At 39.4% G+C, this 72,089-nt stretch overlaps 2 protein-coding genes across 2 annotated transcripts; one reads left to right on the top strand and one right to left on the bottom strand.

Moving 5' to 3' along the window:
• The first annotated feature begins 31,455 nt into the window (after window positions 1–31,455).
• On the top strand, window positions 31,456–32,861 carry LOC111910960 (uncharacterized). The gene is made up of 3 exons (XM_023906737.3): window positions 31,456–31,847; window positions 32,175–32,369; window positions 32,540–32,861. Exons 1-3 carry the CDS (start codon window positions 31,572–31,574, stop codon window positions 32,696–32,698), a joined length of 630 nt encoding a protein of 209 aa, XP_023762505.1. The 5' UTR covers window positions 31,456–31,571; the 3' UTR covers window positions 32,699–32,861.
• A 1,006-nt stretch (window positions 32,862–33,867) lies between these two features.
• LOC111910959 (transcription factor E2FB) lies at window positions 33,868–42,683 on the bottom strand. Its single transcript, XM_023906736.3, has 14 exons — window positions 42,193–42,683; window positions 39,458–39,623; window positions 39,314–39,373; window positions 38,972–39,057; window positions 38,814–38,902; window positions 38,680–38,731; window positions 37,608–37,660; window positions 37,461–37,511; window positions 36,220–36,268; window positions 35,917–35,982; window positions 35,757–35,833; window positions 34,950–35,127; window positions 34,769–34,835; window positions 33,868–34,249 (listed from the first exon to the last, which is right to left on the bottom strand). The coding sequence occupies exons 1-14, from the start codon at window positions 42,340–42,342 to the stop codon at window positions 34,098–34,100; spliced, it is 1,296 nt and encodes a 431-aa protein (XP_023762504.1). The 5' UTR covers window positions 42,343–42,683; the 3' UTR covers window positions 33,868–34,097.
• Window positions 42,684–72,089: the final 29,406 nt, after the last annotated feature.

Raw genomic sequence — 72,089 nt, forward strand, 5'->3', positions numbered from 1 at the left:
GTCTATAAACATGAATCAAACTGATGTAAATATTTTTACTTAATTAATGTAATGGTTGTGTTTACTTTGATTACTGTAATGCAATGGTTGTGATAATATACATGATGTCATCCACCCCCGAACGTTTCCGCCATTCCGGTTTGGGGGTGTGACACCATTGAAATGGATTTGAAATGAAATTGAAATAGCAAGGTTAAAACCAATATTGGTTAAACTGAGTTTTGAAGAAAAGTGTTAAGTTAAAGCAAGTTGTCAAAAGATTTTTAGCGAGAATATGGCTTACATTGTTAGCAAATGTCTACTAAGTTGAATGAAGTGCTTATAAAATATTTTATCGATGATAAATAAAACCGATGAAGTGAAATAACTTTTCAATGGAAGATTAAGAAGCAAGGAATAAGTATGTTAGTGTAGCTAATCGTACCTAAACACTAAGGCGAGTATAACGCGAGTACCGGTGTCTTTTTCCCCAAGATAAAGGACAATAAGAATTGTTTGAAAAACGTTTTATGGTGTCAATGCAGTTTACGACCTTTTATAGAGGTCAAAGGGACATCCTATGTTAAGTTTTAAGCTCAAGGTGGAAACAACCTAGCGCTAAATCCTAGCGTAGTAAAAAGGTCTAACGTATGGGTTAAACCTCCGTGTCTCATCGTGAGTCGAATCCGGAATGCCCGCCAATGGTATCCAACAGATTACTTAGTGGCGACTGATCTACCTCCTTATGCGATGCTCCAATTATCATTCGTGTTGATATCAAAACGCTTTTTTCTAGTTGTAACTCTAGTACGAAGACGATGAAGAGGTATAGAGGAATAATTGGTATAGGTTTCGACTTAAGATTATTACTAGTGTATATCTAGCTATTAACCTTACATCTAAAGTCAATAGCTACCGAGGAATACCCATTCTCAGTACTAATTGCATTGCTCCTAGAGTGGCTAGTGATATAGCCTAAGTGGTTACCATAGCACTTGAAAAGGGATAAGAGTATTTCTAAATAAGACATGGTGGTAAAAGTACACAGTGACAACCGTCACTTTCTGGTCAAGTCAAAGTCAAATAAAGTCAACAAGTCAAACCGGTCAACTCAATTAACCCTTGTATATTAAGGTTTACATTAGGTTTACTATTGTACAACACACTACCTTAATGCAAAGTATCACTTTGAGTCTTCACGTGTTCAGAAAATCAAAACCCTAATCATGTTAAGTGATGGAACTACTCGATAAAACATTAATACATACCCTTCGAGGGCGTATAACGCTCATAAAAAGGCAAAAAGGGGTTTTCAAACCTTGCATTTCGAAGTTAAACACTCGCAAAGGTCACAAACAAAATCTCTCTCAAATCTCTCTCAATATCTCTCCCAAATCTCTCTTAAAATCTCTTTCAACTTTTTATAATCATTCGGGGCATCCCGACCCATAACTTAGTCAAAAACCACTCAAAATGGGAAGATTTCTCGAAAAACAACCATATAGGGCCGAAACCACTATATGAACCGAAGCCTCCCTATAAGAACCGAAACTAGCTATAAGGACTGAACCCTAAGGACCGACCCTGCCAAGACCGAAACCTACTTAAGGAACGAACTCACCCTTCGGTTCGGATCAGACCCTTCGGACCAAAGCTCCATTTGCTCTCGGTTCATTTCGCTATCGGTTCCCTTTGGATGAGTTCGCCTGTAAGCTTCTTGGACCAAACCCACTTTTGGTCCTTAGAAACATGAACCGAACCCTCGCAGGTTCGCTCCTCATTTCCTGGTTTTCGACCATCTTCGAGTTTTGGGCCCGTTTTTCATGATTTTAACGTGGGATTTTCACCCAACTCATATTTTGGCATATAAGGCTATATGTATTCATATTTTAAACACATTTTGGGGGAAATCTTAATCTAAGAATAATATCTATTGTGTAAAATATTGATTTGGATTGTTGACTTTTGCATAAATTAATGACACAATCTACCTCCCATACCACCCTATGACAACCTCCGGTCACTATTCATCCCTACCTAGTCAACTATTTGTCCTCTCACACTCCCCTCCAGCAAGATATCTTGATCAAAGGCTGGAAAACCCTTACCTTTCCTTCCACTTTACTCACTCTCTCACAAAAAAGCAAACACCTCTCTCTCACTTCCTCTCTCTAAAAACATGAGACTCCAATGCTGATATTGAGCTTTTCACTCACTTTGGTAAGTATTTTCATCCTACCTTTGAACATTCTTCACACCTTCACTCAAATTATGGATCTCTCATAACACATATCGCCATATTTGCTCTTATATCTTCAACTCTCCAAGCATTTACCAAGTGTTCTTAACTCGGAAACCTCTTTTCTTCAGCATTCATCTAAGGAAATCACTTAAGGTGAGTTTTTACAAAACTGCTATCTTTTCAAAAACGAATTCGGACCAGTCTGTGAATATGAATATTTTCACACAAGTTAGAGACTTCTAAAAATCATAATAAAAATTATGAATAAAATAAACACATTTTCTAAACTCTCAGAGTTTACAGATTCAGTTTGACTTCGTATGATTTTTCTAAAACAGTGTAGAAAGGTTAAAAACTAGTTAATAGCTTACAACTTTCATAACACTTTTTAACATGTTGAGCAAAGTGTTTATCTTTGATGACTTCATATTTTACATGTGTTTTCTGTTGAGTTACATTTAAATAACAAAAATTACTCACTGAATTGTAAGAGTCCTTTATCATTACAAACATACAAGATGAAACATAAGTAGTATAGTTATGCTTTGCTAAACATACTACTTACACAGAAAAGGTTTTACTCTCAATACAAACGGGTTTTCATTTACCACATGATAAATTATAATAGGTATAGTTTATGGATTTCACATTTCAAACATACTACACAAATGGGGATTTCAATTCCACCATAGAAAAGGTTTTACACACATACTACATGTAAACTCTTTATCATAAATTGTGAGACACGTCTTCATTGTACTCTTAGAGTACGGGTTAAAATTCTTGAAATAGTTATAACCAGAGTCTCTTGTAGGGAGAGCATGATAATTGTGTATATATCTATATTGGGATTGACAATCCACACCCATGCTGCTTACGACAGCCCGATCGGCCGATCGGGGGTGACAAATGTCATTTCAATTCTGACGCCTGAGGAACGTCGCAGCATGCATCTCTGTTATAGAAGATAGCGACTCACATAGGGAGATAATGACACTTATAGTTTACGGGAATTTTTACTTTAAAAAGGGGGTTTTATCTATTTAAAACCGCACACATCGTTACAAGTACGAAACATACATACACTCGGTCTTGGGATTTAAGACTACATAACATTTATTAAGGAAAATAATGGATTTTTCTTGGCTATACATTAAATTTACAAAGGATTTCAAACTCTACATCCAAAAGCTTATGAACCCACCAACTTAATTGTTGAAAATTTTTCGAAATTACTTGTATTCTCGGAAAATCAGTGAAACATGAAATCAATAGCTTTTGAGGATGGGACGTTAAACATTTTGTCATCATAGTGTAGTGGAATTTGAAACATGTAAAATCATACTATGGTGTAAATTTTTCAATTATATTTATTACGGTTGTACTTACTTTGAGCACTATTATACTCGTTGTTGTGATACTATACATGAAGTCCGCCACCCCAGGACGTTTCCGCCATCCTTGGTTTGGGGGTGTGACAGATTGGTATCAGAGCATTGTTTATAGTGAACATAGCATATCAAACCACATAAGATATACAAACTATAAACACAAAGGGACTAAGATTCTCTGATTAAATGTTTTCCATACAATTATACTTTTAAAAATAAAACGTTATTCTTATGAAAAAGTATATGTACATACATGCATACCGGTATAGTGTCACGTCTAAGGAAAACGCAAAGTTAAAAATAGAGGAGTTGTGCACTGTGATTATGCCTTGGGATATGCAATCAAGTCTGGGAGGAATATAGCATGATCAACTATATTCATCCGAGAAGTGACTAGTATATGCCGGGGGATAGTTATAGTGGACAACAAGTCTATCATCCTACCAACTCCCATACAAGAATTGCTCTAAGAATCAAACAAAACATTTAACATACTATAGGAGCATTTTATGCACTAAAACACAATATTTCTAGATTCATTATGTGCCTCTTACACCCCTATTCTTGTACAGACGTCATGGCAGGATTTCATTTACCAGGGGACCCCTATTTTCCAAACCAAGGAAACGGTGGTTGGATGGAAGCAGAACCGGAAGAGGATACCGAGGAAACATTCAAGGAGGAGCCCAAGGAAGACCCTGAAGAGGAAGAAGAAATTGACGAAGAAGAAGAGGAGGAGGCGAAGGAGGAAGTCATTAACCCTCCTTACATCGCCAGGGTGCCTGCAAACCGTTTTGGCTACAACGGGCCTGAGCCCCGTTGGGCAGCAGTGATCGAGAGGTGGAGCCGTCAACAACGACAACAATCACCATTTGGCGATCAACGGGGTTACTATGACCTCAATCATGGGGGAACGGCTGATAGAGCCCTCCCTGTCGTGGTCCAGCAAATTACGAACCTGGGGGACCAGAATAAGGAAATGGCAGATCGAGTTTGGGGTCTCAACGTTGTTGCAGAAGCCACCGATGCACGTACTAGGGACTTGGAAAGAGACTTCTATCCTATGGACCAACTCATCGAGGACCTTACTGCCGCTCAGGGGGAGGTAAGGGAGTACCAGGAAAGGCACGCGGCTCTCGAAGAGAGAGTAATCGCGGACAAACGCCGGATTGCGGAGCTTCATGGAGCCTCGACCTCGTCTCAAGGACCGCAAGGGACCAGCTGATACCAACCGCCTCGAGTAGTGCTTGCACTACTCATATTTTGTTATAAATTAGGTTTATGAGTATGTGTTGGGACTACTCTTTCCTGCAAGTTGGTTTGTCCCTGCGTCTAAATGGCTACACTAGTTGAAGGGTCTATGTGCTGTCGAAAGCTTCCGTTACATTGATATAATGTAGACCTTCTATAAGGTCAAATTTTCCTGAGAACATGTACTAAATTATATCAATGAAAATTGGCATGCATTTTATTTCATTGGGAGTATACCTCCGAATTCATAACATAGCATTACAAACGATTTGCTTGTGATAACTCTGAGATTATTTAATATATACCTCGAGGTTATATGTAATTAAGAGGCGGTCAACTTAGAAACGGTGAGTCCGCCTTGGGTCCTGTTCCTTGTCTGGTTATGGACTTATGGCAGACTCATTAAGTTCGACGGTCTATTAAATTGTAGTTACACACAACTAGTATACATCGAGTGGTCTTATGAGTGGATCAGGCATGAAACAAAGATTACAAGGTTACATTTGAGTCATTACTACTAAATTCATAAGTTTATTTATATAGACTCATATTATGAATTGTTTGCAAACATTGGAAAGTCGCGAAATACTATACTTGAAAACTATTAACCTAGTTCTACGTCACCCGACTTATAACCATTACTAAAAGACTTACATACATTTCGTCTTTAAACTCTATGGCAGAAAGATGCCACCCCGTAGGTCTGCTAGACACGTTGGCAGAACATAAACAAATCCACCACCGCCGCCTCCCCAGTATGATCCTGCTATTTTCTAGGTTGCGGTTACGACCACAGTGGCAACTGCTTTATCCCAAATCAGCACTGACGGTGCCAGGAGGACGGGGAGTGATACTAATAACTCCACTTAAGGAGATAGCCCAGGGCGTTTGAGATAATGTTCATATAAGGACTTCACAAATGGTAAACCCAATCCTTTCAGTGGAAGCGAGGGCGTCATCACTTTGATGCAATGGTTCGAGAAGACCGAATCCGTCTTCGAGATCTGTGCACGTCCCGAAGAAAGCAAAGTCAAATTCGCAGCTTGCACTTTCACCGGCAGGGCCCTTACTTGGTGGAACGGCCTCGTAAAATCACTAACACTCGTCGTGGCTAATTCGATAAGTTGGGAAGACTTGAAAAATATGATGCTAAAGGAGTATTGCCCAAGGGGTGAAGTGCAAAAATTAGAGCAAGAATTGTGGAGTCTCAAAATGACGGGCTCTGACCTTGCAGCTTACATTGCCCGATTCAATGATCTAGCACTCCTTTGTCCAGCGATGGTCACTCCGGAATGTATGAAGGTGGAGTGATACCTCTGGTGATTTTCTCCCCAGATTCAAAATAACGTGTTAGCCTCAAGACCAACTACCTTTGATAGTTCCAAGGAGATTGGACAACAACTCATTGATCATCGAGCCAGCCATAACACTGTGACAACCGCCTCCAATCAAGCAAGAGGAGGGAACAATAAGAGGAAGTTCTGGAACAATAAAAAGAAGCAACTGGCATAGGACCCTGCCAAGAAGAAACAAATTGTTACCATCAATGCTGCCATTACTCCTTCCACTCCGGCACCACTGAGGCAATATGTTGGAACCCTTCCCAAGTGCAACAAGTGAAACTTTCACCACAACGGTCCTTGTCGAGAAATTTACTGCAACACCTGTAACAAAAAGGGGCATACCGCCCATTTCTGCCCAACAAGCCAACCCGGTCACCAACGCCGGAGCAAGACGAGCCTGTTACGGCTGCGAGAAAACCGGGCACTACAAGTGGTACTGCCCAAAATCAAAAAACGCAAACACCGACGGTGTCGGAAGGATATTGGCCTTAGGGCAGGGAGAAGAAAGGGAAGATTCCATGGTGTTTATCGGTACGTTTCTCCTCAATAACTCATATGCATGCATATTATTTGTTAGTGGAGTGGAGAGGAGTTTTTTTTGCCACAAATTCAAAAAAAAATTAAAACAAAATCCCCAATCACTAAAAGATACACACATCGTAGAAATGGCAAATGGAAAAACAAAAAGCACTAACGACATATACTCAAGGTGTACCCTCAATCTAGACAATCACTCATTCAAAATCGATCTATTGGCGGTTTCAATAAAAAGCTTCGACATCATCATCGGAATGGATTGGTTAAGCTCAAATCGTGCTGACATTCTTTGTTATGAAAGGGTCGTTCGCCTTAATCTACCTGGCGGCGAAACTCTCGTTGTCTACAGCAACAAGCCTAGTGCAAACCTACAAAACATCTCTTGCGCCAAAGCCCAAAAGTATCTCCGAAAGGAATATCACGCCTTCTTAGCCCATGTTATGGATAAGAAACAAGAGGTGAAGAACGTCAAGGACATCCCGGAGGTCTGTAATTTCCTTGACGTATTCCCAAAAGACCTTCCCAGAGTTCCACCCGCACGACAAGTTGAATTCCGAATCGACCTAATTCCCGGAGCTACCCCCCGTAGCCAAAGTGCCTTACCGCCTAGCGCTAGCCGAGATGCAAGAACTATCTAGCCAACTAAACGAACCGTTGAGCAAGGGGTTCATCCGACCCAGCTTCTCACCTTAGGGAGCACCAGTTCTATTTGTGAAAAAGAAGGATGGATCGTTCCGCATGTGCATCGACTACCGCGAGCTAAATAAGCTTACCATCAAAAACCGACACCCTCTACCCCAAATTGACAAACTATTTGACCAACTCCAAGGAGCATATTACTTCTCAAAGATCGATCTGAGGTCGGGATACCATCAACTACGGGTCCAGGAGGAGGATGTTCCGAAAACGGCGTTCAGGACTCGGTACGGTCACTAAGAGTTTGTAGTGATGCCCTTCGGGTTAACGAACGCACCCGCAGTGTTCATGGATCTAATGAACCGGGTGTGTCGACCTTACCTAGACAAGTTCTTGATTGTATTCATAGACGACATCTTGGTGTATTCAAGGAGTGAGGAAGAGCATAGCCAACATCTACGACAAGTATTGGTGACACTAAGTCCAGAGAAATTATATGCAAAATTTTCGAAGTGTTTGGATCCGAGAAATGGACTTCCTCGGTCATATGGTTAGCGAGAAAGAGATACACGTGGATCCCTCCAAAATCAAGGCGATCGAGAACTGGTCAGCACCAAGGATGCCTACAGAAATTCGTCAATTCATAGGCCTCGCTGGCTACTACCGGAGGTTCATCCAAAACTTCTCCAAGATTACCAAACAACTTACTACCCTGACCCAAAATGTGACAACTCAAAAAATTTTGCCTTGTAAAGTCCAGCCAGTCAACTCAACTGAGTGGCAGACTCATTTCTGCTATCATTTAGCCTTGTTTAGAGTCCATTTAAAGGTTCAAACCTCAGTACATTCAATCATTGAGTATAGGATTGGGTCGCATACACTTCTAGTACTGAAAACAAGCCTTACACTCCAATATGAGGAGTGTATGACTGTACACTTGAGTGTGTGGCCGCACACCCCTCTCCTGGCAGCACACCCTCAAGTATATAGGTGGGACTTAGCTTTCCTTTACCTCTTTTCACCCTCCCAAGCCAAAAAACTCGACTTCTCTCTCAATTACCATCCGATTTTCATCCTAGATCTTCAAGATTGTAAGTGTTATTCCCTTGATTTGTTGTTAATTCTTTTAACCTAGTAACACCCTCTGATTTCATCCATTGGAAATCATATTTTGGCTAGATCTTCAAATCTCACCAAGAACACCAATAACATACACTTGTTCTTGGTGATTTTGAGCCTTCTTGAGCCTCCATATCATAAGTACTCTTTCCCTATGCCTAGATCTTGTTAAGAACACTAGATTAACACCTTAAAAATGCCTAGAACTCATGAACACAAGGTGTGTGCGGCCGCACACCTTTGTGTGGCCGTACACCCCTCAAAACACCCCTAAAGGGCCTTCAAAATGCATTTCTAACTTCAACACTTGGTGAGGAATTGTCCCACAAGCCTCCCTACCTTTGGAATACACTTTTGTGCACTCATTACCATGAGTGTGCGGCCGCACACTCCTCAAAGTGGTCGTACACTCCCCTTAGATGAATCACATGTGATTCCAACACTTGGTCAAAGTGTTTCCTAGTCCCTTAAGGTGTTTCCTTGCATTTGGTTGCTTCTAAACCCTATATTTATGCCAATATATGCCACCATATGTCATTTAGGAATCGTTGTGTCTCGGGAATTCATTCGTGGAACTTCTCATCCTTACGCACATATTCGTTTGAATCACCCACATAAGGTGAGTTCATACCCCTGTAATCAATCTTTTAAACTGTTTTAAATGCTTTTAAGGGGGGGATACAAGTTGAACACAATGATAATTGTGTAAATATTTGTTATAAACATCTTTCAAAAGATTGCTTATGTCTTTTATAAGTGATCAAAACATTTCAAAAACTCTTTTAAAGTTATGTTACTTTATAGCTTAACAAAACTCCGTTTTAAAGTACAAGCATAACTTAGTATTAAAATGAGTCTTTTCAGCAACATTTCAAGTAAAGACACTAGTAAACTATAAGGGGTATAGTTTAGAGGTTCAGTTCATACTAGATACTAGAGCATACTATAAAGAGAAACAGGGAGGTAGATACAATACATCAGAGAGACATACTATTCACTATACATGATAACAGAAAGAACATACTAAGATACTATAACAGAACGAACATAATAAATGCTATAGCAGGGGAACACTACAGGATCTAACTATACCAATAATCACTAACTCATTGTTCTAAACAAAAGGTGATAGTAAATTGGGTATGCATGATTATATAACTTTAATGTGAATTTACAGGCCTAGCAATCCGTTTGCAGAAGTCGTGTTTGGTCCCCAAAATCTCTTGCAGGGAGAGCACGTAGTATGGGTACTATCCATCACATTATGACCTTAATAAAACAAACATGTTTTAAGGTAATCAGTACGTCAGGATTTCAATTCAAAAGACAACTGTGTACTTACATTTTTCCCATTACTTTCATATTGTGACAGTTCCACTTGAAAGTTAATGCAAACTATTTTCGATTCGAGATAGTTATAAACTAGTGAAAACTTACATTTTACAAATGACAAACAGAACAATCGAGTCTAGTACATTCAGTAGAAAGGGGGCCTATAATGCTAACTTTATGATTCCTTAGTGTATGCATTCATGGTTATATATAATTAATACCCAACAGGTAGTAGGATATGTGATTTCCACTTCATTTCCTGTTCCTTGTTTAGTTGTGGGCTTAGAGCAGATTCACCCAGCCTACTATCTATTCGATCTTAGCTTTATATATATTACGTATACACCAAGTAATCATAAGGAGTACCAGGTATTGTCCGGGTCATAGGACACTAATTCAATGCACCATTTTCTGGTACAAAACATACTTTTCAAATAGAACATTTGGTAGACAAAACTAGAAACTTACTAGTAAAGGGTTTAATCCATTTTATTAAACCAGTATAAACTTAAAGGACCTTAGGTGGTTAACTCTATAATACCTTAGTTTATACATCAGGTTTATATATAATTAATACCCGATAGGTAGTTAAATGTGTGCTTTCCGCATCATTTCCTGTTCCTTGTTTGGTTGTGCGCTTAGGGAAGATTCACATAATTAACTATCTATTTGATATTCGATTATATATATAGCTAGTATAAACTAAGTGATTATAGAAGGAACCACTATGGTTACCATGTTTACTAAAAGAAATAAGGGTTTTCTTAAAGAATCTTTTCATCAAAAATAAAGGAACTATTACAGTTAACTTCGTGAGTACCAAGTGAATACACCAGGGTTATATACAACAAAGATCTAACAAACAATGGGATGTGTGCCTTCCGCCTCATTTCCTATTCCTTGTTTGGTTGTGGGCTTAGGGTAGATACACACAACCGATTCTTTGGTTACTCTGGGTTTTATATAACTTGTATCCATTTAGCATTCATAGAAAGGATTGTAGAGTCATTTTTACTTATCTTTCATCAAAGCAGGAAATATAGGATTTTCTGGAGGAACAGGCGAACTTTCTAAACATAACTTACAACTTACTACAACTTTCTTACAACTTCTTACTTCACTAAAATCTTATGAACTCACCAGCTTAAATGTTGATCTATGCTTTCAAAATAACTTGTATACTCAGGAGACCAGTAGACAGGTATGCGCACTGGGATTCGGAAGATGGAGAAGTATAAGGTTCAAATCTTGTTTTGTTATTTACTTTGTAGTCTATGTTATGTGAACCACATACTTTGTAAGCACTTTCTTTCTAATGAAATGGTTGTTTATTACTTTGATTACTATGATGCATGTCTTGTGAAACTAAACATGACATCCTCCACCCCCGAACTTTTCCGCCATTCCAGTTTTGGGGTGTGACACAAAAAGGTGTGACTTTTATCTGGAGAGAGAAGTAAGAAACTGCTTTCCAAACACTAAAGTAGGCCCTGTGCAACGCCCCGATTTTATCTCTACGAGAAGGAACCGAAGACTTTGTGGTCTACTGCGACGCATCAAACACGGGTCTTGGATGTGTGTTAATGCAACAAGGAAAGGTCATTGCCTATGCATCGAGGCAACTAAAAACGCATGAGCTCAACTACACCACACATGACCTCGAGTTGGGAGCAGTGGTATTCTCCCTAAAGATCTGGAGGCACTACTTTTACGGAACGAAGTGTACTGTCTTTACCGATCACAAAAGCCTTCAACACATCCTCAATCAAAAAGAACTCAACATAAGGCAGAGACGGTGGGTAGAACTACTGAATGATTATGAGTGTGAGATTCGTTATCACCCAGGTAAGGCCAACGTAGTAGCTGACGCCTTAAGTCGAAAAGAATACTCGGGTTGTCGAGTAAAGTCATTAACCATGACAATCCATTCGCACCTGTCCATGCAAATCAAAGAGGCCCAGCTGGAAGCTTTGAAACCTGAGAATGTGACAGGTGAGGCGTTAAGAGGAATAGATAAGAATCTAGAAGTCAAGGACGACGAAGCTCGTGGTAACTCAATATTGTACATCTCGTTTCGGACAAGATGTACCTGGACCTGAAGAAACTCTACTGGTGGCCGAACATGAAAGCCGAAATCCCTACTTACATGAGCAAGTGTCTGACTTGCGCCAAAGTTAAGGTAGAGTACCAAAAGTCGTCGGGTCTACTACATCAACCTACGATACCCGAATGCAAGTAAGAACGAATAACCATGGACTTCATAACCAAACTGCCTAACACAATGAGTGGCCTCGGTACCATTTGGGTGATCGTTGACAGGTTGACCAAGTCCGCACACTTCCTACCGATGAAGGAGACCGACAAAATGGAGAAGCTGACCAAGATGTACATCAACGAAATCATGAGGTTGCATGGGGTGCCAAAGTCCATTATCTCTAACAGGGATAGTCGATTTACCTCACGATTCTGGCAGCCACTTCAGAAATCCTTGGGAACTAGGTTGGTTATAAGTACGGCCTATCACCCACAAACCGACGGGAAAAGTGAGAGGACCATTTCATACGCTAGAATACATGCTTAGGGCGTGTGTGATAGACTTTGGTAAAGCTTGGGATACCCATTTACCACTTGTCGAATTCTCGTACAATAACAGTTATCACACTAGCATCAAGGTTGCACCCTTCGAAGCCCTCTACGGCCGCAAGTGCAGATCACCTCTGTGTTGGGCTGAAGTGGGTGACACGTAACTAGCTAAGGGACAAGTCCCTAACAACATCCTCACTAGCCCAGAGATCATAAGAGAAACTACAGAGAAGATTGTCCAAATCCGAGACCGACTAAAGGCTTATAGAGACAGACAGAAAAGCTATGCGGATAACAAGCGAAAGCCTTTGGAATTCTAGGTTGGAGATCGAGTGTTGTTAAAAGTCTCACCCTGGAAATGCTTGATACGTTTCAGTAAGTGGGGAAAGTTGAACCCTAGATACATCGGACCATTCGAGATCCTCGCTAGGATTGGCCCGATAGCATACAAGCTTCGGCTACCGCAAGAACTCAAAAATGTACATCCTACCTTCCATGTGTCCAACTTGAAGAAGTGCTAGTCCAACGAGACTCTCGTTATTCCTCTTGATGATATTGAAATCAACGAGAGTCTCCATTTCGTGGAAGAACCGATAGAAATCATGGATCGAGAGATCAAGAGAATGAAACAAAGTCGCATCCCTATTGTGAAGGTCCGTTGGAACGCTAAACGAGGACCCGAGTTCACCTGGGAACACGAAGATCAGATGAAACAAAAATACCCACACCTATTCCCAAACGCCTGAGGTCCCTGTCAAAACGCTAATTTCGGGACAAAATTCCTTCTAATGGGGGGATGATGTGACAACCGTCACTTTCTGGTCAAGTCAAAGTCAGATAAAGTCAACAAGTCAAACCAATCAACTCAATTAACCCTTGTATATTAAGGTTTACATTGGGTTTACTATTGTACAACACACTACCTTAATGCAAAGTATCACTTTGAGTCTTCACGTGTTCAGGAAATCAAAACCCTAATCAGGGTAAGTGATGGAACTGCTCGATAAAACATTAATACATACCCTTCGGGGGCGTATAACGCTCATAAAAAGGCAAAACGGGGTTTTCAAACCTTGCATTTCGAAGTTAAACACTCGCAAAGGTCACAAACAAAATCTCTCTCAATATCTCTCCCAAATCTCTCTCCAAATCTCTTTCCACTTTTTATAATCATTCGGGGCATTCCGACCCATAACTTAGTCAAAAACCACTCGAAATGGGAAGATTCTCGAAAAACAGCCATATAGGGCCGAAACCACTATATGAACCGAAGCCTCCCTATAAGAACCGAAACTAGCTATAAGAACTGAACCCTAAGGACCGAACCTGCCAAGATAGAAACCTACTTAAGGACCGAACTCACCCTTCGGTTCGGATCAAACCCTTCGGACCGAAGCTCCGTTTGCTCTAGGTTCATTTCGCTATCATTTCCTTTCTGACGAGTTCGCCTGTAAGTTTCTCGGACCAAACCCACTTTCGGTCCTCAGCAACATCAACCGAACCCTCGCAGGTTCGCTCCTCATTTCCCGGTTTTCGACCATCTTCGAGTTTTGGGCTCGTTTTTCACGATTTTAACAAGGGATTTTCACCCAACTCATATTTTGGCATATAAGACAATATGTATTCATATTTTAAGCACATATTGGGGGAAATATTAATCTAAGAATAATATCTATTGTGTAAGATATTGATTTGGAGTGTTGACTTTTGCATAAATTAATGACACAAGCTACCTCCCATACCACCCTATGACAACCTCCAGTCACTATTCATCCCTACCTAGTCAACTATTTGTCCTCTCACACTCCCCTCCAGAAGAATATCTTGATCAAAGGCTGGAAAACCCGTACCTCTCCTTCCACTTTACTCACTCTCTTACCAAAAAGCAAACACCTCTCTCTCACTTCCTCTATCTAAAACTCGAGACTCCAAGGCTGATATTGAGCTTTTCACTCACTTTGGTAAGTATTTTCATCCTACCTTTGAACATTCTTCACACCTTCACTCAAATTATGGATCTCTCATAACAAATATCGCCATATTTGCTCTTAGATCTTTAACTCTCCAAGCATTTACCAAGTGTTCTTGACTCGGAAACCTTTTTTCTTCAGCATTCATCTAAGGAAATCACTCAAGGTGAGTTCATACCCGTACATTTTCATGTTTTCTTCAAGTTTAAGCAGGGAATACAAGGTAAATCACATTATCATAACTCAAACTCATACTTCAGCTTTTCACAGAAACGTTGAGTCCTATTCACGGACTGTTTTGACAATCTTAAACTTAATATCTTTCAAAACTGATTAATATGAAAGTATTTCAGGTTTATACCTTTCTAATGACTACTTGCACATCTCCATATGATTTTTCTACAATTTATGGTGATATTTACAAAACTGCTATCTTTTCAGAAACGAATTCGGACCAGTCTGTGAATATGAACATTTTCACACAAGTTAGAGACTTCTAAAAATCATAATAAAAATTATGAATAAACTACACACATTTTCTAAACACTCAGAGTTTACGGATTCAGTTTTTGACTTCGTATGATTTTTCTAAAACAGTGCAGAAAGGTTAAAAACTTCTTAATAGCTTACAACTTTCATAACACTTTGTAACATGTTGAGCAAAGTGTTTATCTTTGATGACTTCATATTTTACATGTGTTTTCTGTTGAGTTACATTTAAATAACAGAAATTACTCACTAAATTCTAAGATTCCTTTATCATTACAAACATACAAGATGAAACATAAGTAGTATAGTTATGCTTTGCTAAACATACTACTTACACAGAAAAGGTTTTACTCTCAATACGAACGGGTTTTCATTTACCACATGATAAATTATAATAGGTATAGTTTATGGATTTCACATTTCAAACATACTACACAAATGGGGATTTCAATTCCACCATAGAAAAGGTTTTACATGCATACTACATGTAAACTCTTTATCGTAAATTGTGAGACACGTCTTCATTGTACTCTTAGAGTACGGGTTAAAATTCCTGAAATATTTATAACCAGAGTCTCTTGTAGGGAGAGCGTGATAATTGTGTATAGATCTATTTTGGGATTGACAACCCACACCCATGCTGCTTACGACAGCCCGATCGGCCGATCGGGGGTGACAAATGTCATTTCAATTCTAACACCTGAGGAACGTCGCAGCGTGCATCTCTGTTATAGAAGGGTTATAGCAACGCACATAGGGAGATGACGACACTTATAGTTTACGGGAATTTTTACTTTAAAAAGGGGGTTTTATCTATTTAAAACCGCACACATCGTTCCAAGTACGAAACATACATAAACTCGGTCTTGGGATTTAAGACGACATAACATTTATTAAGGAAAATAATGGATTTTTCTTGGGTATACATTACATTTACAAAGGATATCAAACTCTACATCCAAAAGCTTATGAACTCACCAACTTAATTGTTGAAACTTTTTCAAAGTTACTTGTATTCTCAGGAAATCAGTGAAACATGAAATCAACAGCTTTTGAGGATGGGACGTTAAATCGTCGAACATTTCATTTTGTCATCATAGTGTAATGGAATTTGAAACATGTAAAATCATACTATGGTGTAACTTTTTCAATTATATTTATGATGGTTGTATTTACTTTGAGACTATTATACTCGTTGTGATACTATACATGAAGTCTGCCACCCTCGGACGTTTCCGTCATCCTTGGTTTGGGGGTGTGACATGCACTTAGCTTCTAAGTGTGCCTAGCTGAATGCCTATAATATGCAATGTCCGTACGCACACCGAAAAACTTTGTTTTTCAAAAGTTTAAGTTGAAAATTGTTTTGAACATAATTCTACTATAATCGTTTCCAGCCTCGCATTAACTTTCCTTAATTAAGCATAATTGGCCAGGCTATACTTAATTAACGTCCAATAATGTGTACTCGAATTAGTTATACCAGTAGTATGTTCGGTATTTTAAAAACGTTTTGATATTTTTTTGGCTATAGTTGTGGTTCTCCAAAGGAAAACCGGTATTCTCTATAACCTTCGGCTCTGATTTCGTTTCTGTCACACCCCGCTAAAGCGGAAACACGAGGTATGGCAGTATAAAGGGTTTCATAGAAAAAGTTAAAAGACAACACCAACCATAGTATTAAAAATCATTACAAATTTACAATTGGTTTGAGCAAATTTTAAAAGAAATTACAATGTAAATTGAAATACAACACATACGAATGCTCCTAACAGTGATGTGTCCCTAAGTGCCACTTACTCGATGATTCCTAAAAAAGCATGTAAAACGAGCGTCAACTATAAAAATAGTTGGTGAGTACTCACAGATAAAAAAAAAATACTGGTTCCATGAACTCAAATCAAAGTTTTGATAAAGTTTCCAATAATAAAAGTATAATGTTAAAATGACTAAATAAGTTTGTAAAAACAAAGTTCTTTGTCATCATGAGAGATAAAGTATGTTGCCCAAATGAGATGCAACGTTCATATTCTCATGGAAAATAAAGTTCATTACCTAAAAGAGTAAACAAGTTTCATTGCTAAAATGAGCAATCAATTTCATTGCTACAAGGAGCAAACAATTTCATCGCTAAAACATGTATATAAGTTTCCAGTAATAAAAGTTCGTTGCTATAATGAGAAACAAAGTCTGTTGCTATAATAAGCATAAAAGTTTCATTGCTAAAGTAAGTATACAAGTTTTATTGCTAAAATAAGTATACAAGTGTCGTTTCTAACATGAGAATACAAGTTTCATATGTGCATAAAGATTCGTATGTGCATCAAGTTTTCATTCAAGATTTCACAACCCAAGCCTAATGACCGAATCGTGCCCTATTGACTACTATGTGTATCGCAAACATAGTGTATAAAATGGTATAATGCACTCAAGTGAATCATGCGAGTGAGGAGTTGCCTACCTCCTGATAGTGTTATCCATAATAACCATAGGCTCAAAAGAGTTAATGAGTTGTGTCTAGAGATTCCAGGGACTTAACTGCGATACAGTCCTCATGAATTAAAGTAACATACACATACATACGAAATATAGCAACCAAGTTTCATACGAGTCAAAATAAATACAACGAACAAAAAAGGTTAGGACATGATTTTCCACACCAAAACATTTAAAAACCAAAAATAGGGGAGTGGTGAATACTCACAATATGCAAAATTTAGCAACCAAGTTTATTCAAGTCAAATAAATACAACGAATATAAATAGTTTAGGACATGTTTTTCCACCCCAAAACATTTAAAAATCGAAAATAGGGGGAGTCGTGAATACTCACAATGCATTGAGATGATGCAAATGATGCCTTGATCTGAGTTCCACTTGTACCGCTACCGAATGCTACAATAATGGTATACGCTAGTGAATCTCTAGTCGAAATCTAATGCTAATATAGTTACTACTACAATAGAATTATGCCAATATTGTGTCAAAATTTAATATTGATAAGTTTCAAACATTTTTTGAAATAGTGAAATTTTATAACTCATGTGATTAAGATACTTTTGGATATTATTTTCCATGTTCTTGTAATATTAATTGAGGGTATTTCAATACATTTAAAGGTGTTTTAAACTCCTAAAAATCCAAATATTTTCCAAAATTCATCAAATTTTACATTTTTTATCAAATATAGTAGACGTCTTCTAGAAATTTTCTCTTGAATTTTTGATGTGATTAACTATTTTTCCAAAATTTTAAGCCTTCATATCAATATAAATTCGTGAAAAACAGTATCCAGATAATAAAAATTCTAAAAAATTTTATATTACTGCCACTAAACATACTTGAGTTGGGAAAAATATAAAAATGGGTTTCTAAACAGTTTATCCAGATTTTATGATTTTTATGCTTTTATTCTAACAAAAATGGAAATAAATAGAATATAGTTTCCAAAATTGCCCAAACTTTGTTTAAAACTTTTATAATACATATAGAAGCTATGAAAAATATAAAACATATTTGTCAATTAGTTTTGCTATTTTTCTTTGTTTTATGCTCTTGAATAATCATTAAATGGTGAATAATTACCAAATAGTTCAACTAAATTACCAAAAAAAATAATTAAACTCCATTTACAGTGTACATAATCCAGGAAAAATACCAATGGTGATTTTTATATACTGAAATCCGATTTTGTAGATTTAAGTGTATTTAATCTTAGAAAATAGGAGAAAAATGAATTATTTTTTGAAAATTTGTAGAACATCTCATTTTGTTGATGGGATTCTGGGAAAATCGGATTTGATCAGAAAAGAAGTTTTAGATATTTATTTGGGAATAAATCCTTTATGAACCTATTTGAATGCTTTTTAACAACAAACTTTGATGATCAAGCCTCTAAGCTTGAAGATCGTCACATGCATGTTGGTTTTTCGGTGAAATAATATCACCATAATCATAAAAATCGTGGTTATGAACATGCATGTGAATAATCTCAAAGAAAAGTGTTTATGGAGAAGAAGAAATAATAAAACTTGAAGGAATAGTGAAGTAGAAATCGATTTTACCGTCAAGAACACCACAATATGATGAAGATTTCAAGTTTGAGGAGTGTTCTTGTGTTTGTTTTCTAGGAAATTTCGTGGTTCTAAGGGAGAGGAAGAGAGAAAATGGTGTTGGGGATTTGAAGAGTGAGAGAGAGAGAGAGAGAGAGAGAGAGAGAGAGAGAGAGAAGTGAAGAAGATGGTTGAGTGTAGGATAAGCGAAATGATTTAATTTTTGGGGAAGAGATATAATGGGAGAGGGAAGAAGAAATTTTAAGAGGAAAAAGACCCCTCTCTCTCTTTCATTTATATTTTTTATTAAATCCCTTCAAAAAATTTATAAAGTTTCAAATTTTTATAAAATATGCACATTAAATCAACATTTGTTTACAAACTCTTAATTTTTATTTCTTAAAATAAGCTTAAATGTTAATGACCTAAACTTTTATTTTCTTGATCATATTTTCATAATTTTAATTATTATAAGATAATATTATAAGTTTCATAATTATTTTTATAGAATTTTTAAGGTTAAAGTTTATAAATATATGTTTTTATGGCATTTGGGGTTTTGGAGTTTAATACATCTTTGGATATCAAAATAAATTGAATCTTTGAGACTTCAAATTGTTTTTGTGTTTCCTAACTCTTATTCAAGTTAGACATAATGTTTGTAATTTATTTTTATTGATTTATTGGCATTCTATTTAGTGATTCCTAGATTCAAGCGAAATTGAGGAATCAAGTATACTAGTCCTAGTCTTTCAACTTTGACTTAAGTTCCAACGAGACTCGGACCTAATTAATTTCTACTACTAGGTTGATAAGTTATAAAACTAACTTGAAGATCGTTTGGATCTTTATAACAGGTAAAATAATGAATACGAAAACTGCAAATAACACAAGTATGGATCAAAGTATGTCGAATGATTAGATCAATAATCCCCAGCAAAGCTCGATAAAGAACTTTCGCTATAGAGGATTTAGGGTTACAAGAACGATAAAGAAAAAAATGCTCTGATCTATCGTAATAATTGTTTTCTATCATTTTTTTAATATGCATGCAAGCATATATATTTATACTAAACCCTATCAAGCTCTCGGTTGGACAGGCCCAAACTGGAGTTACAAAACTGGACTAATAAGCGAGCCCAATAGACGCAATACAAAACAGAATACGACCCAACAATCTCCCCCTTTGCGTCAAATTGGAGCGAGATTACTTCTTCTTCTTGCTTGGGCCAACAGCGGGAACCTTCTTCTTGACAGTATCAAACAGACGTGAGATAAGCGCAAGGATCGTCTGTCTGAACCGAATGTACCATTGTATCATGTCATCAAAATACTTGATATCATCCGATGTGTTTTGTTTGCATCTGTGGATGATCCCCAACACATGCTCTAGGCAAGCAGTGGTGTACAGATGTTTATCAGCTAAGGCAAAAAGACATTTCTATCCTTCATTCCTAGTGAACATGACTGAGTTTCGCCTCGAGTCAATTTTGCCCATCTGCATTTGATTCAGATCACTGGCCGAGCCAACAGGAGATATTGTTGGTTTCTTCTTGAAGACGCTTGCAATCTCCTGATCCATCAGTGCAACTTCCATGATGTATCACACCAGCATCCTCTTGAGATGGTCGATGATCGGACCATATTCAGCTTCGTTGGTTAGAAGGATGTTGTGCAGAATAATCCAATCATGGGGATTGAGGTTCGGTAGATCTGTTAAAGAAATGGCATGTTCGGTTTTGGCAGATTCCCTAAGCACCTTGAACCGAACGTTAATGAACTTCCCTTCAGTGTACGGTTTCAAGACCCGAACGTTGATAATCTTCTGAGCACTCCAAGTTTGATACTGGGGTTGAGCAGCTTTCAGATAAAAATCAATCAAGTCCCGATCAACCTGTGGATGAGGATGAGGGAACTCTGCAACGTTGGAGAAGGCGTGAAAGATGAACGCCTTTCGGGTCAGTGGCATGTCGAACTGAGAGTCGACAGTATTGGAACAGTCAAAAGAAATAACTGGTTCCAGCCACAAGATGCTCAGAGTGTCGATTGCTTCCTTTATCATCCTCTCGAGAGTCCAAGCAGGAAAAAGAGTTTTCCTACTCTCGAGAAGGTCGTGGGCTTCTTTCTGTTTTTGTTCAGCTTCTTTGTCCACACGAGCACTATCATCTGCATCATTGTGTCGACTTTTGCGTTTCAACAAGTCGGCAATGGTTTCTTGGTCATCTTCCTCTTCTTCCTCAGCAATCTTCTTGCCTTTGTCTTTCACACCCGAACCGGAGGCTTGGCCTACAAGAGGAGGTTCGGTTGTGAGAGTTGCCTTTGAGGAATGAGGTGGTTGGGATGCAGACTCCTTTTCTCCCCCTTGTTTCGGAATGGACACGAAATCGAGTAGCCCTTCAATTTTGCTTAATAGGTCTAGGGCAGGAGCAAGCTTCTCTGCAAGGGTATGCCTCACAGAATGGTTAAGGATAGGATCATGTGCTTCGAGGATGTTGGAGATGGCTGAGTGGACATCTGAAACACACGTCTTAATGACCTCCCGTTCAGACCGAAGAGTGTCAATCTGCTGTTGAGAATGGGAGAGTTGAGCACTCTTGACCTTCAGGGCAGTGGTCTTCTTTGCCAAAACATCCATCAACGAGTTCTCAGCGGCCAAATCTTCTTGGAGCTTGGAGAGACACTCGTCAATAGTAGCATGGAGGGCTGAGTTGTCGTCGGTGAGCGATTGACGAAGTGAAGCAAAGGACTTCAACTCAGTAGAGACAAACGTGGCCAACTGTTGAACAATTGGTTCCAACGTAGTCTTGGTGGCATTAGCACTCTCCTGTAAAGACTTTAACAGGGCAGAGGCATCAGAAAATAGTTTATCGACTTTTTCGGTCGCAGCCTGACAGGCTTTCGTTGAGGCATCGATGGCGGAGGTTGCAGAAGCGATAGAATCTTGCTGAGCCCTTGAGAAAGCATCAACAATCTTCTGAATACCAGCTTCAGAGAGTGATGATTGAGACGTGGAAGAAGAGGCAATAAGCAAGTCGACCTTGTCATGGAGCTCCTTAAGATGTTTCTTTGTGACCGGAGCGTCATCATCATCATCGCTCTGAACTTGAAACGGACTGTAGTAGACCGAATCAAACGTCATGTTTTCCCCGCCAAGGAAAGTGTCGTCTCCGTCAGAGGCGTGACCAGGAGATGGTGGTGGTGGTGAAGCTGGTGGTACAGTGGTATGGGTAGGTTCGGGTTGTGTTGTTTCGGGTGTAGGTGTAGGGGTAGGTTCGGGTGCTTTTTGGGTTTCGGTTGTGTTTATGGTTTCGGGTGCTGGTGAAGGGTCAGTTGCATCAGTATGAACCCCCGTATCAGATACGTTGGCTCTAACATTTGCAGTGGATGTTGTGGTTGCATCGGTGAATATTGGTGGTGGCATTGGGATTGAAGTGTTTGGAATGTGGGTAAAGGGGTTTATGGTGGGAATGGAAGTAGGAATAGTTTTAGGAGGAGAGGGAATTAGAGAATGAGGGATTTGAATCTCAGGGGTAGGAGATCTGGGTGGTGTGTTGCCTCGTGGAGAGTCGTCAGAATCCGAACTCTCACCCTCTGACTCACTGGATGAAGAAGCGATAACCAGCTTTCTCCTGGGTTGAGTTTTTCGCCTCTTTTGCTGCGGAGACTGAGCAGCTTTTGTGGGTTTCCTCTTCTTTGGAGAAGGGCCTTTAGCCCCTTTCGCCACCTGTTTCCCTTTGTCAGCCTTCTTGCCTCTTGGAGCAGGCTTGTCGGCTTCATGAATCGACTTCAACATCTCCGGTGTGAGATCCCTCGGACCAGAACGCTTGAATTCTTTGTAGGTTCTGATAATCCGGCTGTCAGCTGGAACGTCAGCATACATAGATTCCGGAATGGAACCATTGAAGGGAAATTTGGAAGCATCTGAGACGATGATCTTCGTGGTATGAAATGTACCAATCAAAGACATCGGAGCACCGGCGACAATGGGGACGTTGTACTTGTCCATCACCCATTTCGTAACCAAAGTCCAGAATCTGGCGTATGAAATTTCAGAATGCCTGGATGTAGAGGAGAGACTCTGGATGAGTTGTTGCCACAGAACAGACCCATAATCCATGTTGATGCCATTGTAGACACCATACATTATTGACAAGAAAAGGCGACTGGCCCCGTCAGATCCAGAGCTTCTTTCAAATAACCCTTTGAATAGCACAGTGAACATTTTGTTCCACTGTGGCGGCAAGCATGACTTCTTGAACTTTGCGACGGAAGAAAGCGCCTCCGTATAACCCATGTTGTAGAACATGTTGAATAAATGCCCCAATGGAACCGTTTCTGGATTAACCCTCGTTGAGTCAGCTTCAAACCCTAACAGGGAGCAAAATCGTTGCTTGGAAATCGATGCTTTGTGCTGAAAAATGTCAAAGAAAATTCTGTCCACCGCTTTATCATAGTGAGCAGTTGCAAAGATCTGCGACAAGAACTCCATTGGTACGGATTCTGATCTTGAAAGTGCAGGAGCAATCGGTGAAAACTTCAAACACTCGACAATGGGGAACATGTAGGAATCATAAGCATGAGGGGTTAGATCGATGATGAGGCATTGTTGTGGGCGAATAGGCAGTATGTGGGATGTGGCATGAACAGAGGATGAATCTGCCATTGTTTGAAGAAAGTGAAGAAGATGATGAACAGTAAAGGTTCAGGGATTTCTTCTGCTCTGGGATTTTTAATTGCAGTAAAGAGGTAAACGTTGGAGGATGTTGCCTTTTATACTGTGGGGTAAGGAGAGAGAAAGATCTTCCCAAATCTTCGATTGAGAATGGAAGGGTTTTTCCGGAGTTGACTGATGCGTGACAGTTGGGGTTGCCGATGATCACGCATGAGAGAGAATGTCAGATCCCTAAGAACACGCCTCCCATCAAGCGCCGTTTAGATATGAAGCGTTTCAGATTCACACGCGCCTCTTCTGCGCCATTTGGAGATGAACCGTTTCAAATTCACACACGCGTCTGCGACTTCATATAGAGATTAGACATTTCCAATTCGCACGCTTTCTCTTTTAGCGCCGTTTGAAATCAAATCGATTAGACTCCCGCCTGAGTCAGCAACTCTTCATCTTATCCCTTTAAGGTGTAACGGTATCTTTTGAACAATGCTCCCACGTGGATGAAAATTGACCACAACTTATAATTAACCACCAATCCAATGAAAAAGCTTGTAATTATTAGAACCAGAGTTTTGGAAAATCAAAGATTTTCGTGCTAAGGGTGTAAAAGAAAAGAAATAAAACAATCCTTTTTAGGAAAAATTGTGATGTCAATAAAGACATGAAACAAATGATCCCGGGCACGAATCTCTTCCTTCAAGGTCAAGAGAGACCTTAAAGTGTTAGTGTGGTTTCCCGTTGAATAACGATCAAACACTTATTAAGAAGTGTTGAAAGGCTTCTTTTAATTAAGCTTTTTAGGGTGGCTTTTGCTTTGATTCAACAGTCCTAATCTTGAAATAAGATAGAAAGTGAACAAAGTACTTGTGAGACCGGTGTAGTCTGTTGAACAAGTAGGTTGGTAATAATTTTAAATTAGCTGGGAAATATAAAATCTCAACAAAAATTAAAAACTGGATCCCAAGGGAAGAAATGTTATGGTTTTTAACAATTTCATAGGAATCACACAAAAGAAAATTTTGAGACTTCATGAAGATATGTCCGTCAATTCATTAGTGAAAACTAGAGCAATATAATTGTTCACCGTCAATTCAGATTAGGTATCGAATTTTGGGTTTCACTCAGCTCGTAGTGGCACGAAACTAAGATCATGAACGCAGTTATTGAGTAACCATAAACTTCAATGGTAATTGCTGAGAGTCTCAAGGGTTACGTATGTGAATTGAGAGGAATGGAGAAGTGTAATTTAGATGGTGTAAGAAAGCAAAGTACCTCTGCATTGAAAGATAGGACTAAGCAGAAAACTCTTATCTCTTGTGAGAAGAGAGTTAGGTAGCTCTCGATTAGAATAAATTTGATAGCCTAATTGGGAAGACAAGGTTTGTGTATACCGAGTCATTAAGGCTATTATTCAGAATCAAATGAGGCTTTGGACACATACAGCAGCATGCTTCTAGGGACACTTAACTAATTCAACAATTTCCCCATAAACAAACACACAAATAAACTTAACGTCAAAAAGAAAGAAAGAACAAAATATTGTTGGAGTTTTTGAAATTATATATTAAGAAAAATATTTTTGGAATTTTTTTTTTGAAAAAATAATAGTGAAAGAAAGAAAAAAAATAAAAAGAAAAAAAATTAAAACTGAGAAAGAAAATAACAAGAAAAAAAACTTTGGAACCGAACCCGAGCGTTTGGTCTATTTCGGTTGTGAGAATTTGAAAAACCGAACCCGGACGTTCGGTCTATTTCGGTTGAAAAAAAAATTGAGAAACCGAACCCGAGCGTTCGGTCTATTTCGGATGGGAAAAACTTTGGGAAACCGAACGCGAGCGTTCGGTTTATTTCGGGTGAGAAAAATTGAGAAACCAAACCCGAACGTTCGGTTTATTTCGGTTACCAAAGAAAATGGTTTTTCAAAGAGAGAGTATTTTAACAATAAAAGAAATGTAATAGGAACAATTATACATGAAATTTACAACCAAGAAAACCACCTTTGATTGATGAGCGAAATGCAGATTATCCAACCGAACCCAAGCGTTCGGTTCATTTCGGTACATGAGTACAAGAACCGAACCCGAACGTTCGGTCTATTTCGCTTCTTATTTTTGAGTTTGAGAGGTGATTTATGGTACTGACTCTGATTCCATCATACCTAGCCCTTGTAGAATTTTGTTGAACGATGCTTCAGGAAGAGCTTTGGTGAAGATGTCAGTCAGTTGATCAGTGGTTCTAACAAAAGGAATTTCCACGTTCCCATCTTCCACATGATCTTTGATGAAGTGATACCTCAGTGCTATGTGCTTAGTCTTCGAGTGTTGCACTGGGTTATGACAGATCCTAATTGCGCTTTCAGAGTCACAATATAGTGGGATATTTTTCATATTGAGTCCATAGTCCCGAAGTTGACTTTGGATCCAAATCACTTGAGAAGTACAGGATGCAGCTGCAATGTATTCTGCTTTAGCTGTAGACAAAGACACACACGTTTGTTTCTTTGATTGCCAGCTAACCAACTTCCCATCAAGGAATTGGCAGCCGCCAGTGGTGCTTTTCCTGTCTAGTCCACAACCTCCAAGGTCTGCATCTGAGTAGGCCTGAACGAAGAAGCCCGAGTTGGATGGATACCATAGACCTAAAGAGGTAGTTCGCTTGAGATAACGAGGAATGTTCTTGACTGCAAGCATATGAGGTTCACGTGGATTCGCCTGAAATCTAGCACAGTAGCATACAGAGAACATTATATCAGGCCTGCTAGCAGTAAGATACATCAGTGAACCGATCATCTGGCGATATAGCGTAATATCAACTGCTGGCTTATCCAATGATGGAGTAAGCTTGGTGCCAAACGCCATTGGAACTTTAACTTTTGAATCTCCCATCATGCCAAATTTTGCAAGGAGAGTCTTCGTGTAAGCTTCCTGATTAATAAAGATGCCTTCGGGTCCCTGTCTAATATTTAAACCAAGGAAAAAGTTAATTGGACCCATTGAGCTCATTTCAAATTTAGTCTCCATCAGCTTTCTAAATTCAGCCGTTAAGTTGGGATTCGTAGAGCCAAAGATGATATCATCGACGTAAATTTGAACAATCATAAGGTGGTTACCTTCCTTCTTACGAAAGAAGGTTGGGTCAACCGAACCCTGTTTGAATTTGGACATCTTTAAAAAATTTGTCAGCGTTTCATACCAGGCTCTCGGAGCTTGTTTCAGTTCATACACGGCTTTGTCCAAAATATAACAATGATTAGGATACCTTTCATTTACAAATCCAGGAGGTTGCTCCACGTACACTATTTCTTCAAGTTCTCCATTGAGAAATGCACATTTGACGTCCATTTGGTAGACTTCAAAGTTTTTGTGTGCAGCATAGGCGAGAAATATTCTAACAGATTCCAGCCTAGCTACAGGAGCGAAAGTCTCTTCATAGTCAATTCCTTCCTCCTGACAGTATCCTTTCACTACCAGACGTGCTTTGTTTCGAATCACGTTGCCTTCCTTGTCCATTTTGTTCCTGAAGACCCATTTGAGACCAACAACTGAGGCATCTGGAGGAGTTGGAATGAGTCGCCAAACTTTGTTCCTTTCGAATTCATTCAGTTCGTCTTGCATAGCTTGAACCCAATCGGAGTGATCAAGAGCAGTGTTAACTGTCTTTGGTTCAACTTTTGAGACGAAGGAGTTAAACATACAAAATTCTACTTTTGAAAACAAGGAAGTATGTTTTGCCTTGAGTTGTGATCGGGTCAGAACTTTTTCTGACACATTACCAACAACCTAGGAGACGGGATGATCTCTGGTCCATTTGACAAGAGGAGGGTAATTTGGATCATAGGATGGATCCAATTCAGCGTTTACCATCTCTTCTAGTTCGGATTGACTGTCATCGTCATGAAGCATATCGGCATCCTCCCCCTCGACAGATAAGCTTTCTGGTGTGTCTTGAGTTTCTGGAGCTACAGAGGTTTCGGGTGGTGCTGAGCTTTCAGGTACCACTGGACTTTCATTTGGTGTGGCACTTTCGGTTGGTGAAGTGCGTTCTAGAGCAGCTTGAGAACTGTTCTCCCCCTCGACATGTGAGCTCGCCTGTGATGACGAAGATGGATCCTCCCCCTCAACTGAAGCATTGTGTTGTGGAGGGTCGTCAGAATTTGATCCTCCTTCGTTCATTCTCTTTGCAGCATCATCGACAAGTTGCTTCAGATGATCTACCCTGTTGTCTGCGGCACTTGCTTCTGAGAGAGTGGCCTTCTCTGGTTCATCAAATAATTCAACGAACTTCTCAAATAGGTTTGCGATTGAGGCTGTGACTTGGCCAGTTTGAGGAAAGATTTCTCTAGCTGTGTCTTTGTTGGCCTTTAGCTTTTTGACATAGCTATCGTCAAAAGTCACGTAATAAGTTTCTTCTATTTTCCTCGAGCGCTTGTTTAATACCCTGTACGCTTTAGAAGTGAGAGAATAGCCCAGAAATATCCCTTCGTCGGCTTTGACATCAAACTTGTTGCGGTGTTCTTTAGAATTGAAGATGAAACACCGTGAACCGAACACATGGAAAAACTTGACATTTGGCTTCCTGTTGTTGATGATCTCATAAGGAGTGAGAGTGAAGCGCTTATTGAGATATGACCTGTTCTGTGTAAAACAAGCAGCAGAAATAGCATTAGCCCAAAAATATAAAGGTAAGGAAGCGAAACTTAGCATGGTTCGGGCCGCTTCACACAAAGATCGGTTTCGTCTTTCGACAATTCCGTTTTGTTGAGGTGTGTAGGGAGCTAAGAAGTTGTGACTAATTCCTTTTTCTGCCAAGAATTCTTCGAGTTCTTTATTTTTGAACTCCAGTCCATTGTCGCTCCTGATGTTGCGAACGACTTTCTTCAGCTGTACTTCAGCCTGCTTGATGAACACCTTTAGCTTGTAAGTCGCTTCAGATTTGAGCTTTAGAAAGAACACCCATGTAAAACGCGAAAAGTCATCAACAATAACAAGAATGTACTTTCTACCACCGATACTTTCGATAGATGATGGACCACACAAATCAATATGAAGTAACTCTAGTGGTTCAACAACTTTAGTGTTTATTATAGATGGATGACTTTGACGACTCTGCTTCCCCATTTCACATGCAGCACACAAATGTTCTCTATCGTACTTGAACAATGGAAGACCTCGAACATGACCTCCAGTGACAAGTTTATTGATGTCCTTAAAGTTGAGATGAGAGAGCCTTTGGTGCCACAACCAGCTTTCGTCAGATTGTGCTTTGGATAACAGGCAGATAGCTGGGTTCCCTTTGATAGGGAACTATGACTCATTTTCTTGTAAAAACAGGATAGTTATACCTTTAAATGATTAATCGTGTCTTTGAAAAAAAAACGTGGTTCGTGACTTCCAAACTATACTGATTATAGTTTATCTTGTTGGATTGAAATTATTTATATACCCTTTTATATAAATGTAAAGGTGTGTTCCAGCATGAAAAATATGAAATCAAAACATATTACTTAGGTATTAAACCCACTAGATTTGTAAATGACTATGCGGTATCAAAGCTTAGTAGTAAAACTATTTTGTCATAAAGGTTCCCAAAAGCATGTAGTTTATAGATTTTAACTTTTATTATGGTTTTATAACATTGGTCATATTAGTTTTACTGATAGATATATAAATATCACCATATTTATATCAAAACTAGAGAATACCATAACTTGTGCAAATAATAATTTATCCTTAACATAAAGGTGAAAAACTTATAGTTATTTATGGAATAACAAATTTTGACTTGTATTCCCCCTCTAAAACATAGAAAAATTTGAAAATATTGGGGTATGAAGCTCACCTTGGTTTGGTTTAGTGGATGATTTGGAGAGGTGTTGAGAAGTTTTCAAGTCCTAACACTTGAAGAGTTTGGTAAACTCTTTGAAACTTAGTATATCCTAAGAATATTAACACATAATATTATGTGTAAATAGGATGAAATAAACAAAATAATATGTGAAATCACTAGCCAAACTCGAAATACTTACAAGGATCTAGGGATGATACTTGAAAAATGTGGAGCTTGAGGGATCCTAAGCTTGTTTTTGAGGAAGTATGATTTGTTGGCTAAGTGAAGTGAAGGAGGGATTTTAGAGGGAGTGTGTGAAATAATCAGAGAGTAAAATAGGGAAAAGGTGAGGATTAACAAAGGGGTTCTCATTTAAATAAGAGGAGTGAAACTGATTTGAAGTTTACTTAGAGAACTGTTAGCTAATTCATGGGTTTTTTTGGATAATACGTAAAGATCCATGAATGCATGGGAAAATAGCAAAAGACATCACATCTTAAAGTTAATTGATTTTGTCTTATTCCTTCCCTAATCCGTAAAACCCTTAAGATATGAAGTTGTTTTCGGATTTTGGGAGGTCCATGGAAGGGTTTACGCCTCTTATATCATCCATGTGATGTGTTTTCGCCCAAAGTGTGGTCCCCCAAGGTGTTTACCCCCAAGATGCTTCCTAGAATGGTGTTTACACCTAAGATACTTCCTAGCATGGTGTTTACGCCCAAGGGTTGATTCCTAAGGTAGTTTACGCCTAAATATACCTTATTAAAGATGTTCACGGCCATTCCTTGGGTTTTTATAGTAATTCACGGCAAAACTATGGCTCATTAGGGGTGTTTACAGTCTGGATGGTTCCTAGGAAGGTGTTCATGGTCTTAGTTTATAAGAAATTATAATATGTTGGCCTTGTAGTTTAAGTGTTCAAGGTTGTAACACAATTACAAGTTCTTGTGCTAATATTAATTTGATTCATGTTTGATTGTATTGTTTACTTAAAACTTATTGCATCTAGAACTCCAATTTACTTGCCAAACTTTGCCTTGCTAGGCTTGTTTACTTTTAAGAGGTTACCTTATAGGTGATTTCTAAAGTGTATCCTTCCATGTACAAGCATCTATGCCTTTTTAGTTTTTAAGGTTTTCATTGTATAGGGTTAAAAATTTAGACCTTGCTTGATTCAAAATTTTCGGGTTGTCAGATTATCTATAACATATATTTTATTTTTATTTTTAAACAAGTAATTATAATTTGTGTAACATACGTATATTTTTCTAGTCAAAAGAAGAAAAACAAGTAAGGCTTCTAGCTTAACTAGTTAGGATATCTGCAACCTACACCATACTCTACACTAAACTCACTTTTACACTAAATCTATACTAAACTTCTTCGAACACCACACTAAACCTAACAATATATATATATATAGTGTTGGTGAATAGTATAACACAAAATATAGTGTTATACTATTCATCGACACTATCTTTTACACTATAAGAGTTGGATAAAATAGAATATAGTTAGAATATTCTTTTTAATATTAAGTGTAATATAATGTGTCTGAGAGAATTTAATGATTATACTATCTTTTACACTATAAAATATAGGTTTTATGTAAAAAATAGTGTTAAAGATCGAAGATAGTATAAAAACATGGTTATGAAGAGGGAGGATCAAATCTCATCTCTTATTTCTCTCACAAAAAAAATCATATTTTCTTGAAGGTGACAAGTTGACACGTTAAACCACATCAACAACCCTTCCAGCTTAGCGAGGCAAAATAAACAAATGACCTGCTGTAAAAGTAAAAAAGAAGTATTAACGTAAGCAATATCAACAACCTTTTTAGTTTGATAAAAAAAAAAATAAACAGGTTTTTTGGATTTTCTAATTTAAAAATAATTTTTTTAAACTGGAAAACCCTTTCATTATATATTTTAGTTTTGAAAAATTCTTTTTTTTTTTTCCTTTTCCTATGATCTTTCTAAACATTTATAATTGTTTGTAACATTTAATATAAAATTTTATTACACTTATCATTTTATTCTTGGGTTTGGGAGTGTTATTTGTGTGGTTAGTTTCCTTCCCCCGGGGAAGAGGGCTTTTGAGAGTGTAGTAATTTGCAGACTGAGAGTAAATAAGGTTTGAAGCTTGAAGGCATGGCGATGGGGGCCATACATTTCGCAGCACCTTCAGCCTCCGCCTGCATCACCAACAAGGAATTCAACATCATCTTATGCAGTGGTAACGGAACAAAACGAAGAGTTAAGTCGTTTATGACTACTTCCTCTTCATGTAGCAGCGGCAGCAGAAGAAGAAGTGGAAGCGTCGTGATTAGGGCAATCAAAGAGGAGACTAAGCCGAAGCAGAGTGATTCTTCTTCTTCACCAGATGTGATAACTCAGAAGTACGGCCTTGAAGCTGGTCTATGGAAGGTACCTTCTTCTTCTTCTTCTTCATATCTTATTCCTCCAATTTAGAACTACCGTTACTATCGTTTCTTTCGTCGATTGAGCCTGCACCCGAATCTTATTAATTCTTATTTCAAATTACTTAGCGTTGGAGTAATCATGTCTTGTTGCACGGTAAACTTCAACGTTTGTCTTCGGAATTTTAATTTGGCAATTCCATTCGTTCAATCGAGGAAGAAGATAATGGCGATTTGTAGCCACTAGTTTCATTTTAAGAAATATACTTTAAAAAAGTAGGATTGGTTTTATAATTTTGTGCACATTTTAAAAAAGATAAGTGTCCCTGTGTAGATATTTAGCTCAAAGGAGGAGGAGGAAGATGAGAATGTGGATGTGAAGAAATCAAAAGGGGATCAAGCAAAAGAGCTGTTGACTAAATATGGTGGAGCCTATTTGGCCACGTCCATCACTCTCTCATTGATCTCATTTTCCTTATGTTATGCCCTCATTACTGCTGGTGTTGATGTTCAAGCCTTGTTACAAAAGGTATATTATTAGGTTTTTGAAAGAAAACCTAACCCTCACCCCATTAATTATATTACATGTTTTGCTTGTAAAAATATGAGGTAACATTGATAATATAGTTAATAGATTTGTATGCACAAGACAAATGACTACTTAAGTTGTTTTTATTAACATGGAAAGTGGTGTTGTAGGTGGGGATTTCAGCTAATGAAACAGGAGAAAAAATGGGGACCTTTGCATTGGCATATGCTGCGCACAAAGCTGCATCACCCATAAGATTTCCGCCTACTGTAGCACTCACACCAATTGTTGCTAGTTGGATAGGCAAGAAAGTGGATAAAGATAACTAACTAGCTCAACCATCACTCTGTCTCTATTCTTGTATTGTATGTACTTATACAAAAATCCTTGTTAAGGGATATATATATGTATCATATGTATAATGTAAACATACCTGTTTTGCAGCATATATTTAAGGGCTAAATACAGGAAATAACAATGTGATTTCATTTATTTGCATCCATCCTACTTTCATTTCTTATAATTACAACATTATACTATCAATTTGTTTCTTGTTAAGGCGTTGTACTTGAAAATAGACAAGAAAGTTGTTGAAAATAACTATAGTTGAAGCATTGGGGGTGCGTATATAATAACATCCTAATTCCATTTCCTTATATTACAATGGTATATTCTTATGAAAGCATTGTATTTTGAAAAACTATGGAGTTATAACATTGTCATTTCAATTTTTTTTCTTATCAGAATATTATAGTTTAAAAAATCAGCATATCTTAAAAGTCAATTCAATTTTTATTCTTATCAGAACATTTTACTTACCTAAACCTAATTCCAGTAATGAAGATTGCTTTGTATTCGAATGACATTGTTTTAATGGGTAAACATTTAAAGAAAAATGCTGTGTATTAGGGTGCTATAACATACGAATCAACAAAAGTATGTTGTTATTTCTTGCATTTAACTAGGCTTGATGGTGCAAATGAAATGGATTCAGAGTCAACAAGAATTTTATAAGTATACTTTGCTAAAAGAATCTGGACACACTAAGTTACTAAATTACGCATGTATTGTAATCCGCCTCCTTGTTCTGTTTGATATCTTACAAAGCCTACTTGATACATGCTGAGAAACTCGAATATTTACAAGGTGCTTTGTCACTAAACAGCTACCAAGTTTCATACATGTTCCACCTAAGCACCCCCAAACTTTTTCTTTGAACAGGTTTAACCACTCGACTTTGAATTTCGTTCCATTGTTGACAAATTTTGTTTTTTGTTTATACTGCTTTGTTTTGTTGACCTGACACGGCTGTGGTGTGATTTATTGAAACAGTTTCATTTGAAGGTATCAAGTTTCAGTTATATCACCAACATGTTTCAATCAGGATCTAAACGAAAAGATACAAAGATTGTGATTCACATTACTGGATCAAAACAGAAAGTTAGTTAGGTGGTTAAATATCTTCAAAAAAGGAAAAATAGTGAGGTACTTACTTACGTGGAGCAAATATGAAAGTTGGTTACTATTTAGTGACATTGTACCTATTTACAGACAGCACCGCACCTATTGTTATGAATACATTTTGTTTTGTTTCTCGGATCTCAAATCTCAACATCATGTTGTGTAAGTGTCGTATATTTTGGAGATATCTGTTCCCTCCCTCCCTCCCTCCCTCCAGTGGAGGTGATTGAAGGCAGCTTGACGAGTGTTGTTACCTTTTTGTGTTGTTCAACCCAGACAATCTGTCCCTGTAGGAGTAGGAGTAGGAGTAGGAGGGTTTGCATCTGAAGTTGGTGGGGTGGTGACAGTGACACCTGGCAATGGCATGGGCATGGTGTAGTCATTATGAAGCATGTCCAAATCATTCCATTCAACACTCGCTATTGACTCCAGAGTTAGGGAACACCATATCATCATCATATTTTTGTTAAAATAATCAATTGTTTGTTACAATAAATAGCAATCTACTTTCATTAACCCATTTCTTTATTATAGATTGTCATTTCTAACTATCACAGCATTCTACTTTTTTTTTAGTTTATATTTTTTCAAGGCGTTGACTTTTGAAAAATCTACCTTATTGTAGCATTCTATTTCCAACTTTTTTTCTTATCAGGACATTTGACTTTAAAAAAATTATATTATAATGCTGAATGATTACAACGTTGTAATAGGAAGAAATGAAAGTAGAATGATATAGTGAACAATTCAATGAAAGTAGGTTGCTATTTCTTGCATTTAAGCCTTTGTAAGGCTACTTTCAATGATGAGAATGAGGGTCTTTTTGTATGCTACAGAGTCGGACAAGGGATGGAGTAACGAACAAAAAGATATATATATATATATATATATATATATATATATATATATATAATCAAGGCAAGGCAAGGAAAGGATACATTCAGTCGTCCATATGTCTGTGATGCTGACATCGGCTTCTGATAAAAGCCAGTAGTCTGCGTCGCTCTGCAAAGACCAAGCAAGGTAACAGTTAGTAGACAGTTTGAATAATGCGGAGGGCATTCATGTCTTTTTCCATAGACATCATCAGATGAGGCTATGGCAAGCAGCTAGACTTACATCAATATCTGGAACTATCTTCATAATCCCGGCACTAACAAAGTCCTCTGATGTGTGAGCACCAGCATCGGTTCCTTGCCTCTCATCCATTGTTGTTTCTTTAGTCGGATTCTCAACCATCCCCAAACTTGAAGGTGGGATGCCACCATTCATTTCCTCAACCTTCTCCTCAAATTGGCTAAAAATGGCAAATTGGCACAAAAAACCACTTCACATGTTATATATAACAGGGTACAAGGGTGTTTGGTTTGCACAATGTTTTACAAGAAATCGGAATATACTCAAATGGTCATTCTTTTCTTTATTTCTATTATCTAGAATGTAAATAATGAGAAAAACCCTTTTTTTTAAAACAAATCTTTTTTTGGAATACTTGTAAAAGTGTTTATGAAAATAACTTTTAGGTGTAAAAAGTAAAATATACCTACATATAAATTACTAAACAAGTATTAACAAAATTTATAAATAAGAAGAAGAAACCAACATACTACAATCCTAAGTAATAATAGGGTAGGGGTTTAGACTTAGAGAGGAAGTTTCAGTCATTTATACATATGATATGAATTTCCTCACTAGTGTGGTGGGAATTCCAACACAATTTAATAGAATGGAATGAAACTGAATTCCAATTCCTAAGCATGGCTAAAGCTACAAGACAAAAAAAAGGCTTAAAATCGTGCCATGTGGGCTTGGAGTTGGGAGGAATGTTTAAAGATGGGAGATATATATTAAAAATTAAAACTAAAATTAAAATAAAATAAAATAAAATAAAAAAACCCTACCAAAATAGACAAGGTATGTACCTACCTGACAAGGTAAACATCTATAGGCCCCATTGTACTCCTCAGAACTATTCTATATCTCCTTTGAAGATGGTCAACACCCTGAATTACAAAACATAACAAAACCAAACTTATTGCAAGCTCTATCTAACTATGCATGCATATCATATTTCCTTTTAAATTACCTCATCAGGATCTGGAACTTCTAGAGTAGTCCCATGCGGGGCTTTGATTGCAATCAAGGTTTCTTCCTGAACCCATCAAACCCAAAACTCAGTCCCATCATTCAAAGCTACACTACTTATATAAATATTTACAAAACTTTTTAACAAAGGAACCCTACTAAACTCCAAATTTTCAAATTTTGGCAACATTTAAACAAACCCATTAATAGATTAAATCCACAAAAATATAGTAATTACAAAATATTAACAGATCCAGAAACTGAGAGGTGCACTTACAAAAGAAAAAATATATATTTAACTTACCTGGAAGCATGGCAGGCTCTTAATGTCGTCTTCAGTGACGAAAAGCCACCTAGAAAAGAAAAAAAAAATACATACATGGGTCAATATGTTATTAAATGGAATAGACATGTTGAAAAATCTCTTTCCAATTGAGAAAATGTATGAGAGTGTTGTGTTTCTTTTTTTTTCTCATCAATTGAGGAAGTATCTGAGAAAATAGAAAGAAAAAAATAAATAAACCCCACTCTTTTAGGGACTTGGGTATTGTTGATGTTGATGAAAGAAAAAAGATTAACGTGGGAAGACTTGTAAGAAAGTAAGAACTTAATGGGAAAAGCCTCCTGTATCAAGCCCTTCTTTTTACATTAAGTCAAAAAGAAAACACCAGCTTAAGGGATTGTTTCCTTTTTTTCCTTGTTAAGTCCTACTTCTGAATGGATAAATTGACTGAACTAGTAATGAGATCGAGTCTGTTTCCCTTTTTGTTATCTGATTCAAAAAAATGTCTATATTATCCTTCGTTTATTTAATGTAAATATCATACACATACCATTAAATATTTACCAATGAAGAAAGAAACATAATTTGTTGTTTGCAACAAAACAAAAGGTCGAGATTAACAAATTGCAATAATCAACTATAAATTATTAAACTATCAAAAAAATCATTTAATAACTAAATAAAAACCTAATCGGGAGTGCCAAACAAAATCAAGAACATAAGCTATCAAAAAACCAAATTGGAGTACCAAAGAAAAAATTAAAACTAACTTTAATCAAAAGCACATGTAATTGAACCATGGGTGGACTGGGTTAGCAGTGAGGAACCAAGACGGAGATGGTGAAAAAAGAAACATCAAAATTCAAACCTTTATTCGAGGAAATAAATACATGAAACCATTAGAATCAGAAAAAAAAAATGAAGTGGGGAAGGAGTTTTTTTTTTTTTTTAAACCTATAAATTTTTCAATGCGAAAGTTAAAGAAGAAAAAAACCATAGATTATGGCATCTTGATTCATAGACCCACACCCCAAGTTTTGTATTCATTAAGCTCGTTAAGTCGAAAAGAAACAGCATCTAAGTCTTATCCCCACTAAGTGAAAATTTAATGCATAACTAACAGAGAAAGGAGGCTTTTCCTATTAAGTCATAAGTTTTTTAAAAAATTTCCCTCATTTGTTTTTCTTATTCAATGTTCCCAAGTGTGCAATTATGCACTCAAATATATTTTAGATGGTTGAAAGAAAGATAAGAGACGTTACTTTTGATTATTTTCATCTTCACTCAGATCCCTTAACCTCTCTTGCATTTCTCTGTGGCAAATTTGACAAAATAGAGCATTAGGCATTAGCATTGCTATAAATATAATTGCCAAGATAACAAGTATATATATATATAAACAACCTAACCTTGTTTCCTCATCTAATCTAAGCTCCTCTACTGAAAGATTTTCAACTTCTTCCTGCCATGGAGAAAAAGATAAACAAGCCTAAGAAGGAAGAATATGTTGCATGCAAATGGATTACATTGAATACATAGTGATTGATGCAGCAGGGCATGAATAAGGAATTATTTGGTGTAGTAATAACTAATAAGAAGATAATGGAGTAGATAAGAGCAGATATCTGAACACTCAAGTCAAGGCCATTCTACTTTTCTTGACCGTTTATAAAATCATTTTCTGAAGAAGAGCAAAATACAACCTGCTTTCACCATTTTAGTGATTTGGCAACTGATATTTTTATTATACTGGCAGTTCAGTGGCTAGATAAAAACAGATAATAGTTCCAAGGCTATATCAATAAAATGGTGAAAGTATGTTGTGTTCTTTTCACCATTTGTTTAACAGTCAAAAAAGTTATTTTTTTTCCGAGTTAACCAACCGGCTTTGAAAAGAAGCAAAATACAGAGAAGAACAAGGCACTTTCACCATTTCGTTGACTTAGCAACTCAAATATTATTTTTTTGATAATAGTTCAGTGGCTAGATTGATAAAAAAAAAATGATAGTTCAATACATTGTGCTCTTTTTGCCATTTTATAGATTAAGCCATTTAACTGTTGTCTGGAGTAGAGTGATTAAACAATTTTACTTCTAGACTTGTGTCATGACTCTGACAAAATCATTTTCCTGGTTACGCGGTTTTAAAAAGGAGCATAATACAGAAAAACACAAGCTGCTTTCGCCATTTCGTCAATTTAGCAACTCAAATACAGTACTATATAGTTATTATGATTATTATATTATAACAAGTGGCTAAACAAAATCTACTAAAAATAATAGCCGAGCCAAGTGGCTAAACAAAATCAATAAAATAATGAAAGTATGTTGCGGTTTTTTGTATTTTGCCCTAATATCAAAACCAAGTAACCTTCTTTTTAAACGGTCAAAATATATACAACGGTTTAATCAGTGGTTAAATTGATAAAATGGTGAAACTACATATTTTGTCCTTTATGGTTTGGATGGAAATGTACCTACCTGTAAACTAGCAATACTCTCATCAACCTCCCCTTTCGATGCATCAAGTCCCCTAGTTTACCAATCAACTTGTTAGAATGTAGCAAGTGTTTGTAATAACAAAAAAATCATTAAAGTCAAGAAACATTCCATACTTCCATTGAATCCTGTTCTTTAGCTTTTTCTCTATGAGACCAATTCCTTCTAGCACATTTGTTATATCATAGATGCGCCTCTTTTGTACCTGTAGCAAGTTCATGTGTCATGTCTGAATAAATGATGTTTAAAAAATAGATTCGACAGAATAGAGTACCTCTAGTGTTTCTGCTGCTTTATTTAGATCAAGAATACCATCTTCTGCATGCTTGATAAGGTTGATGAACTTCTTAGTTAAAAGACCTGATTTTACAAATCATGCTAAATGTCCATATAAATATAAACAAAGACTGGACAAACTTTCTAGGGCTATTATATTTATGGGCATTCACGTAATTTGCACAAACAGGGCCTCATCTTGTTCCAAGGGACCCTTTTCTGGCGAAACATGAAATTTGCAAATTTTCCCTATCAATATCAGTCTGTCATTGCGCAAACAGAGAGAGAGAGAGAGAGAGAGAGAGAGAGGAAAAGGTCGGTGCAGTTATTTATGTGTTACCTAAAGAGCTATCATATCGACAGGGGCCAACGGGGGTAAGATTATTTCCTGATGGAGAATCTGCATAATTCAGTTTGCAACAAAAACTGATCACAATGTTTAATTTGAGTCAAAATAAAGACTTTTTTTTTTTGTGAAGCTCACCAGCATTGGATCCTGCCCTATTGCATTTTCCAATTCTAGGAATTTTTTGTGGTTTTGATGCTTTCCCAGAAACAGGGGTTTGTAGAGAAGTGGTAGTAGCTAAAGTGTTTCCAGGAGTGGGGCTCTGGCTCTGCTCATTAGTTGCATCCCCCTTCCTCTTTAATGGCTAATAAACAAATTTCAACAAATTCAATCATCAACTTTCCATTATTCGTTACAAAGAAAAATTCTTATTATTGACTATGTATACACATAATAATCAACCGATACTATACCCAACCCAATTATAAATTTATAATTGAAATATAAAAGCATTACACTGTTTGTTGTTCACAAAGAGAATGCCTCATAGCTCGGGAAGGCATAAGAATAATAGATTACAATTCAAAGGGACAGGGTTACTCCATCAACAATAATTTAGATCTGAAATATATCCCAAAACTTTTCACAACATTCATCTGATCATGGCTAAGATGTTGGGGACAGGACTAAACTATATAACCTTTACACATTCTTTCCTCCACTATACCAAGTGTGTCGTCGTTTTTGTCAAATAAATAAATAAATTAAAATGAAGGTTTCATCCAGATGACACATGGCGTAAAATCCCTCCATTAATCCATACAGCACTTAATGGAAAGAAAGAGCAGCATCAGCATGCACAAATGGTTTGAGGGAGGTTACTTCAGAAAGAAAAGAATATTTGCATTGCATTGGATCAGCAATGTCAGATTTGATGCAACTCAAAAAGAATTTTCACTAATTAAATAAAGATTGATTGAAAGGAGACTATATTAACTTTTATTGGCAACAGGCTTTCATACTAAGATGAAAGTTGCCAATATGTTACTTCATTAGAATTTGATACCTCAACATCCAGATCACCAATAATAGTATTAGAACCTGAATAACAATCCATTGGCCCTGCTCTTGCATTAAGTATCTCATTCGAGAATACTTTTGCTAGAGTTACATACGGTTGAAAATTAAACTGTAAGCATTATTAAAAGCCATGACAACATTTTGCAAGTTCTTAGCATATGATCTTTGTAATAGATAACAAAACTAAAAAATTTCCATCTTTTATCTACTATATTGTTTTATGAGAGCAACCAAGTCCTATTCAGAAGTGAAGTAAGAAAGGAACAGTGGAACACCAATGTTTTACATTATTCATAATGATGTCATGCCACTACTTTTCCCAGACATACCTTTTTCTTTAGGTTTAGTCCAAGGCTTGATTACTTTCCTAACATGTAAAACTTTTGATGATCATAGTATAATCAAGGAAAATACAGTGAAAATGTTTGTAACAGCTAATATTAAAAACATTACCTAGCAACATAGCAGAGATGGATTTAACAATTATTGCATGCAAATTACATCCACCTTAAGGGAATTACTTAAGAGTCGATAGGATACATATATACCCACTAACGTTATATATACAAGACCAGAATATGCCCATATCATACAGCTAATGCTCCCTCCCAATAACATAAATTTTCAACCACTATCACTTGTCTTTTGATTTGTGTGATAGTCTAGGGGTTTTGAAACTGCTCAGCAAACTATGTTTGTAGTTTGGCTTCTCAACCTAATTACAGTTGAACTCTGCTAAGAAGTAAATTATTTCCTCCCTGCCGGAACTTCACTTTTTTTTTAATCTTTCATACAACATCTTTGTGTAGCATGGACAGACAAATGCCCATGTTTCTAACTCTCAACTTAAAAGTTATATGAGAACTAAATAAGCCCTGATGGATGCATAAGCACAGTCAGTTTTAGGGTGGTATCTTTTTGCAGAAACAGGTGTGGGAGTGGGGAATGTGAGGCTCTTATGTCAGAGCCACCTAGCGGGCTGCTATGTAACTAATTTACTTACACCTCAGTTCTCACGTGAAGTTCCAGGGCAGGGCAGTTTGAGCCAGCTCAGTGGTTCTTTTTATTGTGGGTACTGACTACTGAGCTCTTATGCCAGCCACCTAGCAGGCCATTGTGTGCACGTGATGCTCTTGGTGTAACCAGCTAAATGGCTGCTAGAAGAATAACCTTTTTGCTGGATGTCAATTTCCTATTTAAAACATTTCCTTGTAAGTAACACCCTCGGACTCTTAAGCTTTTTCATTGACCTTGGTTACTTCAATAACAACTAAAAACCTAAATATGTGCACACCTCAAATCCAAGAGATATAATGATAAAAGCTTGCATTTTTTTGAGCAAATATATGATTCTAAACTGGTTGTTCTTAAAGATATTTCTATATTATTTTAATCTTGATAGCATTTTCCAATTTATACAGACCAGTTGCTACTGAGAAAAATATTAGATACCACACCTCCAAAAGCTTGATTAAATTCAAGCATAGTGCTAGGACTAGAACGAAATCAAGATCTTCAGCTCATAGAAAGAGAATACAGACAAAAGCCCTGCACTTAAAAGGGAATAGCCAAAAAGTTGTCCATATTTGCATGCAGACCGACTCATCCTAGTTAAGAACTCCGCTTTGACGGTTGAGATCCTTGGAGTCAATTTAACTAACAAACTTGATCACAAATCTATCTTTTAACCAAAACGAATAACAGGAATTACTAAAATTCAGATATGAACGGAAATAATATAACCCGCCCTCGACAGAAGAAAGTAAACAGATCAGATCTCCAAGAATTTGATAAATTATGAGAAAAGAAAAAACAACATACAGGCAGAGCTGGAAACTAAAGTGTATGCTTACAGGAGTTTTGACAACTATGCCTTCCGATTCGTGATGCGCGGCAGTAGTTGAAGAGAATCGATGATAGTCACCGAAGGGCGGCGGCTTCATTGATGTAAAAGGAAGCTGACGTTTTAAGAAAGAATGATTATGATTTTGCTGGTGTTGCATGATCTGGCGCGATCGTTGACTAATTCGAAGCAAATCAAAACCAACCGCAACTGATTCTAGATGCAATTGGAGTAGAATTGAGAAGAGCGATCGATTAAGCCCTTTTTTGGAGGTCTATTTGGGGGTTTTACAGAGTGATCGAATCTGCGAAGAGCAATTGAATTGGGCGGGAAGAAGGAGGGATTGTGTGAGAGAGATCTGGTTGACGGGAGAAGTGAAGAATGATTGGAAAAAGCGGGAAGAAAGAGAGAAAGAGAAGACTACAAAAGGGTGGAGAAGGAGGGAATTTGGTTCGGATATGGATGTGGAGGGAAGCTCTTCATTCTTCTTGGTATTATACTTGCAATTCTTTTCCTTTTAAATGCTCTTTCTAACAAGTAAGAATACAAAATTAAATATTAAAAAACAACTAAACGCGATTTATTTCTGGACCGATCCCACGTATCATAAATGTTTCTAAATCAATAAAGTTGTACTTAGATTTAAACTACACATGTCATTTATTGGTCTTTATTTTCTTATTATTAGTATTTGTGAGACCCGTGTATTACACGGGTTGATTTAAAAAAAGATTAACATTAAAGTATAAAAAAAATATTTTTTAATGTATAATTTTAAAATAAGAAAAGAAAAAACGTATTTATTGCAATTTAATATCATATATATGATATTTAATATTTAATGTTTTACATATATAAGTATATAATTTTAATTTTAAAAATTGAAACAAACCAAAAATTGACAAGTGGATAATATTTATTTCAAAAATACCACAAAATTACAAGTGTCAAAACTCATGAGAGATTGACATGTGGCAAAAAAAACCTTCATTTATTAAGGAGAATTATTATTATTATCATTATATATATATATATATATATATATATATATATATATATATATATATTAAATCTCATGGACTCGGTGAACAGTGATCTTTTCAACTTCTGATTTTTGTCACACTCTCCTTCTTTTGGAACTGTGCCACTAAAGTTCCGTCAATTGCCGCTTTTCGTCCCTTGTCGCCTTATCATCTAATCAGATGATGCTGATGATGCACCGATTCCTTCTACTACCTTCTATTGTTTTCATTTACTTTGTTTTTTGGACTGTTGATCAAACGAAGATTCCTTCACTGCCTCTCTTTCCCTGTGTTTCTCTTCCATTCAGAAGTTAGCATTGCCTCCATCTACTTCGCAGCCTAAAACTCCACTTGTAACGAACACGACTATTCCAGGGTTGTTGCCCCTCATCTTGCTTGGTCTTCTTCTTTTGCTTCCTCGCCGCTTTTCTCTACCAATCAGGGTGTCACCACCATTCTCACGTCTTCTTCATCAACATGATTCTCTTTCCTTCTACCATTTTCCTGCTCTGCCTGCTTTCACTTTCTCGCCTTTCTCTGAGAATCTAATAGCATGTGAGATGGAGATGGCAAAAGGACCGAGATGGCTCCGTCTTGAAACATCCCAAAAATACGGTCCAAAAATTTCATTTTTAATTATTCATAAAACCATAGATATCATTCATCATCTCATAAAAACATAAGTAATGTATCACAAAATCATCATAACAATATATTGTATCAAAACCATGTGTCAAAATATCAGAGTCTAAAACATCCCAGGCTAAAAGTTGTGGTGTATGTCATGCATTCATCCTGAGCTCTTCCCCTTGCTAGCGGAAGTACCCGAAACCAAAAATGAAAACTGTAAGCACGAAGCTTAGTGAGTCTCCCCAAACTACCACATACCATACACATAATCACATAATATCATACATTGGGCCTTGCCACACTGCATTGGGCCCCGCCCAGCATCGGACCGAAGTCCGGCATCGGGCCCCGCCCGACATCAGACCAAAGTCCGAAATACATATTACATATGAACAAGCATATAACATAAACATATAAGCTAAATCCTTCCTCGGGCTTGCCCCGACATTGGACCAAAGTCCAGAACATATAAACAAACACATGCAAGAATCACAAAGACATCAAGCATACAAACGTTCCTTAGGCTTGCCCCGACATCGGACCGAAGTCTGGAAACATATAATCTACATCGTGCTAGCCCCGACATCGGACCTAAGTCTGACATACGCTAACATACATAAACGGGTCGGCATTGGTGCCTTTGACCCCTTCCTACTGGAGGAAAACTCACCTCTCAAGTTGGTTGCTGAAATCTCGAGTGAGGAATCTCTGATGGCTGCTCCAACGACTCCCCGGCTATCATTATCATAATAATCACTAAGTCAAAAACTGATAATCCTTCTAAGGGTATAATGACCATTTTACCCCTACTCAAAGTCAACATTCTGGTCAAAGTCAACATTTTGGGTTGACCCAAATCGTCGAGTTGCTGTATCAACTCGCCGAGTCATAGAACCCTGAAATCGGATCTAACTAGTTGAGTCACCCCCTAAATCGTCGAGTTCCATGCCTACTCATAGTCGCGATTTGGCGAATCAACTCGTCGAGTCCCTTCACAGATTCGTCGAGTTCTACCTTAAGCTAAAACGGGACAACACGACTCAACCCGTCGAGTTCCTCTATGGACTCGACGAGTCCCTCTGTCTGTTTTGCCATCTTAATAGATTAAGTCTCTACTCTCCAGATCTAAAGTCCATACTTCATCTACACATTGGAAATGCCCTTTTTAAGGGTAAAGTTTCCAAATTTACCCACTAATAATCCTTCTTAGTGGTTTTAGCTAAAACCCTAGTTCCTTAGGACATAGATCTTTGTCCAAAAGCCATATTACTCCAACCCAAAGCATAAAAACCGAGATCTAGGTCCTAGAAACCAAATGAACACGTAAAGTCTCTGACTTTACTTCCATGTGTGGCCTTTTGGGGCTTAAAAGGCCATAATATTGTCTTTAAGCTTGCATGGGGCTTCCATGGTCATAAAGTTTGCACCTTTATGCCATGAAATCCCTTTTAGATCTCAGATCTGAAAGGTAAGCCACTTGGGACGTCCATGTCCCAAAGATCAAGGTTCTTGAACCAAAACCCTCATAAAATGGAACTAAGGAGATCTAACGACCTAATAGCCAAGATAGAGACTTGATTACTAGAAAATGATGAGGATGAAAGGAAGTCTTTGGATCTACTATCTTCTCCTTGAACCTTCTAGCTCCTTCTTCTTCTTCTAGCATTAAGGACACACAAAATTACTCAAGAATGGCTCACACACTCATAAAATGCTTTAGGGTTTCGTGGATTAGGGTTTAGGACTTGGAGGCTGGAAATGAGGCCATAAGGTGGGGATTAAGATGCTTAAATAGGGTGCAAAACCCTGAAATTAGGGTTTCACTCTGGCAGACCTACTCGCCGAGTTGAGGGCTTTCAACTCTTTGAGTAGACTGCTTAAAACCCCGTGTCCAATCTCATTTCTACTCGACGAGTCTAGGGCTCCCAACTCGTCGATTAGCTCTACAAAAATAAATAAATTATAATTAAATGCATACCAGGAATCAGGCGTGACATGTCTTCTTCCACCCCACCACCTTCCTCTCTCGCTAAGGATCGCTCGATCTGGTAAAAACGAAAGGTACTCCCGAAATCACAAACACATCATATGTGTATAGACCACACACGTTCTCCACTAATATGTGGCAATCGCTTGTAAAACTTGTCCTCTGCCACTAGTGCTTCCATCTTCCAACAACCTTTCACGTTCAACAACACGACTTCTCTCTCCTTTTACTACCTCCCTGCTTTAGTTGGAGTTACACAAAGTGACTGATTCTTTCTCCTTCTAACAGTTCTATGGTCTACGTTGTTGTCACTATAAAGGCATGGGGTTTTAGGGATTTCAGCTTTCTAATTTCTTTGCCTTCCACCGCTCCCTTTTTTCCTCTGACTTGTCATTGAAATCCAGATTTGGAGAAATTGTTTTCAACCAATTTTGGATTCGCTCAACCTTCGACATCCCCTACCTAGTCGATTTTGGTTTCAGTAATTTCTTATGGAATCAACATTCGAAGGTTAGAAACTCTATAGATTTCAATTTTAATTACCATTTCTTGTAAGCGCAAATTTGTTTTCTTTTCTGATTTTGGAGTCGTATAGTACCAATTTCCACAGAATCTTTTTCTGGTTCGGATTGTTCCCAGATCATAAATGGTAACTTATCATTGATTCTTAAACTGGGTATTTCATAAAAATTTTGTTTGTTATTGCTTATTCATTTAAAATTTTGTGAAAAATGTGAAAGGGAGATGTGATTTCTACTCATTTTTTCCAGAAATACTTGTGTTGCATGTTGGAGAGTTCAAATGGGTTTAATAGACACATCCAGGTGTTTGAATTTGTAAACTATTACTCATTAAACATTTAAGTTTCTAAACTATTACTATTGGAAAACATATTAAATCGAATTTACTTAATCTTCGAATTTGTTATCGTTATCAGCATTTGATTCATTAAGTGCATATCTTAGTTAATCAAGTTGTTTTTAAGCAGGGAAAATATATTCATGTGTTCCTCCTAATATATTCACATTTGATAATTACAGGTATGGATCAAAAGGATGCTTCTTTCTCTGTTCTAATAATCAGGTCCTTTCTCGTGTACTCTTGATTAAATTAAGTTTTTACTTATTGTCTTATTGATATTTGATTACGATAATGGTATGTTCTTTATTTTTAGATTGAAGCTCCATGATTAGTTAAACTGAAAGTTTCAGGGGATGGTAACTTTTTTCTTACATTATTTGTTAAACCCTAAATCCATTTATTATTTGTCGCACCCCGAAACAGGAACGGCAGAAACGTTCTAGGGCGGAGGACGTCATGTACAGTATCATAACAATGCATAATAGTAAAACAAGCAACAAAATCCATTGCATTAATAGAATAATTAAATACATGTGTATTCTTTTGTAAGGTTTAAATGACACCAAAAATGTGTAATCAAAATACAGACGAGTCTTGGATCCACTCCGTCCTTCAAAAGCTGCATAGGTGTACCTATCTTACTGGTTCCCTGAGAATACAAGTTATTTTGAAAGAGAGTATCAACATAAAAATGTTGGTGAGTTCATAAGTATTTAGTGTCATTTAGTAGTTAAAAGCCACAATAGGTTTGTATTAAAACCTTGAAAAGTTTGTAAAGTTTTCCCGAAAAATCCTATATTTCCTGCTTATAAGTAAAGTAGCCCTCTACCCGAGACTCGACTGTTTTACATGTTTGTTCTTGTATAAAAATGTAATGTTTGTTCATGTATTTGTAATGGTAGGAAAAATATAGTAGTACTTTATTACTGCGTAACAAGTAGGTTTTCTCCCATTTATCACTATCATCTATTAGGGAAAATAGAACGTTTTATCTCAGCAGTGACACTACTGACTATTAAATGATAAAAATGAAGACTCAAGGTCGTATTAAATGTACCACGCTCCTTGGTGAGTCTTATTACCTTTAATTTCTAGTTGGTTAATTAAAGGTTTAGATGTGAATTAGTTTGTAACCATGCTGATTGACGGCTGAATACCTGACAACCTTCTGGCGTTGTAAAATAGTAAGGTGACATTTTGTCACCCCTTGGCCTTACCGGATGGGACTGTAGCTAGCAGTCGGGGTGTGGGAGTGTCTGTCCCGTATAGATCTATACACACGATGTCCGCTCTCCCTCCAGGAGACTCTGGTTACAATGTGATACAACAATGTATGGTTGTATCATGAAGTAGTAGTTCACATTCTATTTATCGTATTCTAGTGTTTATACGGTATGCTATAGTGTATTGAATGTTCTCACTGTACTAGTGTATAGTATGTTCTCTTGTATAGTATAGTGTATGTTCTCTTAGTTTCTCGTCATAGTAAGTTCTTTCTGTTTCTCATAAAAGTAAGTTTGTATTGACTCTGATGAGATTAGAACTTAATCTTGTAGATCGATTAGATCTTAAACAGGTGAATAAATATTTAAACAGTAAGAACGAATGCAAAATAGAGAACAACTCAACGATGAATCAAACGTGTCGAATGATTAAAACAAAACCCTCAGAAGAGCTCGATTAAGAACATCAACTGTAGAGGATTAGTAGGTTACAAGAACGATAAAAGAAATTTGTAATGCTATCGTTATTCTCTAGATCGATTACCTAATATGCATGCAAGCATATACTTATATAATAAACCTAAAAGGCTCTCGGTTGGACAGGCCCATTACCGGAGTACAAAATAAAAGGTTTAATAAACGAGCCCAATGACGCAATCAATTAGCAAATCTTCAACCCAACAATCTCCCCCTTTGCGTCAATTGGAGCGAGATCTTCACTTGTTACTTGGGCCAGCAGCGGAGGCAGGTACTTTCTTCTTCACGGTGTTAAACAGACGAGAGATAAGAGCCAGTATCATCTGCCTAAACTTGATGTACCACTGGATCATGTCGTTGAAGTACTTAACATCATCCGCTGAATTCTCTTTACACCTTCGGATGATCGATAACACATGCTCCAGACAAGCAGTGGTGTAAAGATGTTTGTCAGCTAAAGAAAAGAGACATTTCTGTCCTTCTGCTCTAGTGAACATGACCGAATTGCGTCTCGGGTCGATCTTGCCCATCTTCATCTGATTGAGATCACTGGCTGATCCCACAGGAGCTATCTTCGGTTTCTTCTTGAAGACAGTGGCTACCTCCTGATCCATAAGGGCTACCTCCATGATGTAACAGACAATCATCCTCTTGAGATGGTCTATAATCGGACCATATTCAGCTTCATTCGTCAAGAGGATGTTATGCAAAACGATCCAATCATGAGGATTTAAGTTCGGTAGATCTGCCAAGGATATATGATGTGTAGTTCTTGCAGATCCTCGAATCACCTTGAACCGAACATTGATGAATCTTCCTTCGGTGCAAGGCTTCAGTACCTGAACGTTCACTATCTTCTGGGCGCTCCATGTTAGATACTGAGGACGAGCAGCCTTCAGATAGAATTCGATCAACTCCCTATCCACCTCAGGGTTCGGATGAGGGACTTCAAAAATATTTGAGAAGGCGTGGAAGATAAACGCCTTTCGAGTCAGCGACATGTCGAACTGCGAATCGACAGAATTATAGCAGTCGAATGAGATAACCGGCTCGAGCCATAGGATGCTGGGAGTATCTATGGCCTCCTTAATCATTCGCTCCCGAGTCCAGGCAGGGAAGAGAGTCTTCCTTCTCTCGAGGAGATCGTGGGCTTCCTTCTGCTTGCGTTCGGCTTCTTCAGCCTCTCGCGCCACACGATTAACATCATCATCGACATTGCGACTGTTCTTTCGTTTCAACATGTCAGCAATGGTTTCATCATCTTCATCTTCATCTTCTTCCTCAGCTATGTTTTTCCCTTTATCTTTCATACCCGAACCCGAAGCTTGACCAGTCGGAGGTGGTTCGGTTGTGTGAGTAGCTTTGGAGGAAGGGGATGGTTTCGATCCGGACTTCAACTCTTCTCCCCCTTGTTTCGGATTGGACACGAAACTGGGTAAGCCTTCGATTTTGCTGAGAAGGTCCATGGCAGAAGAAAGTTTTTCAGCAAGGGTACGCCTCACCGAATGGTTTAGAATCGGATCGTGTGCTTCTAGGATGTTGGATAAGGCAGTGTGTACATCCGAAACACATGACTTGATGACCTCCCTTTCGGATCGAAGAGCTTCAAGCTGTTGTTGTGAGTTTGAAAGCTGCGTGCTCTTGACCTTGAGGGCGGTGGTTTTGCTTGCCAGAACGTCCATTAAAGAGTTTTTAGCTGCGAGATCCTCCTGAAGCTTAGCGAGGCGCTCATCAATGGAGGCACGAAGGGCCGAGTTTTCGTCGCTTATTGTTTGGCGAAGGGTAGCGAACAAGGTCAACTCCGTTGAGACGAACTTTGCCAATTGCTGAACAATCGGTTCCAAAGTTGTCTTTGTGGCGTCAACGCTTTCCTGTAAGGACTTCAACAGGGTAGAAGCGTCTGAGAATAGTTTATCGACTTTTGCGGTCGCAGCCTCACATGCTTTTGTGGAGGCGTCTATGGCGGCAGTGGCTGAAGCTACAGAATCATGCTGAGCCCTGGAGAAGGCATCAACAATCTTCTGAAGAGCGGCTTCAGAGAGAGAGGACTGTTGGTTGGAAGATGAGGCAAGAAGTAAATCAACCTTTTCGTTTAGCTCCTTCAGATGTTTCTTTGTCACTGGAGCATCATCCTCTTCATCACTTTGAACCTGAAACGGACTAAAGTAGACCGAATCGAAGGTCATGTTGTCACCGCCAAGAAATGGGTTATCTCCATCAGAGGCATGATCTGGAGATGGTGGGGGTGGTGAAGCTGGGGGTGTGGTGGTTTGTGTAGGTTCAGGTTGAGTGTGGGGTGGGGTAGTTTCGGGTGGTGGTTGAGTGTGGGTAGGTTCAGTTGTATGCTGGGTTTCGGTTTGAGGAGGTTCGGTTACGGGTGGGGTTTCAGTTACAGGTGGTGGTGCGGTTGCATCGGTATGAACCCCCGTATCAGATACGTTGGTTGGAACCTTTGCGGTTGTTGTTGTAGTTGTATCAGTGAAAATGGGTGGTGGTATAGGGAAAGAGGTTGGAGGAATAGTGGTAGTGGGGGTTATGGTCGGAATGAAAGTAGGGATAGTTTGAGTGGGTGAAGGGATGGGTGAATGATGGATTTCCATGTCTGGAGTAGGAGATCGGGGTGGGGTGTTGCCTCTTTGAGGGGTTTCGCCTCCTTGAGAGCCGTCCGAATCCGAACTCTCGCCTTCTGAGTCACTCGAAGAAGAAGGGATAACAAGCTTTCGCTTCGGTTGAGTCTTCCTCCTCTTCGGTTGTGGTGACTGGGTAGGTTTTGTTTGTTTCCTCTTCCTGGGAGAAGGACCTTCAGGAGCTTTGGTCACTTGCTTCCCTTTTTCCGCCTTTTTGCCCCTGTGCACCGGTTTGTCAGCATCGTGGATGGACTTGAGCATTTCCGGTGTGAGTTCCCTTGGCCCTGACTGTTTGAACTCCTTGATCGTCCTGATGATCCTGCTATCAGAAGGAACATCGCCGTACATTGTCTCCGGAATAGAGCCAATGAAAGAGAACCTGGATGCATCAGAGACGATGATCTTCTTGGTATGAAACGTACCAATCGAAGACATCGATGCACCTGCAGGAGTGGGGACGTCGAACTTATCCATTGCCCACTTTGTAATGAGAGTCCAGAACCGGGCATACGACACCTCAGAATGTCGTGATGAAGAAGAAAGGCTCTGGATGAGCTGTTGCCAGAGGACCAACCCAAAGTCTAAGTTGACTCCGTTGCAAACTGCATACATGATCGACAAGAAAAGTCGACTAGCACCGTCGGATCCTGAGCTCTGTTCCGACAAGCCCTTGAAGAGGACTGTGAACATGCCGTTCCACTGCGGCGGCAAGCAGGATTTCTTGAACTTGGCGACGGAGATGAGCACCTCCGTGTACCCCATATTGTAAAACATACTGTAAAGAAGACCCACCGGAATCGTCTCCGGATTGATTCTTGAAGAGTCAGCAGCAAACCCTAGCAGAGTGCAGAATCGCTGCCTTGAAATCGAGGTCTTGTGATCAGCAACCTCAAAGAACACCCGCTCGACTGCTTTGTCGTAATAAGCAGTCGCATACACCTGCGAGAGCATCGTCATGGGCACAGACTCAACTCGTGATAGTGCAGGAGCGATTTGCGAGTACTTCAAGCACTCGATGATCGGAAACATGTAAGAATCATACGCCTGCGGTGTTAGATCAATCACCAAGCATTGTTGAGGACGAATGGGAAGGATTTGTGAGGTGGCATGGACGGATGAAGATTCTGCCATTGTTGAAGGTAGAAGAAGATGAACAGTAAAGCTTTTTCGAGTTTTTGCTCTCTTTTAAATTCTGAAGCAGTAAAGAGGTAAATGGAAGTATTGACTGCCTTTTATAGTGGGTAAAAGGAGAGAGAAAAATCGTTGCAAATCTTCTATGGAAATACGTAAAGGTTTCCGGAATGACAGATGCGTGACAGTGAAGGCATGCGATGATCACGTAGGAGAGAGAGTGTCAGATTCCTAGGATCACGCCGCCCAACAAGCGCCGTTTCAGAATAAGCCGTTTCAAATCCTCACGCGCCTGTAAGTGCCAGAGGGAAATCGCTTGAAATTCTCACACGCGTCCATTATGTCAGCAAAAGAATGGGCGTTTCAAATTCACACGCGCCCCTTTTTAACTTTTACCACCGGTTGAAATTCAATCCTTTTATTTCCCGCCTGAGTCAGCAACCTTTCGTGTTATCTTGTAAATCGCATCTTTTGAATAAACTGCCCACGTGGATGATTTTTGACCACATCTTGATAATTAACCACCAAAGCAATAATACAGCCTGTAATAATTAGTAACGGAATTTTGGAAAATCAAAGATTTTCGTGCTAAGAGTGTAAAAAATAAAAGAAATAAAGCAACTCTGTGTGGGAATAAATGTGATGTCAATAATGACACGAAACTAATGATCCCGGGCACGAATCTCTTCCTTCAAAGTCAAGAGAGACCTTAAAGTGTTAATGTAGATTCCCGTTGAATTACGATCAAACACTTTTTAAGAAATGTTGAAAGGTTTCTTTTAATTAGGCTACTTTAGGGTGGCTTTCGCTTTGATGCAACAATTCTAATCTTGAAATAAGAAAGAAAGTGATCAAAGTACTTGTGAGACCAGTGTAGTCTGTTGAACAAGTAGGTAGGAGTGAAGTTTAAGTTGGCTGGGAAAATATAAAATCTCAAAAAAAATAAAAAATGGATCCCGAGGGAAGAAATGTTATGGTGTTTAACAATTTCATAGGAATCACTCAAAATAAAATATGAGATTTCTTGAAGGTACATTCGTCAATTCTTTGGTGAAAACTTGAGCAAATTAATTGTTCACCGTCATTTCAAATTTGGTGTTGAATTTTGGGTTTCACTCAGCTCGTAGTGACACGAAACTAAGATCATAAACACAGATGTTGTGTAACCATAAACCTCAGTGGTAATTTCTGAGAGTCTCAAGGGTTACTTTGATGAAACGAATGTAATGGAGAAATGTAATGGAGATGGTGTAAGAAGATAAAGTACCTCTGCTGCGAAAATAAGGACCAAGCAGAAAACTCTTAACTCATGTGAGAAGAGAGTGAGGTAGCTCACGATTAGAATAAATGTGGTAGCCTTATTGGGAAGACAAGGTTTGTTTATACCAGGTCATGAAGGCTATTATTCAAAATCTTATGAGGCTTGGGACACATACAGCAACATGCTTCTAGGGACACTTAAGTAATCCATCAATTATATCCTCACAAACGAACGAACACACAAACAAAATTAAAAGAGAAAAATATTTTTGGAATTTTTAAGATATTTTTGGAAAAATTTTGGAAAAATTTGAGAAACCGAACCCGAACGTTCGGTTAGTGTCGGTTGAAGAAAATTTTGAAAAACCGAACCCGAGCGTTCGGTTGGTTTCGGTTCAAGAAAATTTTGAAAAACCGAACCCGAGCGTTCGGTTGGTTTCGGTTCAAGAAAATTTTGAAAAACCAAACCCGAGCGTTCGGTTGGTTTCGGTTCAAGAAAATTTTGAAAAACCGAACCCGAACCTTCGGAAGGTTTCGGTTTTGGAAAATTTTGAGAAACCGAACCCGAACCTTCGGTAGGTTTCGGTTTTGGAAAATTTTGAGAAACGAAGGAATTTAGACATGCAATCAGAAAATACTTTCAACACTAAGAAAAACAACTTTGTACAAGAAATATACAACCAAGAAAACTACCTTAGAAGTGATGAGCGAGTCAGATGGTTTAACCGAACCCGAACGTTCGGTTGGTTTCGCTTCTTACGTTTGAGGTTGAGAGGTAGTGTGAGGTACTGACTCTGATTCCATCATACCTAGCCCTTGCAATATTCTGTTGAATGATGCTTCAGGAAGAGCTTTGGTAAAGACGTCAGCCAGTTGATCAGTGGTTCTTACGAAATGAACTTCGACGTTTCCATCTTCCACGTGATCTTTGATGAAGTGATACCTCAGTGCTATGTGTTTGGTTTTAGAGTGTTGCACTGGGTTATGACAGATCCTAATTGCACTTTCAGAGTCACAATATAGTGGGATCTTCTTCATATTGAGTCCATAGTCTCTAAGTTGACTCTGGATCCAAATCACTTGTGAGGTGCAGGATGCAGCGGCTATATATTCCGCTTCGGCAGTAGACAATGACACGCACGTTTGTTTCTTGGATTGCCAGCTAACCAACTTCCCGTCAAGGAATTGACAGCCACCAGTTGTGCTTTTTCTGTCGAGTCCACATCCTCCAAGGTCAGCATCTGAATAGGCTTGAACGAAGAAGCCTGAGTTGGAAGGATACCATAGACCTAAGGAGGTGGTTCGCTTGAGATAGCGAAAAATGTTCTTCACTGCAAGTATGTGAGGTTCGCGTGGGTTTGCCTGAAATCAAGCGCAATAACACACAGAAAACATGATGTCAGGCATGCTAGCAGTAAGATACATTAGTGAACCTATCATTTGACGATAGAGCGTGATATCAACAGCCGGTTTGTCTAGAGATGGAGTTAGCTTGGTGTCGAATGCCATTGGGACTTTGACTTTGGAGTCTCCCATCATACCAAACTTTGCTAGGAGAGTCTTCGTGTAAGCTTCCTGATTGATAAAGATGCCTTCGGGTCCCTGTCTAATATTTAAACCAAGGAAAAAGTTAATAGGACCCATTGAGCTCATTTCAAATTTAGTCTCCATCAGCTTTCTGAATTCAGCGGTTAGGCTGGGATTCGTGGAGCCAAAGATGATGTCATCGACATAAATTTGAACTATCATAAGGTGGTTACCTTCCTTTTTGCGAAAGAAGGTTGGGTCAACCGAACCTTGTTTGAATTTAGACATCTTTAAGAATTTAGTTAGCGTTTCATACTAGGCTCTCGGAGCTTGTTTAAGGCCATACACAGCTTTATCCAGAATATAGCAATGATTTGGATACTTTTCGTTCACGAACCCAGGAGGTTGCTCCACATACACGGTTTCTTCGAGTTCTCCATTAAGAAATGCACATTTGACTTCCATTTGGAAAACTTCAAAGTTTTTGTGGGCAGCGTAAGCAAGAAATATTCTGACTGATTCTAACCTAGCTACGGGAGCGAAAGTCTCTTCATAATCAATTCCTTCCTCCTGACAATATCCCTTTACTACCAGACGAGCTTTGTTCCTTATAACATTCCCTTCCTTGTCCATTTTATTCCTAAAGACCCATTTGAGACCAACAACCGAGGCACCTGGAGGAGTTGGAATGAGGCGCCAGACTTTGTTCCTTTCGAATTCGTTCAGTTCGTCTTGCATTGCTTGAACCCAATCAGAGTGATCGAGAGCAGTGTTAACTGTCTTCGGTTCAACTTTTGATACGAATGAGTTAAACATACAAAACTCAACCTTTGAAAATAAGGATGTCTGTTTTGCCTTTAGCTGTGATCAGGTCAGAACCTTTTCGGAGACATCACCAACTACTTGAGAGATAGGATGATCTCTGGTTCATTTAGTAAGAGGAGGGTAGTTTGGATCAAAGGTGGGGTCTAGTTCAGCATTGATCATTTCTTCTGGCTCGGATTGGCTTTCGTAGTCAGGCGTCATATCAGCATGCTCCCCCTCGATTGATGAGCTATGAGAAACTTGAGGTTCAGAGGTTTCTTGTGGTGCTGGACTTTCAGGCGTTGATGCACCTTCGGTTGGAGAAGCACTTTCGGTTGCAGTTGTAGAGTTTGGCTTCTCCTCAACATGTGAGCTTGGCTCCTCCTCGACTAGCGAGCTTGGCTCCCCCTCGACTGAAGCATCGTTGGATGGAGGTTCATCAGAATTCGATTCTACTTCATTCATTCTCCTGGCAGCTTCTTCGACAATTTGCTTCATGTGGTCTACCTTGTTGTCTGCTGCACCTGCTTCTGAGAGAGTAGCTCTCTCTGGTTCGTCAAATAGCTCCAGAAATTTCTCGTATATATTAGCGATCGAGACTGTAACTTGGCCAGTTTGAGGAAAGATTTCCTCAGCTGTGTCTTCTTTGGCCTGTAGCTTTTTGACATAGCTATCGTCAAAAGTCACGTAATAGGTCTCTTCGATTTTTCTCGAACGCTTGTTTAGGACCCTGTATGCTTTGGATGTGAGAGAGTAGCCCAGAAAGATTCCCTCATCGGCTTTGACATCGAACTTGTTGCGGTGTTCTTTAGAGTTAAAGATGAAACACCGTGAGCCGAACACGTGGAAAAATTTCACATTAGGCTTTTTGTTGTTGAGAATCTCGTATGGTGTGAGCGTGAATCGTTTGTTGAGATAAGACCTGTTCTGTGTAAAACAAGCAGAAGAAATAGCATCAGCCCAAAAATAAAGAGGTAAGAAAGCGAAACTTAGCATAGTTCGGGCAGCTTCACACAAAGATCGGTTTCGTCTTTTGACAATTCCGTTCTGTTGTGGTGTGTAGGGAGCTGAGAAGTTGTGACTAATTCCCTTTTCTGCTAGAAATTCTTCAAACTCCCTGTTCTTGAATTCCAGACCATTGTCGCTCCTGATGTTGCGAACGACCTTCTTGAGCTGTACTTCAATCTGCTTGATGAACACTTTCAGCTTATGAGTCGCTTCAGATTTGAGCTTTAGAAAGAACACCCATGTAAATCGTGAAAAGTCATCAACAATGACAAGAATATACTTGCTACCACCGATGCTTTCGATAGATGATGGACCACACAAATCAATATGAAGTAATTCGAGTGGTTCAACAACTTTTGTGTTGATTACAGATGGATGACTTTGACGACTCTGCTTCCCCATTTCGCATGCAGCACACAAATGATCTATGTCGAACTTGAGAAATGGAAGGCCCCGAACATGACCTCTAGTGACAAGTCTGTTAATATCTTTAAAGTTGATATGAGAGAGTCTTCGGTGCCACAACCAGCTTTCGTCAGATTGAGCTTTTGATAATAAACATACAGCTGGGTTTCCTTTGATGGGTTTAAGGTTTAGAGGAAACATTTCACCCTTACGCTCTGACTTGAGAATTACTTTCTTTGTGTTCTTCTCAATGATTTCAGAACCTTCATCGTCGAATGAGACTTTGAGACCTGTGCCTCCAACAAGCTGAGATACAATGATGAGGTTGTGTTGTAGTCCTTCCACATAAGCCACCTTCCTTATAGTAAAGTCACCATTAGTTATCATCCCGTATCCCTTTATGGTGCCGAAAGAATTGTTTCCAAACTTGACATTGCCACCATTTGCAAGAGACCTATATTCCCTGAGCTCCTCCTTCCTCCCTGTCATGTGATGCGAGCAGCCACTGTCGATGTACCATTCTTCGTCGAACTGCTCGTCACTTATAACCTGCAAAAATTAAGCAGATTTAGGAACCCAAAGTTTCTTGGGTCCACGTGAGCTTTTCATAGGAACAGGAATAGTAAGAGAGATGTCAACAAGATATGTTCGTTTTATGAGTGTTGTTTCATCTTTCTTTTTAATGGTAAAGACTTTTATTTTATTAGGATTGGGAGTGTTCGGTGTAGACTCTGGTTTGGATTCATTGACCTTCTGTTTGCCTTTTTGTTCAGCTGACGAATGAGATTTTTGAGAACGAACAGAATGAGCATTTGAGTTAGATGGAGATGAATTGGAAGAATTAGAAGAATTAGATGAATGAGATGGAGTGGGCTTAGATTGAGATGACTTCTTGGCTGGAGACTCTAGGTGACCCTTTTGCTTTTGATCATCGGTGGGACTGACCTTAGAGTTTTGATTTCCTTTGACTTCAGAAACAAACCTATGCTTTCGGTTGGAGTCGTTCTGTGAACCGAACCTTTGCTTTTGGTTGGAGTCATTCTCAGAACCGAACCTTTGCTTTTGGTTGGAGTCATTCTCAGAACCGAACCTTTGCTTTCGGTTGGTATTCTCTTATGAACCGAACCTAGGCTTTCGGTTGTTGTGGCTTCCATGCTTTTTGACAGGATTATTCTCATACTTCAGATTCTTGTCTTGATGTGAGAAATATGCATTCTGGGATTGCCAGAATTGTTTTCTTTCAGAGAGATTCTTCCTGTATCTTTGGTTCCTTTCTCGTTTCTTATTCCTCATCTGCTTCGGTTGATGATGAATATTGGCTTTCATTTTTGGTTTCTCCTTGGCTGGTTCATTTTGAACTGTGGGAGTTTCACTTTGAACTGAGGAACTAGAGGGCGTGTCTTCTTTTGCCGAACTTCCATTCTCTTGAGGAATGTCTTTCGTACCACTGGTGCTTGGCTCATCGAAATTATCTGGCTTGTTCAGAGGTTCTGGTATGTATCTACCTTTACTCATCCATGAGGTTCTTTCTGATAGGCCTACCGTTTCGTTTGCATTATCTATTGGAGTTGACCAGAAGTACTCATCGCAACCATCTGCATTGTCTTCGTTCACAATAGCTGTGAGTTCAACGGTCTGATGTTCGGTTACTCCAGTGACCTTGTAGACTTGATTTGGAGTGGTCCTGACCTTTTGATATACAATCGCTTTCTTTGCTAAGATCGGGGACTTTTGTTGGGACAATCGAGCGAACTCCACAGAATTTTCAGAAATTAGATTTTTGTGGTTTTCAGATTCGCTTTTTACAAATTCTGAGCAGTCAACCGTGTTCTCTACAGAAATTTCACTCATGTTGTCGTCCTCATTAAGTTCAGATGCATTTTCAACATCTATTTTGTTTTCTGAGCTCAAGTTGGCATTTAAAGAGTCAAATTTTTGTATGGTTTCGGTTCTCAGTTTGAGTCTATCATTTTCATCCAAAAGGTTTTTAAGCATGTCCTTGTGGTCCTTGGATTTAATGAAAGATTCTATTTTGTCCAGTCCATACATGTAGGTCGGATTGACGTCATCAGAGGATATCACACTCTCACAGTTATAAGCTTCGGCATCGATTTCATCCTCCTTAAACTCAAGAAAGGGCAAAATCATGCGATGGATCTTTTGGCCTATTTCACAGTCCAAGTGAAGTTGAGTAATATTAGAATAAAGACGTTTTGCAATTAAACAAAAAACATTACGTTGTTTTAACAATTTTAAATTGTCTCTTTGTAAATAAATGTTTTCGTCTTTTATTTTAACTAATTCAGACTCCTTCAACTCGATCCACATGCGCCGCTCCTCACTCTTCGAAGACACCCTGCTTAATTGATCAGTTAGATTAGAATTGGTGACTCGAGTTTGAGTTAAGCTACTATCTAGATGAGAAATTCTTGTATTAACATTTTTTAGTTCTTTCTCATATGAGGATTGTGGTACTTTAAATGAAACAAAAACCGATTGTACCTTCTTGATCAGTTCATCGAGCTCGTTGAATTGCACGCTGAGCGGTTTGGCCGTAAAGCACATATCCTGCTGCTCCTTCGGTTCATTGCTTCCACAATCAGTGTTGTATCCCCTCATCTGAGATACATCGGACACCATGAAGCATCTTCCTCCACTTCTCTCCTCCTTTGCCACATAAGCCTTTCCATGAGTAGGCTTCCTCACTTCATCATCTTCTGAGTCGGTAGACCAAACTTCCACGCTACCGAACTCGTCATCAGCAACCGAACCCTGCACAATTAGAGCATTCATAGAAGGGTTAGCGGTAGATTTCTTCTTTCTCATCTCATCAAGCCTTTTCTGCAGCACAGCTTCCTCATCCTTTTCCTCATCTTTTTCAGCCATCTTTTTGAGGACACAATCTTTAGCATACTGGTTTTTCCCACCACAGTAGTAACAGCTTACTCCAGAATCACCATCTGCCTTCGGTTCCTTCTTGGGCTCTTCAACCTTCGGTTCATTATTAACTTTCTCTGAACTATTACTCCCCTGCCAGTTTCGGTTTTTGTTGCTGGGGAATCTCTTCTTAATGAACCTCTTGGGGTTAGACACCATCATAACATAATCCTCAGACGTGAGGTCATACTCCTCCAAGTTAAGGTCTTCATCCTCCATCACAACTTTACTTTTTGACAGGAGGGCCAGTGAACCTAGGCTTGAAACAACGTTCTTTTCCTGCAGCACAATCTTCTCCTGGGACTTGAGAATACCCACCAGTTTCGCCAAAGAGTATGATTTAAACTGCTCATGGGCTTTAACTGTTGACACCACAGCTCTCCATTCTGACCTTAGACCATTCAAGAACGTAACCTTCTGCTCGATAAGCTTCCTTTCGATGTCATGTTTGATCATCCTGCTGAGAAGATGATTGAAGCGATCGAACGTCTGGGTCACTGTTTCTTCGGCTCCTTGCCTGAATTCTCCAAACTCAGATAAAAGCAAGGTTTGGATAGAATGTTCAAGATCCTCGTCTGTAGAGTACAGTTCGCGAAGTCTATCCCAAACTTCCTTTGCCGTCGTGCATGAGCTGACCAACCTGAAGGTGTCTGACTGAAGGGCGAATCTGATCAACCTTAACGCCTTGATATTGCATTGGAATTTATCCTTTTCATCTTGCGCAATATCTTTAACATCCTTCAGCAGATCATTGTACTCCTTTTGAGTTTTGATAATCCTTGACGTTGCAGAATGAGAAAAAGGTCCATTAATGATTGCTTCCCATATGAGGTATCCATTATCCTCAGATCCTATAACGTAGTCTTTGAAGTGATGCGCCCAGACTTCATAATCATGGGTATATAGGATTGGAATCTTCGTGGTTGAACCGATGCTGTTGGAAATATTGATGGGGTTTGATTGCGACTCGTCCATTATGATCGAAAAACCTGTTTAAAAAGCAGACTTGTAATAACTCAGATTAGGGCAAAACAATAAATATCAAGAAACGTCAATAATGAGATGACGGCTCAATAAATATCAGTAATTGCGGAAAAACCCTAATTGAAACCTTTTCACATAAAAGATGTGTATCGATTACACAGCCTCCTGCTCTGATACCAATTGATGAAATTAGAACTTAATCTTGTAGATCGATTAGATCTTAAACAGGTGAATAAATATTTAAACAGTAAGAACGAATGCAAAATAGAGAACAACTCAACGATGAATCAAACGTGTCGAATGATTAAAACAAAACCCTCAGAAGAGCTCGATTAAGAACATCAACTGTAGAGGATTAGTAGGTTACAAGAACGATAAAAGAAATCTGTAATGCTATCGTTATTCTCTAGATCGATTACCTAATATGCATGCAAGCATATACTTATATAATAAACCTAAAAGGCTCTCGGTTGGACAGGCCCATTACCGGAGTACAAAATAAAAGGTTTAATAAACGAGCCCAATGACGCAATCAATTAGCAAATCTTCAACCCAACAGACTCATAAATGGACTGACTCTTGTATGTTTCATTGTACTGGAAATAGTGAGTAGTAATCTCTTAAACTATACCCATTATAGTTTACTAGTGTTGTTGTTTGAATGACCGCATGTGTATTGAATTGAAATAAAAGCTTTTATATCTATATACATATACATAATATATAACTAAGGTTCAAACGACACTCAGACAAACAACCAAATACTCTAAGTCCACAACCAAACAAGGAACAGGAAATAAAGCGAGCTATCAGTCCTAAGTCCTTTCAACCTTATTTATATAACTATATCTATCTAGACACGGTTTTGACAATATATAAGTTTAAAAGAGTTTAATAAAGAGTTTTAGCATAAAAGAGTTTGATAAAATGCTTTGAGGTATTTGAAATCCATAAGTTTGATAACAACTTGTAAGTAATAGAAAATCTTTCTGTTTGTTCTAGATATTAATCACATGTGATTGATATAATAATTAGAATGTTTCAACTTGTATCCCCCCATAAAAGCATTTAAAATCATTTCAAAGGTTGATTAAGGGGTATGAACTCACCTGTAGTGAGTGATACTGGAGTATGGTTGAAAGATGATTACATCGTGTCAAGTGTAACCTTGAGCACACAAAGATCCTAATAAACATATAATGACATGAATGTGTATGTAATTAGTGTCTAAACAACTAATTAAGAAGTGTGACACCCTTATAGACTAGGAAACTCTAAGATTTAAGGGATACAATCACATATGATTGCATAACTAGGGTGTATGGCCACCCTATTGAGTTTACGGTCCATGTGGCATGACCATAAGAGTTTACGGTCAAAGTGGTTCACGGTCCTATGTGTTTACGGTCCCATGGGTTCACGGTCCCATGTGTTTACAGTCTAATGACCTTACGGTCATAGGGTTTACGGTCTAAGGAGATACACTAGACCGTAAAAACCTTTTGTTCATGGAAAAGTGACGATTTCAAGGCCAAAAACAAGAATCCTAACTAGATATAAGTATAAGAGGATGATACTTACGATTTGAAGGCAAAGAAAGGTGTTTTCGGTCCAAAACACTAAGGTGTTCTTGAGGATTCTTGAAGATATAGATAAAAAGATGAAATCCATGGATGAATCAAGAGTGGGTCGTGGATATAGGAAGGATTAACACCCAAAGGAAGGAATCACTTACTTGTTTGAAGATTTGGAAGCAAAAATTTTATGCTTTTTGAGAGAGAAATCAACTTCTAGACTTGAAAAGGGAAAAGAATGACCGAAATGAACATCCACGATATATATATATATATATATATATATATATATATATATATATATATATATATATATATATATATATATATGGAGGAGTTTATGGCCACCCTGACCGTAAACTCAAGGTCACGACCATAAACTCTTTTTTGAGGAGGTTTACGGTTGCTAGGTGAATAAGACCTTAAACTGACACTCCCAAATATTGATTCCTTTGATGCACTAGGGTTTGAATACTCAAAATAGGTTCTAAATAGTGATAACTGGAAGCAAAACGAGTCTAACACTGATAGATTTGAAGTTTATAGAAGCTAGAAATTTCAGGTCGTCACATCATCCCCCCGCTAGAGGGAATTTCGTCCCGAAATTAGAGTCTAAGCAACCGAGTTATTACAAATAACTAAGTAAAAAGATGAGGATATTTCAGCTTCATTTGATCCTCACGCTCCCAAGTGAATTCCGGTCCTCGCTTGGCATTCCAGCGAACCTTCACTATCAGGATACGACTTTGCTTTGTTCATTTGACCTCTCGGTCCATGATCTCTACAGGTTCTTCCATGAAGTTGAGGCTCTCGTTGATCTCGATCTAGTCAAGGGGAATTACAAGAGTCTCGTCGGATAGACATTTTTTCAAGTTCGAGACGTGGAAAGTAGAATGTATGTTACTAAGTTCACGAGGTAGGTTGAGTTTGTAAGCTATAGGGCCGATTCTAACGAGAATCTTGAAAGGCCCAATGTACCTTGGATTGAGCTTTCCACGCTGTCCGAAGTGTATCAAGCCCTTCCGGGGTGAGACTTTCAAAAGAACTCAGTCTCCCACCTGGAATTCCAAAGGTTCCTTTCATATGTCTGCGTAGCTTTTATGTCGGTCTCTAGAGGCTTTCAATCGTTCACGAATCTGAACGATCTTCTCTGTCGTTTCCCGAATGATCTCCGGACCTGTGAGAGTGCTGTCAAGAACTCGTCCTTTGGCTCACTGGGTATCACCCACCTCAGCCCAACACAGAGGGGATCTGCACTTCCAGCCATAGAGGGCCTCGAATGGAGCAGCTTTTATGCTCGTGTGATAACTATTGTTGTAGGAAAACTAGACAAGGGGTAAATGAGTATCCCATGCCTTCCCAAACTCGATCACGCAGGCTTGCAACATATCTTCCAAGGTTTGGATAGTTCTCTCACTTTTTCCGTCGATCTGTGGATGGTAGGTTGTACTCATGTCCAATCTCGTTCCTAAGGAGCTTTGTAGCGACTGCCAGAATCTCGAAGTGAATCTACTATCTATACCGGAGATAATGGATATAGGGACACCATGCAGTTGTACGATCTCCTGAATGTATGTTCTTGTGAGCTTCTCTATCTTGTCAGTCTCTTTGATGGGCAGGAAGTGTGCGGACTTGGTTATCCTATCTGCGATCACCCAAATGGTATCGAGACCACCCGTAGTCTTGAGCAACTTGGTTATGAAGTCCATTGTGATCCGCTCCCACTTCCATTCTGGTATCTCTGGTTGCTGTAGTAAACCTGAGGGTTTCTGGTATTCGACCTTGACCTTGGCGCAATTAAGACATTTACTTACGAAGGTAGCAATCTCTGCTTTCATGTTAGGCCACCAATACAACTTTTTAAGATCCAAATACATCTTATCTGAACCTGGGTGGACGGAATATCGAGTGTTGTGCGCTTTGGTCATGACCAAGTCTCTGAAGCCACCGTGTTTTGGTTTCCAGATCCGGTCCATGAGATATAAGGCTCCGCCACCCTTGACTTCCAAGTTCTTATCCATCCCTCTTAGGGATTCACCCGCCACATTTTTAGGTTTCAAGGCCTCGAGTTGAGCCTCTTTGATTTGTGTGGACAGGTGCGAATGGATAGTCATGGTCAATGATTTAACTCTTCGACCAGAATATTCTTTCCAACTTAGGGCGTTTGCTACTACGTTGGCTTTACCCGGATGATAACGAATTTCGCATTCGTAGTCATTGAGTAGCTCGACCCACCGTCGTTGTCTCATGTTGAGCTCCTTCTGGTCGAATATGTGTTGTAAGCTTTTGTGGTCTATAAAGATAGTGCTTTTCGTATGATACAGATAGTGTCTCCAGATTTTCAAAGCAAACACAACTGCTCCTAGCTCAAGATCGTGTGTGGTGTAGTTGACCTCGTGTGTCTTCAGTTGTCTTGAGGCATAGGCGATGGCATTACCTCGTTGCATCATAACACAGCCGAGCCCCTAGTTGGATGCATCGCAATATACTATGAAGTCTTCTATCCCTTCAAGGAGGGATAGTATCGGTGCGGTGCATAAGGCTCGCTTCAGCGTTTGAAACACCTTCTCTTGTTTTTCTTCCCAGTCAAAGGCCACGCCCTTTTAGGTCAATGTCGTAAGAGGTTTCGCAATTCGTGAGAAGTTCTATATGAATATGCGGTAGTAGCTAGTGAGGCCTAGAAATTGACGAATTTCTGAAGGCGTCTTCGGTGCTGACCAGTTCTCGATGGATTTAAATTTGGAAGGGTCAACGTGGATTCCTTCTTCGCTAACCACGTGACCTAAGAATTCGACTCTTCGGATCCAAAATTCGCATTTAGAGAACTTTGCATAGAGCTTCTCTGATCGTAATGTTCCTAGGACCTGTCGTAGATGATCACTATGTTCCTCCTTACTTCGAGAGTAAATAAGTATGCCATCGATGAAGATAATGACGAACTGATCCAAGTAAGGACGACATACCCTATTCATTAAGTCCATGAATACTGCGGGCGCATTGGTTAATCTGAATGGCATCACTACAAACTTGTAGTGTCCATAACGAGTTCAGAAGGCTATCTTCGGGACATCCTCCTCAAGCACTCGTAACTGGTGATTCCTGGATCTCAGATCAATCTTCGAAAAGTAATTCTTCCCTTGCAGTTGGTCGAATAAATCGTCTATGCGAGGAAGAGGGTAACGATTTTTGACCGTAAGTTTGTTGAGTTCTCTATAGTCGATGCACATACAAAACGATCTGTCTTTCTTCTTCGCGAATAAGATCGGTGCTCCCCATGGTGAGAAGCTTGGTTTGATAAAGCCCTTGTTCAGCAGTTCGTTAAGTTGACCGGATAGCTCCTACATTTCTACCGATGTTAGACGATAGGGCGATCTGGCTACTGGGGTAGCTCCTGGCACTAGGTCGATTATGAACTCGACTTGGCGTTGCGGAGGTAACCCTGGTAGTTCTTCTGGAAAGAGGTCGGGAAAGTCACATAACACTGGGATGTTCTTTAGATCTTTCGATTCTTGGCTCGTATCGACAACGTGTGCAAGGAAGGCACAATATTCCTTATGCAAGTACTTCTGGGCTTGAATACTTGAGACGATGTGAATGCTCGTACTGGGTTTGTCTCCGTAGATCAACAAGGTTTCCTTATTCGGTAGGTTTAGATGGACTGCCTTCTCGAAACACAGAATATCGGTATGATGAAGACTCAACCAGTCCATGCACACAATGACGTTGAAACTCTTGATTGCCATGGGTATGAGGTCGATTGGAAATGAATGATTATCTAGCGTGAGGGTACAACCTATGTAAATCTCGTTAGAACTCTCTGTCTTTTCGTTAGCCATTTCTACGACGAAGGTTTATTTTAGTTCTTGCGGTGCTTGATTTAGTAAGTGTTTAAATTTTTGGTTCACGAAGCTCTTCTCTACTCCACTATCAAATAGTATACATGCATATGAGTTATCGAGGAGGAACGTACCCGTGACTACTGTGGGGTCTACCACTGCTTCATTGTGACCAATAGCAAGTAGTCTCCCTACTCCTCCCACATTCCCAGCTTTAGGACGGTTTCTTTTGAAGTGCCCTGTCTCGCCTCACCCGTAGCAGGCCTGGCTTACTCCTGTACTAGGGACCTAGGTGATGGGTCTAGGTGGTGCTTTGCAAAACCAGATAGTATGGCCCTTCCAGTCACAGTTGGTGCAGTACATTTCTCGGCAGGGGCCGTTGTGATGGAAATTGCACTTAGTGCACTTGGGTAGGCTCCATGCATATGGCTTTGCTGGTACAGGGGAAACAGGAGTTATGGCAGCATGGACAGCCACAACCTCTTGGTTCTTGGAAGAGGGTTGAGCTGATTTTCCCTTCTTTCTGTCCCAATGTTTTCTCTTGTTGTCGGCCGCTTTGGTTGGTGTTGAGACAGCAGTCGTAGTTGTTGTTGGAGGAAAAGGACCCTCGTGATCGATAAGCCTTTGGGCCAATTGCTTAGCACTATCAAAGGTTGCAGGGTTCCATGCTAGAACGTTTCCTCGATACGGGGGTACCAAACCCCAGATGTATCTCTCGATTTTCTTGCTTTCGGTGGGGACCGTGTTGGGCCATAGAGTCACTAGGTCGTTGAATCCGGCTGTATAAGCCACTATGTCGGAACTGTAGCACCTAGTTCCTGGTACGTAAAAATTTATCTATGTATTTTGCATTTTGGCCTTGGACTCGACGAGTTGTAGGCCCGACTCGCCAAGTAGAGACGGGTTTGGGAGCACGCTTAAGTTAGCGACTCGGCGAATCCACATTCTGGACTCGGTGAGTCCCCGCTGTCTGATGAAACCCTAAATTTCAAAGGTTTGCACCATATTTAAACCAACCTTATGCGCCCCAACCTCGCCCCCTTCACCCTCAGAGCTCCCAACATCGTCCAAACCCTTATTCCTTGAGAGATTGAAGTGTTTTGGTGTGTTTCTTGAAGACTTTGAGAGAAGAGAAGAGTAGATCAAGAAGAGAAGAAGGAGGCCAGACATCTTGGTGTTATTTCAAGTGATTCCCTTGAGGTATAACTCAGTTTCCCTCTGTTTTCATGCTTGTAGACCTTTATAGCTCCATTAAAGTCCTTCTTGAGCCATTTCCAAGCTTGATTATGAGTTAGGGTTTGTAATAAGTTGATTAACCCTTAGATCTAGGCATGATTAAGCTCCAGGAGCTCAGATCTACTGCCTTTATGGAGCCATATTGTATGAAAGCCCTAGATCTACTCTTTTAGTGCATTTTGAGCCCTAAAACCTTCATTGGTGTTTATTTACACGTAAAGTTGGAAACTTTACGTGTTAACCAGGACCTAGAAACCCAGATCTATGTATGGAATGAGCTGGATCCAAGCAAAATCGAATATTTAGTGTTTGCATGCGATACACTCGGCGAGTCGTTCGTCGGACTCGGCGAGTCGAGTCGTGAGTCCCCGAGTTTCCCTTTTTGTGTTTGCGGAGTGGAGTAGTGAGTCATGGGGTGTGACTTAGTGAGTCGGAAGCCAGACACACCCATGAAGGAACTCGGCGAGTCAATGCCCTGACTCGGCGAGTTGTTCATACAACTCGGCGAGTCTTAGCATAGCATGTTCTTCGGATGAAGATGAACTCGGCGAGTTGTTCATACAACTCGGCGAGTAGGATGAAGGACTATTGGACCTTGGATTAAAAGGAAAACTCGTCGAGTCAACGCCTAACTCGACGAGTAGAGATGGGGTTATGGTCAGACAAAAGGATAGGGACTCGGCGAGTTGGCAGGCCAACTCGGCGAGTCGGGTCAACTGGAAGTTGACTTTGACTTTGACTCTTGGCTCTGTCGGGGGTAAATGGTCATTTTACCCTGAGGACGGTTAGCAGTATTTGACTGGGTGTTTCGTGGGGATTTTAGCCGGAGGACTTCCGGGACAGCAGCAGCAGAAGACAGTCAATTCCCACGCAGATCAGCAGCTACTTTGAGGTGAGTTACCTTCCAGTAGCGGTGGGTCTACGGCCACTATGTCGGCCTACCAGTAGGAGTTGTATGTTAGATGATTGTCTATTTGATATCATCTAGGTTTTCTACTACCTGATATGTTATATGCTAGCATGTTATGTTATATGTGATAGTGATAGTAGGAGGGGAATAGTCCCCAAGTTTGGTCGTTAGGACCGAAGGGTAGATCGGACACCCCAGATATGTCTGATAATATGTTATGTTATGATATATGTGATAGTAGCAGTAGGGGGTGAAATAGTCCCCAGGGATCGGTTGTTAGGACCGATGGGTAGTCAGCACCCTAGAATGGCTTGACATGGGTAGTCAGCACTCTAGAACGGTTTGACACGGGTAGGTCGGCACCCCAGAATGGCCGTACCGGGTAGGTCGGGCACCCAAGAATTGCCCCACAGTGTGTATGATATGTGATTGTATGGTATGTGGTAAGATGGGGGAACTCACTAAGCTTCGTGCTTACAGTTTTCAGTTTTGGTTTCAGGTACCTCTTCTTCGAAGGGGAAGGAGCCGGCCCGGTAGCGGTACATCACACACACGCTTTGTATTCCGCACTATGGGATCCTCCTGGGGTTTTGTACTCTGCTGGTATTATGTTTTATGAAATGGTTTCCAGACAAGCAACATCTTTTATGAAATGACATGATCCGTGAATGATTTATTTCTAATGTTTTGCAAATTGTATGTTTTAAAAATGAAATTTTTGGCTCCTATTTTTGGGATGTTACAAGTTGGTATCAGAGCCCTGGTTTGAGGGATTCGGACACGCCTTCGGGGGTGTCTGAACTCAAATCAAGGGATTTAAAAGATTTTAAAAAAGAAAATATTTTTCCGAAAGCTAAGTAAAGAGTTTTAAGAAGGAACGAAGTGTGTGATGTGCATGACCGGCCGAGCTCAAGTAAGTATTCCCCAAAGTACCCATACCAGCTTATGTTATGTTTATCAGTTTCAGTAGAACAGCATGCTAGAATAGGACTAAGGATCTAGGAGTGATGCCTTATGTGCCTGCCTTATGTGCTTCAGTGTATGAAAATTGCATGCTAGAATTAAGTAGACAACAGTAGGATAGCCTGTTAGGGTTATGCCTGATAGTATGAGTTTAGCATTGTATGCTAGTACAACTTTCCTCTATGAGGACGGATTTGCCTGAGATTGTTTTCTTGTGTCTGAATGCTGCTTGCTTTGTGCTTTGTGGGGACCCTGAGTGATGGGAGTTAGACATTAGATGAATACGTCACGTCACATGTGATCAGGGTTAGATAATCTTAGAGTGCTGGATTTGGCCTTACTGCGTGGCTTTTGTCTGAGTCTAACCGTGTAGAGCCGAGTCTGTTACTCGAAGGATTATTTGAGCCTCACCACATGTGATGGTATTAAGGTAATGACTAATTGGCATTACAAGGAGGCCTTCAACAGCTGAGGACCGGGTAGGGTGGAGTTAGAGATTTCCTGGGGCAAGCCTAGGATGAGTATAGCAGTGATCAACGGTAGTCAAAGGGACCTGGTGGAGTCAAGGCAGTCCTTGGAAAGGGTACGGATAGATGTGGAAGGTAGTATGGGCCCGTACTACTGAAAGCAGAGGATCCGTATCCGAACTAAGGAAGGCCAAGATAAGACAAGGGAACTTGTAGTAAGTGTAATCCCTCCAGAGGTGTCAGTATCGCTAACAATTATTATTTTTGTATTTCAGAATGGTGGTACTATGCTCGAGGCTAGCAGTTGGCAGTTCAGGAGACGGATCGGGTTCGGGATCAGGTTCCGAGCCAGTAGATGAGGGGCTACGCGAGTTCATCGTGTCAGAGATCACCAGAGGCATCCTTGAGTCGACCCCCATTATCTTCGGGTCGATCAAGGAAGGGATATTGGAGTTGATGGAGGACCGCCTCAGGGCATTCAGGAGCGACATGGCATCTGGCTAGTCGGGATCTCGCGCACTGTCCTTCTAGGACTTCCGGGGCAGTGGTGCGCCGGATTTTCACGAGGCGAAGGACCCCATAGCTGCCAGGCGATGGGTTGCACACATTGAGTCTGCACAGATGATTAGCTTCTGCCATGAGGGGTCGAAGGTGAGGTTTGCAGCAGGGTGTTTACGAGATCGTGCTAGGGATTGGTGGGAGTCCGTGGGTGACTCGTTGGGAGCCTCGGCTGTCGAGGCTATGACTTGGTCGGACTTCGCGACCAAGTTCAGGGCAGAGTTTGCGTCGGCTGTCGAGCTTCAGCAGCTGGCCAGGGAGTTCTTGGATATGAGACAGACGACGGAGATTGTGGCGGAGATCACCGCCAAGTTCCGGGATAGGGCGTTGCTGGTGCTCCAGTACGCGAGTGATGAGGATATGAGGAGGACCTGCTATCATGACATGCTACGAGTTGATATTCGGGAGCATGTCAGTTTTTCAGCTTGCCCTACCCTAGACTCTATGATTGCCAGGGAAAGGGAGAGGGAGATAGATCTGGAGCACATCCGGAAGAGGAAGACAGAGGAGGGTCAGGCAGGAGGGGCTTCGGGGAAGAAGCCCAAGGGACCAAATGGTAGGCTGAAAGGCCAGTCAGGACCGAGTCGCTACAATAAATGCGGCAGGCCTCATGAGGGGGCATGTAGGCTAGGATCGTCGGGCTGCTATAAGTGTGGCAAGATGGGGCACTTCAGCAGGGATTGTACTGCCCCTGCACCTGTGATTCAGACATCGGAGTTGCTGTGCTTCCACTGCAACCAGAGGGGCCACAAGAAGGCCAATTGCCCCCAGTTGACAGCATCAACGTCGGCTAAGGCGCCAACTCCAGCTACCCTTCGGATTACAGATGGCCGGCAAGTCAAGGCAGAGGCTCTAGTGGTGAGGAGCTGGGTATTTCAGCTAACTACAAAGGAGGCTCGGGCCGCACCCGATGTGGTGACGGGTATGATTATTTCCTCTATCTTATTTTTATGATGTTATGATATTGATCTATGCTATGTGTATATGCGTTAGGATCGTTCCATGTTAACGACATTCCTGTTCAGGTGTTGTTTGACTCAGGTGCCACCCGATCATTTGTTTCCCTTGCGCTTAGCAAGAGGTTTACTGAGTCTTCGGGCATGTTGGATTGCCCTTTAGAGGTAGAGATCGCCGATGATCGATCGGTGCGAGCGTCAGCAGTATTCAGGGATTGTGTCCTAAGGTTATTTGAGGAGCGCTATTTGGTGGATTTGGTTCCCATCCCTTTGCGGGGGAACAAGGTGATTATAGGCATGGATTGGTTGAGCCCTAATGGGATAGTGATAGATTGCGCACAACAGTTAGTGCGGATCAGGACCCCAAGTGGGGGAGAGTTGGTGATCCACGGCGAGAGGCCACAACATGGACCCACAGTATGTTCAGCAGCGAGAGCTAGGTGATGAGATTAAAACTTAATCTTGAAGATCGATTAGATCTTAAACAGGTAAATAAATATTAAACAGCAAGAACACGAAAATAA

Source organism: Lactuca sativa, chromosome 2, assembly GCF_002870075.4.
Source record: "Lactuca sativa cultivar Salinas chromosome 2, Lsat_Salinas_v11, whole genome shotgun sequence".
Classification (NCBI taxonomy): Eukaryota; Viridiplantae; Streptophyta; class Magnoliopsida; order Asterales; family Asteraceae; genus Lactuca; species Lactuca sativa.

Bases quoted from the DNA above. Each gene is read 5' to 3' on its own strand.
- LOC111910960 (XM_023906737.3), top strand. From the start codon at position 31,572: ATGGCGATGGGGGCCATACATTTCGCAGCACCTTCAGCCTCCGCCTGC. The intron at 31,848-32,174 runs GTACCTTCTTCT...GTCCCTGTGTAG, and splicing joins TTGAAGCTGGTCTATGGAAG to ATATTTAGCTCAAAGGAGGA. The intron at 32,370-32,539 runs GTATATTATTAG...GTGGTGTTGTAG, and splicing joins TTCAAGCCTTGTTACAAAAG to GTGGGGATTTCAGCTAATGA.
- LOC111910959 (XM_023906736.3), bottom strand. From the start codon at position 42,342: ATGCAACACCAGCAAAATCATAATCATTCTTTCTTAAAACGTCAGCTT. The intron at 37,661-38,679 runs GTAGGTACATTT...TCTCCATGGCAG, and splicing joins AGAGTATTGCTAGTTTACAG to GAAGAAGTTGAAAATCTTTC. The intron at 34,836-34,949 runs GTAAGTCTAGCT...TGGTCTTTGCAG, and splicing joins AGATAGTTCCAGATATTGAT to AGCGACGCAGACTACTGGCT.